General features: G+C 38.0%; 1 protein-coding gene across 1 annotated transcript; it reads left to right on the top strand.

Moving 5' to 3' along the window:
* The first annotated feature begins 34,958 nt into the window (after nt 1–34,958).
* DEUP1 (deuterosome assembly protein 1) lies at nt 34,959–69,505 on the top strand. The gene is made up of 13 exons (XM_026052958.1): nt 34,959–34,999; nt 36,850–37,021; nt 38,319–38,414; nt 42,288–42,422; nt 44,537–44,650; nt 45,741–45,953; nt 48,923–49,068; nt 49,705–49,810; nt 51,112–51,309; nt 51,587–51,673; nt 54,111–54,310; nt 63,587–63,881; nt 69,335–69,505. The coding sequence occupies exons 1-13, from the start codon at nt 34,959–34,961 to the stop codon at nt 69,503–69,505; spliced, it is 1,974 nt and encodes a 657-aa protein (XP_025908743.1).
* Nucleotides 69,506–72,089: the final 2,584 nt, after the last annotated feature.

Below are 72,089 nucleotides of genomic sequence, written 5' to 3'. Positions count from 1 at the left end.
CTTTCTTCTTTAAAGCTTTTATTTTGTTAATTAAGTCCTTTAGAAATATTTGTTTCTGTGTTTTCTTTTCTGTTAAATTTCCGCTGATACTACTTTTGAAAAGGGCTTAATATGATAATTTGGGGGRGAAAGGCCTCACTCCTCAGATTATGTATGGATTTTGTAATATGAAAGGAAATAGATAAAGAAATATCCTTCACTGCAAATTTGCCTACATAGAAGACCAAATTTTCAAAATAGCTTAGCTTATATATGCTTAGTTTAATATATGCTGGATATTTTGGGGTACACATCAAGTGTGAGCTTTTGTGAAACCCTAAGATCTTTCTTTTCATTCCGTTCCCAGAGCTTGAGGCCTTCAAAGACATGGTGCTGATGGTGGAGCTCAAGTTCTGATCTATCAGAAAAAATGTGGAAAAAAAAAAAAGAAAAGCTGACAAATTTGAGAGTTGCTTTGCCAACATTGCAGATGATACTGAAATGTAAAGGGGCAGGAGAGGGACTTCTCTGCAGGGCTACAGGGGGGCCAAAGGCACCCAGAGGACAACTCTGCCCATGTGGAGCACAAGGGTGCCGAGGTCAGGTTGCACCTCAGCTTTTGAGGCTTGGCACGGTTTAACTGCTTATGTTTTCAAACTTAGTCCTTGTTGAGATGGTAAAAAATCTCTAGAGCAAAGAGAACTGTTTAGATTCTGTTTGGAAACCAGCAATCTCCCTGAGCTTTAAGCCCAGAGTAACACTATGTAATATTAATAACACATTTATAGGAGTTCCCTTTGCTGATTTACTGCATCATTCCTCAGGTTTGGAGAGAGCRAGGTAGCAGTCACCCCTCACCTTGCTTTTGGTGATGTTTTGGAGTCAGAATCCATGCCAATGTAGAGCTCCTTTCCTCCCCTGGAAGCAAAGGGATCTTTCCTAATTCCTGCCTGCTCCCTTGTTCTATTTGCRAAAGATGCAACCATTTCCCAGACATATGTGCCAGGTTGACAGTACAGGTTTTTTATGAACTGGCCCRGCTGGTACTATTTCTTTCATTGGTGGTTTCTTATTTTTAGATTTAAGGCAGTAAGTACTATTAAGTATCCTTTAATTTTAAGCTTTTATGYCCCATTATATTACTTTTAAATTGTCAGCAAGATGATAATAATGGGTAACGTGAAGGGCACATCAGGCATCAATTATGATTAAAAAGCTAATAATCATCTAAAAATGGAGATGATTGGAATTGCCTAAGAATTTCATCTGTGCATCTTTTGACATGTGTAGGTTTTAAAATCTTTTTCTTTTAAATCATAATTGGCCTAATTCTGTGGCTGTCCTCCTCTCCATACATGCAAGTCAGAAGGGTATTCTAGTTTTGAAAGGAGTAGACACCACCAACAGGAAGCTCTGTTATCCCAGTTACTTAATTAAAAGTAGGATGAAGATTCTCTCTGAGCTCTCTTTATTCTGCTTTGATTGCAGACAACTTCTAGAACTCCTGCACAGAAAAAATGCCACAGCTTGGAGCAGAAAGAAAGTGGAGAGCAGAGATGCACAGTGAGACTTGCTGCTTTTCTACGTGGTAGACTAACAAATTTCAACAGCAAACAGAAAATCCAGACAATATTGTAAATATCTGCAAAAGATGAAAAGTTTAGCTATGAGCCAAAAATTTCCCACAGAGTAAATGACTTCAGCATCTCCTGACTTATAATGATATCAGTGAGATCTAGACAGTCTTGAAACATTTTATTTATGCTTGATAAATATTTATTTTCCAGAGATTCCTTGATTAATTTCTTGAAATTAATAGATATTTTATTTTATTTTATTTTATTTTATTTTATTTTATTTTATTTTATTTTATTTTATTTTATTTTATTTTATTCACTTATTGGAAGTTAAAGAACACCTCAGAGGGAGATGGGGAGCGGGAAGGGTTTGACAGGGAGGGGAAAGATTAAAAGATTTAGAGGGAAAAAAAAGATATCCAGGGATTTTTTCTCTTTTTTTTTTTCTTTCTACTTTCTGTAGCTTTATTTTCTCAGAACTTGGAAGAATGTAATTTCCCTCTTTCCAAACTATATTTTTTTTTGATTTTTTAAGTTACAAAGTGTAAAAAAAATGAAAGATTAAAACTTTAAAGGTAACTCATTCCGTTATATCTAACWCCAAAAGAAGGGGGGAAATGAAGAAAGAAAATTATCCAAGCCCTTGAAAACTTGTATCGGAGTCTATTTTTTCAAAGCAGAAAGGTTGATTATCTTGTCTCAAAGATCAGTAGAAGTGGGCAAGAGGAGAGCAAAAGCATCCGCCGCTGAAGGAATCCATCTGAGCAATGATTTTCCAAGAGAAATTAGGCTGACGTAGATATTCTTGGCAGTATTTTTTTTTTCTCTAGCAGAATAATACCTCAAACTTCTCTTTCCCCTAAATTAAGGTAGATGACTCTGTAGGGGACTTTGTGTGAGCAGAAGACAATCTCTATTGTGTTTAATTGGAGCCTCATTATTCCAAATTACTGCATGAAGAGACCACTCCATGTTGAAGTGCTGGGCAGCATAAAAGCCATATGATAGCTGAATGAAAGGATTTCAATTCCCCAAATTTCCTAGCTATAATTTAGGTGTTTCTCACACCTCAGTCACTCTCAAACAACTTGAAAACCTTTTCTCCCCCATATACTAGAATTGACAGTTAATGAACACCTCCTGCATGGCAAGTACAAGTTAAGAGTGTTTAGGTTATTCCTCATTTAAAAAGGTGTAATTCTGTTCAGAACAGAAACCTACAGCAGAGTTCTATGTGTGTGTGTGTATGTGGTGGTGTTGGGTTGCCAAGCATGGCAAGAAGACAGTGTGCATGCTTGGCAAAGASAGATTTAAATGTACAAGGCTTACTGATTTTGAATCAGCTTGATTGGCATATGTGATCTTGAAGTCAAGCTTTAAAACATATAATTTTATCAGACAGTGGGGCCTAGATCCTGCCCATCTATTAGAAATACGGGTCTGGAGTAAGAAGTATCTGTTGCCATCATTCAGAGCCCCCTCCACTGACCRTTTCCATTTCAGTAGTCATTCCTGGGGACAAAAAATCGGGATTTTCCAATGTTTTTTGCAATGTTGTTTTCTTGCTTTGTTTATCCTTTAGTTACATGCGATACAGAGCAACTGAAGAGGTATAAAAACTATTCTAAAAGTAAAGAATAGGCCAAGCAGGCAGTAAAGACAGAAAAATATTAATATCGCTACAGAAATTCCTGGAGAGGTCAGATGGAAAACTCTGGGTTTACAGTTCTACACACTGCTACCCAACAAAGGTGAGTTCAGCCAAAATAGATGCTTTGGAGGACTATTATTTCAACCAGAAGAACAGGGAAGTTATTCTGGAAGGAACTAAGAGATGGGCTTGCTTAGCCTAGCAGAGCAAAAGCTGCGACTTAATTGGATTAGAAGATAAGCAACAGAGCAAAAGAAACACTTAGCCTAAGAAATAACATGTGGATAGAGCTGGCTGGGGATAAGTTTTAGTCTTCGGCCTGGAAGAAGGTTCTGATCTTCTTCAGACTTTGGTATTCTGATCTTCTTGTCCTCTAGTCTTCTGGTCTTCTGGTTCTTCTGGTCTCATTCTGGTCAGAAGTCTGGTTCCTAGCTTGGCCAGACTTTGACTGAAGTTGCGGAAATTAATAGGATTAATAAGGGAGGAAAGAAAACAGTAGATTTAAGTTTTGCTAGTTATGAAAGGATGATGTAGGATAGGTTTTCAGAGTATGGAAATACAGACTCCATGACCCAGGAATTCTTTCACAGTTTCTGAATTTCTTTATTCCTCTATCAAATTTAAAACAAACAAACCAACAAGCCTCTACAAATCTCTTGGTGTATTTTCACAAATGCCAAAACTGTACAGAATTGTTCATGGTTCAAAAACCTGAACTTTTAATTGAAAAAGTCTTTTTTTCCTCTTAGATTTTCTTTATCTATTAGAAACGTTGCATTTACCCAAATGCCTTTGCAAATCGCTTTCCAATTCATGTCACAATTTCAAACTTGTCAGTAATAATAATTGAAATCTGTTCACACTACTGACTGTTATCCCATAAATAATATCAAAAAGACAGATCAAATAGATGCCTGAATGAAGATATAGAAGGGTCTAATTAATTTAATGATCAAAATAATGTATAAGGATAAATAATTACCTTTAAAGAACTATACTAAGTGACAAAGGAAAGTTTTATTATATCATTCTTTTGATTTAAAGAAGAATCAAATGACACCTACATTAAAAACTCTAAATGCCTTAATATGTCATCATACTTCCAATAATAGAATGTTATTCACCAAGAAGCAATAAATATTCATGTGAGAGAAACAGTTTAATACAGTTGGTGGCATTAAATAATTATTTCTAGATAACAAACTAAGCTAGACAATAGAGCAAAGGCACAAGAAGATATTTCTTTCAGCTGTTATCCTTTGGAATATGCTGCCAACTTTCCCTGTAATCGGATCTTGTCTCACACTGTTCCTGGTGAGTCTGTTGGGCTTTCATAAGGATGCTCGGTTACTGCACACTGACATCGGCCCCTGATGAATACACCATCATGCAACCATGTMTTAGCAAGAGATGCTGCCTAATGCTGAGTTTTATTGGAATTGTTACCAACAAAGTTCAAACTTTGAAAGCTGAATCTGGATCATTTGAGTGCAGAAGAGGACTGTAAAAAATACTACATGGGTAATAAATGTCCTAAGAAATATTTTTGTTTTCCAGAACAGGTTTTTTGTGACTAAAGTAGGTGGACAGCCTCTCCATGAGCACAGATYATAACCATTTCTGATGTGCTGGTACTTGATTTACATCTGTAATGTACTTGTAGCAGTTAATAATTTATTAATCCCTTAGTAAACCTGCATTAACCTAATCTTAAGACCTAGGCAAGTTTAAAACTCCTCCACTCTTGCCTCTTTTATTTGTGTCAAAGGCTTGTAATGTATTCCCCACATTGCCCTTAGAGCATTAGACTTAAGTAAACCATGTGTCATGCACTGCAGTCATAGAATAGTTTCAGGCCAAAAAAAAGGCATGTAAATGTGATTTTCTCACACAGACAACACTATTCATAACTCTCTCTTAAAAACAGAGAATAAATAATCCAAAGTTAACATCATACAACAACTAGTTGTACAATGTGGAATGCAGAAATACACAAGTATACAATTCCAATACCTGTGGAACGCAGAAATTAATAATCCACAAACAGTGGACAGTTTTGCTTAGCTCCCCAGGCCTCCCTCTCACCTAAAAGGCAGCATGTTCCTCTCCTGGCACGGGCTGCAGTTTCCAATGGTCCATTATGTAGTGACTGAAGGGTTTGCTCTTTGGCATTGCCTGGTTTTCATTGTCTGCCAAGTTTGGTGGGTTTGCAGTCACCTCTATTTTTTGTCTCCTTTGCACTGAAAAGGTCCTTGAACTGACATCCTTAGTAGCACAGAAACCCTCACACTCCCTGCAACCCCACAGAGCCCATTGCTTTACAGTGAGGAAGAAGTCAGTCTTTTTAAAAAGTAGTATTTATCCTTACAGGAGAGTGTAGAGCAACTCATTATATTACTTTAACAATAACAAACATTCCCAAGAAGACAAAATTACATTTATGCCTCATTTTTATACCATTGTCTGGTGAATCTTGAAAATACACCTATCATTCCAGCTAACACCATCTTGAAACAAGGACAATAAGCAACATGCAAGATCCAGAGTGGTGAGAATCCAACTGGGATTCTCCTCTTCTCCTAACATCACAGCAACTTACGTGAGTGCCAGGTGACACAGGGATGCTGGGCTGGAGATGGCRCTGAGAGAAGTTCAAGCAGCTGTTAGACTTGACCAGATTTGCACCAAATTCCAGCCCAGCACAGAAAACTGGCTCACTCTCATAAATTACCAACTTCTATCTTCTGTTTATTGTGAGTCACAGAATTTCAGAACAAGTCATTTGTGCATTATGAGAGTTGTGAAATATTTCCCTAAATCATGATTTTTTTTAAGAACATCGACCAACCTTTGAGAAATCTGGTCTTATATGCACTTTCAGGGATGAAGATTTCCCTTCTTGTAAAAGACGCTGTATTTGCACCTCTCTTTCTGTGCCACATTTGTGAGCATTGACAGGACACCCTTGTTTGTGAGCCTCTTTCACAGCTGTTACATGCACCAGCCAAAATACATTAAGTATTTTCTTAAAAGCACTATTTCCCTTCCATTCCTAAACCAATAACAAACAGAAAATGATAACATCATTTAAAATAATACACAGTGTTAAGAGAGAAAATCTGTTCGGTTATTCACTGGAACTACAGCTATGACAGTGCCTTGGTAGGACAGGAGCTGCTTCTCCAACCACTGGACTCTGCTGCCATCAAGTGGAAATCAGGATAAATATTAAATAGCAGATTTAATAATCTCACAGTGCTCATTTATCAGACATCTCTACAATTTTTCTTCTAGACTGTTGATGCTAATATTTATTATRTATCCTCAGTATCGAGGAAGGAACAAGCTTTCAAAATCTGAACAATGGCATGAAGATCTTTTCTAGATACTCCTGATGGGAAGAATGAGAAAGGGAACAGCAGGCAGTTAATTGCTTTTCCATCAGGAAGGACCCAGTTACCCTTGGACATTTCTGCAGCAGGCGCAAAGGTGATGAACTCTCTAGCAGAAATCACACCACCACCAAAAGTGAGGATTCACCTTAAAATTTCCCGCCTTCGTTCAGCTTTTATCCCTCCCAGAGGTAACTGTGGAGCTGATATCAGGCTGACCTCTCTGCTAGCAGGTTTTGCTGGGAGCAAAAGCAGCTTCCAGGCTCATCCGAGACTAATTTATGTAAATCATGTCTGCAAACCTAGGAACTATTCTAAAAGTTTAGAATAAAAGTTGCTTACTGAGGAGTATTTTTATTATCTTTCATCTAGACTGTATATGGCAAAGTTTTTAAAAACAACTATTTTTAGGAGGGAGACAACACACCAGCTGCAAAATATTCGTGCACTGCAGTCCTCATACAGTGCATGGTAGAGGACTGCAGCCCTTTGACACATTTAACTTTCAAATGCTATGGTGGATTTGTAGCAAAGGCAGCAAATTTAGCATTGGCACAATTGAACACTTGTAGCTCTTTAARTTGAATGTAAGACACAAAAACTTGTGTGTTTTGTTTTTTTCTTTTTATCCTCGGCTAGTGTATCATCATATAGATATTTTATGAACTGGTTGGGTTTCACCTTGGGTTTCTCTAGTTCTTCAAGTTTCCATAAACTTAATTCTCAGATGGTAAAAAACTTCTAACTTCCCACCTAAATTCTTTCAGGTGAGGCTATTTCACAATTTATTTATTATTTATTATTTATTATTTATTATTTATTATTAAATTAAGTTATTATTATTTATTATTATAATTTATTTAGTATTTATTATTTATAATAATTTATTTATTATTCTCTCTTTTTCTTGGCATCTCTGTCCTGATATATTTATATGCAGCAATCATAGCTCTTGTTAACATTTATTTGAGAGTTGCCAAACTCTTTATTATCCTCAAGCCTTTCAGCATTAGTAGTATCAAATAAAAACATAGAATCATAGAATGTTTAAGGTTGGAAGGGACCTCAGAGGTCATCGAGTCCAACCCCCCTGCTGCTCACGCAGGGTCACCTAGAGCACGTGGCACAGGGCTGCATCCAAGCGGGTTTGGAAGATCTCTAAAGAAGGAGACTCCACAACCTCTCTGGGCAGCCTGTTCCAGGGCTCTGGCACCCTCACTGTCAAAACGTGTTTTCTTAAGTTCCTGTGGAACTTTCGATGCTTCAGTTTGAAGCCATTTCCTCTAGTCCTGTCGCTGTCCACCACTGAAAAGARGCCGCCCCCCTCCTCCTCACTGCCTCCCTTGAGGTATTTATACACGCTGATCAGGTCCCCCCTCAGCCTCCTCTTCTCCAGGCTGAACAGACCCAGCTCTCTCAGCCTTTGCTCATAGGGCAGATGTTCCAGGCCCCTGATCATCCTGGTAGCCCTGCGCTGGACTCTCTCCAGCAGCTCCACATCCCTCTTGTACTGGGGAGCCCAGAACTGGACACAGTACTCCAGATGTGGCCTCACCAGGGCTGAGTAGAGGGGGATGATCACCTCTCTCGACCTGCTGGAGACGCTCTTCTTAATGCACCCCAGGATCCCGTTGGCCTTCTTGGCCACCAGGGCACACTGCTGCCTCATGGTCATCTTGTCATCCACCATGACACCCAGGTCCCTCTYTGCGGGGCTGCTCTCCAGCAGGTCCACCCCTAATCTGTACTGGTGTCCAGGGTTATTCCTCCCCAAGTGCAGGACCCTGCACTTGCCCTTGTTGAACCTCATGAGGTTTCTCGCCGCCCAGTCCTCCAGTCTGTCCAGGTCCCTCTGGATGGCAGCACAGCCCTCAGGGCTATCAGCTACTCCTCCCAGTTTGGTATSRTCRGCARACTTGCTGAGGGAGCACTCCAGCCCTTCATCYAGGTCGTTAATGAATAAGTTGAACAGGACCGGACCGAGAACTGACCCCTGGGGGACACCACTAAGTACAGGCCTCCAGCTGGACTCCGCACCACTGACTACCACATGCTTGCCTTCTGTGGCACAAATGTAATGAATAAAAGGATGAAAGTTGAAAATAAGGACAGAATTATTAGGAGATATGAGAAACTACTCAGAGCCCTGTAAACAGACAAGCATAGGACAGATTTTTCTGTTCAATAGCCATACTGGAATTGGCAGCAGTAATTTGGTCTGTTTCAAAATAGAGTACAACTTCCATTCAAATGTTTTATTAAGCAAAATGGAAAAAAATGGTTTAATCATAAATGTTTTATTTAGTCCTAAAAGTAGTGTTTAATTAGTTTAGGGCATTGAGAAAATAGAAATTTACAAATGTACAAATCTTACTCCCCATTTTTATGGCTTATTGTTTTGAAAATGAGGCCTTTTTTAGATGCTGTTTCTAAATTTTGTAGGTAATTTCCATCCTCAAAATGTCCTTACATTAGTCGTAAGCAGATTTATTAATGAGATGATTGTGAGAACTGAGTCAGAAAAAAAATGCAGGGTTACATGACTCAAGAACAAGAGAGAACTGCAGTCATTAATCAAAACATTAAAAGAAGAAAAGATGACTTAGAAAAAGAGACAGGGAATGCTAATTCTCTGCTGCCCGTCATTATTTCAAGGAAACTGGACTCTTTCCAAAGCTGAGCACTTTGAGTCTATCTATGCAGGAATAAAAGAACCATTTGGGGTCAGCCTAACTGTAAGATAAATGGACAGCAGAGGAGTCCCTCGTTACTCAGCTTGACTGGAGACAGAAGAATATTTGATGATCACTTTTATATTCTGTCCCTAAAGGTGACCACGATTAAGCCAAGCCAAAACGATGATGGTTAGCAGGATACCATTGAAAATGAAGCATTATGGAGAAATCCAGAGTATGTGATGTCAGAGTGAGAAACAAATCTGTATAGTCTAATTAGAACAATAACAAGAATTTAATGAGCCCTGAGTTAATGCAATGGGAGAAATCTGAATTAAAAGAATGGTCCTAACAAAAGAAGATTAGACATTTGTGAGATCTGAGAAAAACCCAGGGGATCAAAACATGAAAAGTATTTCGTTCTTGCATGAGTTATAAACAGAAGGATCTCTGAGAAACTTGGTGAAAGAAAAATAGTTTTAGCAGCATCTGAACCAGAGTGGGCAAAGGTATTTCAATGGAATTCATTTTAACCTCAAAGAAGAAATTTCTCACTTCTCCAGGTGAAACRTATTAACCTCTGATAAGCAGTGAGTCAATAAAAATGACTTAAGAGTTCTTTCTGGCTTTAAATCCAGATAATCAATGAATACCAGACAATACCTGTGCAAGCGAACTGCTTGTCATTCATACCATGATGTTCTTTATCTTCCCCATCACACTAAAAGGACAGCATCCTTCTTTGCTCTTTGCTCCCTTGCAAATCCTAAGATTGTATCCTAGAGATCATATGCTAAAGAAGATGAGAATTTCTTTCTCCCCTCTGAATGACCTCATTGGAAGTTGTGAATATGTGCACAGAATTGCAACTAGAACCTGATAAAAGTAGGAACATGACTAGCCCCGTTTTTTCATTTCTACAAAATCCTCCTTTACTTCCAGATTAAGGCTTTCTCATAAATCTTGAATACAGATATGTAGYTCTCATAGCTCTAACGGGAAATAAAAAGCAGCGGTGACTGCAAAACATGAGCCTTGGTTTCATTCACCTCACAAGATACAGAACCAAGGCAAAGGGGTCTTCTATGGATACAATCCTTTAGAAGCAATTCTATGGAAACAATTCCCTGCTATGAAGTGCTCTTACAGCAATCAAAACCAGAGGTAAAAGAAGCACTTCAGGCCTCTGCCTGACTGCAGAAATCAGATGTTTGTTGGCTCAACAAGGGGTTTATTGTCCTGTAGCCCCAATCATACAAGTGCCCCAACCAAGGGCCTTCTATTTGCAACCTCTTATGCTCACACCATGAAGCTGCTCAGCCTGTGCTTTGTACCCTCGTGTGCAAAGTGCTGTTATCCTCCTAGCTTTACACCGTCACTTCTGGACTATCACCACAGTGGTAACTGCGGATTTTTCATGGGGAGCCATTACTAGTGTTGGATGAATCACGTTTTCTGATCTTCTCTCCTTTTTTATTCTTTGCTATATGGCTTTTAGTTTATAACTTTATGTTATGGAACATGCAGTGCCTAACAGGTGATTATATAATGCTATTAAGCGTTATATAATAATGCTTCATTAGRAAAGTTCTTTTTCTACAAGCCTATTCAGTTAGGTCTTTAGGTACCTACCTAACTTAGAGGTCAATAGGAAAATCTGCATGTTAAATTTACATGTTTCACTAGATTGGACACGTGTACCATATTACCAAGTATTTTATTGCAAGATTAATAACRTTTTGCACTTTAGTGTACCATGTTACCAAGTATTTTATCACACGATTAATGGCATTTTGCACCTTAGCTCTCATAAGGTATTCTTCAAGCATTTCAAGGAGCTGGCGCAGGTGCCGAGAGACACTTTCTAAGACCAAATATTGGAGCTTGCATTTTAATACAGTACATTATTATGGGGAAATAGTCTCATCTAGCAGCCATCCACCATATGGTTATCTAGTTTCAAGCAGATTGCTAACCCCAGACCACCTTAATGCAAATAAATCATGGCATTCTCATAATAAGTTGGAACCTACATCTGTCACCCTGCAGCTACCACTATAAATATACTCCAACAATCACATGATTTAGGGTTCTAAAATTCCAGTCATTGYAAAATGGCACATGAATAGACATACGTTGCCAACAGTTTTGGAACAGATGGAAATTTAGCAGTGTCATAAACTTCAAACATTATTTCTGGATAATATCAAAGCTCTTTGAGGCTAGTTACAGAAAGGACAATGCTGAGAATCACATCTAAAAACTGGTCACTGTTTTTATTTAGCAGCTTAATTTAAAAATCTTCTTAAAATACTTGATTGTGTGTATCTGCAGCTCAGAGAAAACAGACCTACTACTTACACTGCAACCAGTAGTGAAAGGCATTCATAATGTGAAGAACGAAACAGACCTTCTTTTTAAGCATGTTTTTAACTTTCTAATCTTGCTTTTAAAATGCATTTCCTTAAAGACAGGATAAATTTCAGCTAACCTTAGCAATCTAATATGAATGTGCACTTCCTTTGTGGCTCTGTGACCAATGAAGGACAATTGCTCTCCGCTTTTAACTTAGATTACAAAGATAACTACCTCTAAAATAAGTAGAGAGGACCTTGTTATCCTATATATCAAAATTTGATCATGTAAAGGGGGATAAGATGAATCCCAAGAATTTTATAAACCTTAAGATCAGGTATTAGCATGTCTTGTTCATTTTAAGTTAATCATCTGTCTTTTTGCTCTACTGGAGTCAATTCTTCACATGACTTTCCCGGTGAACCCCTGCCTGCTGGTCTCAGCAGCCCACCAAGATACCCAAACTTCAGAGGCTCCTGCTTCCTCAGAGCTTGAACTCTGGGACTGCACAACATCAAACAAACCTCATGGCTAAACTCACTGTTTGTTCAGCAAATTGCTTGGGTATCTAACCAAAGCTCATATTCTCCATCAGTTCTATCTACACTGGTTCTTAGAAGCTTCATTCTCTCCCAAGCCATAAAGCCAAAGGGTCCTGAACACCCCAACTCTCAGGCTCTTGCACACGCTGCCAAGCCCGGCAATGTGAAATCAGGGTCCTCTCGATTCCCGGAGTGAATCTGTGACAAATTTCGAGGAATTGTGGTTCCCTGTTCTCACACCTTTTTCCACAGATGTAGAATTTGCCAAATTACCAATTTGTCAAATTGATAGTAAATTCTCACTGTTACCTAAAAATGCACGTGCTGAATTCAATGTGTGAATTCAGAACTGGTCTTTCAGAACACACAGGAATAGGCATTAATATATGGGCCTAAATTCTACCTTACTATATAATAAAATATCATCGTATTCATTGAAAACCCTTATATTTAAATCAAGAAAGATTTTGGCYAGTGCTAGATAACAGAAGTATATTGGCTTGGAGAAGCAATAACTCACAAATTTAATTTATCTATTAAAATTGATCTGGCTTAGACAAAGTGAATTTTCAGTGACCTAGTTCTCCCAAATGTGAGTCAAAAAAATTTATGCCAGTTTTATGCTTTCAACTGAAAATATTTTATGAGTGTTCTTAGTTATTTAAGGACAGATCCAAACTCTGTGGAAGTCTGCCACTTATTTTAATAGACTTGGTAACAAGTCATTCAGGACGATAAAAAGATGGTAAAAGCAGTAAAAGATAATAATAGTAAATAGAATATATCTCAAAAATCACTTTTGGGATTGCCAACAATTATACACAAATGAATTTATTTAACAAAACAACAACTGATAGATAAATATTCTTTCTGAAAAAAAATGTTATCAGTTTTCATAATTTGCTAATAAATTTTGTGATCTTTAGTGATTTTTCTTACAGTCCCAGATTCTTGGAACACAGTACTGACTGTAATCCTCATTTTTACTTGAAGTCAAATTAARTTTCTAATCTGAACAGCTAAAGAGAAAGGGGTTTGACAAAGGGCAAACCCCAAAAGGTTCAGTTATACCAACATTTTGACTAATACCAAATCGCAGTTATCGGAACTGTTAGGTTTTAGCAACACTAAATTATTGTTCAGGTCACAAAAAGGCTGTGCTTGCAACAAATGGGATGTTATTATAGACTCATTACATTATTTTATGATTATATTCTCCTTTATGCTATGTTAATCAATGTAGCTTTTGGGTCAAGAGTAGAATTTGGTTTGTGAAAGAGTTTTGCTTATGCCATAGCAAGTCCCTTATCCCATTCTAGATACACACAGGGATCAAAACACACAGGAACCCCAGGTGTGTCCCTGGGATGAGGAGAATGAGGCAAAATTTAGCAGAATCACTCGAAAAGCAAGCAGCAGAAATAGTAACAGATTTAGCAAACCTGACCTACAATAAGTGCATGGAAGAACCAGGATGGTTTAGCCCAAATGAAAGCAAACTGAGAGATCATGCATGTTTGTAGGCTCGTATCCTAAAGGCTGCCAAAAAGAGACACGAGGTAACTTTTCCTGCTTCCCTGTGGTGGATAGGATGAGAAGTGACAGGATTTAACTTCAGGAAGGAAGATTTAAGTTAGACATTAATAAACTCTCCTAGCAGAAGGGATAGGGAAGCACTGTAATAGATTGCCTTAGGAAGGCTGGAGAGAAAGCATTATTGGAGATCTTTAAGAACCAAGCAGCTGTCAGAAGCACTGGAGGAAATATTGATCAAGAATATTGCCTCTGGAGGACTAACCTGATGAGCTCCTCACATCCTTCCAGTGTAATTTGATATGGTGGGTAATTACCCTTTCACCTGACCCTCACGATCCCTGTCCTTATATGTTTATTAGAGAGAAAGGGGATCTATATATATGAGGAAAGAAAAAAAAAAAAAGAGGTGTTCAAGTGTAAATCTGCATAATTGGCTATTAATTGGCTATATTCTCTGTTTTRTGAAAATAAGAAAAGGTAAGAAATCAGAAAGGTAGAAAACAAAGTGGTAACTTACAGCCATTTTTTCCATATTCTTTGAGTCTACATTTTATCACAGTGAATACACAGGCAGAATTTCTCTTCTTCTAGAAGAAGTATACACGTGTTCCCTTTCAAATAAAAAAAAAATTCATCTGTCTCCATTTGAACCACACTGAACAGCCCAGTCCTTTTTAGACATTGTTACAGTAGATACAGCCATCCATAAATTTCACATAACCAGCTGAATGAGAAGAAAATGTGAAGGGACTGCTCATTATGCCAAATAAGTTATAAAGCACATCCACCAATTTCAACTTCTCTTTTCAATCCAAATCAGAGAAACTATGGATTTGTATTCATTTACTGATTTTTTCCCCTAGAAATATTACTTAGAAATTTTAATTTTCCTCACCATAGTCTGGTAAGGCAGTAAAATATTACTGTAACCTGTTTAAACCACAAGAACAGAGAATGACAAGGACTAAGGCACTTTCATCCAAASAAAAATGGGAATTATTACAACAAGTTAAACAACACCAAAACAAAATGATCTTTCTTTTTCACTAGACACTGCTTTGSCTTTGAACATCACAGAATCATGACTGCTTATTTACGTAAGAATTGTACTGTAGTAACATCACTGCTTTCCAGTAACTAATGGAAATAAAATGAGAATCTGGGCCATCAAATATGGCTTTTTTACTTTTGYTGTCATTTGTCCTTTGTTTCTATTATAACATAAATGTTTGATATTTCATGAGAGTGTGTGATCAGATAGAACTTTCCAAGCAATCGCTTCACTGATGCTGAAAGTCAAATGCCTCACTGGAGAGAGACAGACTCAATGGAAACACTAAAGGGTCAGCTGCAAGAGATTTCACTTTCTAAACTGCATGTGGAAATGATATTATTTGTCCAGTAACATAGTAGGCTGGATCTCCATTTGAAGGGGTAACAATACAGAAACCTCACCGTGCTAGTACTGTCTTCCACCAATGGAATTACTTAATTAAATGAGGAATCTGATTCTTTAGTTAAAATGAAGGAATGGAAAGGATTTTTAGATTATTTTATTGTTGTCTACCTGGACATATTTAGAAAAACAACTGTGCATTGCATAAGCTGAATAGAAAGCACATTGCTAAACATTCTTTGCAGGGACAATGATTTGTGGGTTTGACTTCTTTGACTGTCTCAGTAGATTGTACAGAGAAGATAAATCATCATAYTGAATGTTTATATAAATGTGCTCCGTTGCTAACTGGGATGCTGTATCATCAGTCTAGACATACAGTGTGTYCTGAATGACAGAGTAGAAAGTAGTTCTCTCTAAGCAGTTTGCAGAGTTTCTCTTGAATAAGTTTATAGAAATGAAACTATGTCAGCCATTATTTCATTTTAGTGAATTCTAGTGAATCAGTCTTTGCTAAGTTTCCATTTTATCTGACTTTGATATCTTTTTGTCTCTTAAATAATTTTAACACTCTATTAGGTTCCTGAATTATTACTGTTAGACTTTGCCTTTACCTATTAGAACAGAAATTAAATACAAGATAAAAGATCTAATAGCTCTGTTTGTCATTTGAAAGGTCTAATTATTCTTTGTCATTCAGGTGTGGTTCTTAGGGAAAGTTTTTGAATGTTTTGACAACTCCAAATCCAAATTACAGTGATACCAGCTCTTTGGAAAACACTTTGCTATAGCAGATAACAATGTTAACATTTTTGCTGATAGTTTAAGATATATCTTATAAACCGTACCGGAATTTCCTCAGACTCAGCCCATAATGTCTTGTCCTCCTCCTTGACTGACTCGGAGCCATTAMGCTCCATCCTATGCATTAAGCCCCTCAGACAGTTGCAGATTAGGACATATCTGCAAGGAACAGGAACAGATCCTGGGTCCTTTGTCACAACCAAACACCTCATGTGCACCTGGCAGAACACATACAGTGGACTTTGTCCATCTTTAATGCACACTGTTATTAGAGGCTATTATTAGATCAGTGGCTTTCAGCGCATTGTCGCCTGGGCATCTCGACTACTTCTGAGAGGTCCACATGACATAGCTGAGTAAATACATCTCAAAGGTCTTAAGTTGGCTTCAGCAAAAAGTTTCCAAATGAAAATCACTGTAACTGAATTATATCCATATATTCTTTCACAAAAGGAAACTTAACAAATCAAGAGAAGTGAATTATACATGAAATTTTTCAAAATAGTTTGGTTTCCAAAAATGATACCTTTGAGAGTAATGGTGCTTGCTATTTCATTTCTGAATATCTCATAACCGGTTGTCTTGTTTTGTTTTTTGGTTACTGAGGGGCTCAGAACAGTGTGCCCTGTTGTGACAGCCTCTAACATCTAATGGCCATTTAACTTCTATGCGCATTCTGCTTTCCTGTATCTCCTCACAGCAGGAACTATATACGCTGTTTACCCCACAGGTCTTACCAGTGTCTCGTTCTTCTTCACATATTTTCCTCATTTTTTCTAGCAAGACACTGCATGTGCTTAGAAAATGCGGCATTGGCTCCATTGTAAACCAGCCCTCCCAGTCCTTTCCTGAATTTCTTAAACAAACCAGTTTTCCTGTTAGTACCAACACTGTTGTTACTTGCAGGTTACACTGTGGTAGCAATACTGCACCTCAGCTTCCTCCCATTGGACACTCCACTAACACATAACCAAAATCTGCTAAGAGGAAGTGCAAACTAATCACAGAAAATGCATTACACCCAATTGATTGCAATAGAGAAACCTGAGACAAAAAAAGAAAAAACCTTAGGGAACGTTATAATTGTAACACTGATGACTGGTAGGTGAGCTACTCTGTAAATGCAGTTACAGATGAGATGTTATTTTTTCTAGCACATGAACAGGCTGGTCTGGGAAAGGCAGAGCCTCCTAAAGCAAAGGGAGAGTGAGAATCCTCCTCCTTTTCCWGCAAGAGGAGAGCTTGTAGCAAAGCAGACACAGAGGCTTGGTAGGTTTATTCTTCTTCCCTATATTGTGACTTTAATGACTCCATTTCCATGCTACCAAATCGCCACGCACTCCCTGTTCTGTGTATTTGGATTTCATGACGAATCCCTGAAGGGCAAAACCAGGCCCTTGAATCCCAAAATGTCCCTGTTGAAATAAAGCCTCACTGACTTGRCCATGTTCAGGATTTCACATTCCATTCCATATCCAATATCTTGTGACTTCTGGTGTCTTTTGATTATGGCCATAATGTTTGAAGGGCACTAATAATCTAAAAAGTAATATTATGAAAGCAACCTCAAGCGGCACTGCGTGTTTTCATCTTTAATTGTCTCATTAGTTCCCCTAATGAAAGTCGTTTACTTTGGTGCTCTAGGAAGAGCACTCTGTTATTTGTCCTAAAACTCACTGTAGGTGGATTAAATAATGACGTCAAATTCTTTCTGTTTCTGATGTCTTCAGTCCTGGTAATTCAACTCATTTTTCAGTGATAGTAATAAAGTGCACAGCAAGTGTGTCTTGCTGTGCAGCACTAACAGAAGTCAAAGAACTTTATCAAGTTTTTTATTATGTTAACATATCTAGAAAGTGCTATGGAACACTCAACATAGCACCTATATTTTAAACCTTTGAATTCCACAGATGTTGCTTTTGTATGTGTTCGCTTTTCTAGCCTTCACTGAACTTTAGAGCAGTCCTTGATAGAGAAACATTCAACCCACTGGGGATCCAGCCCTGGCACAGCGCTCCAGTGTTTGCATTGACAAGTATGTAAGCACAGACAGACTCATTAGCTTCAATCTCCTGTCTGTAAACTTTATAATTTATAATTATATATATATATTATTTATAATTTATAATCTTCTTTTAAAAATAAACTAGACAAAGACTTTAAATTGTACCGTTTACATATGCTACTTGCATGTATATCCAGGAATATTTAAGTGATTTTTCAAGGGAAATTGACTCAAGTGAAAATCCAAAGAGTCAGTAAGATTTTAAATAGTTGATCAAAGCAAAACACAAAAACTAAAATAACTAAGCATCTGGTTACCATTCGCATTCATTTCCAAGCTCTGCTGTTCCTTGATGAATTACTCTTTATATTGCATTGGACGCAGCCTAAAGCAGTGTGATTCATTGTGCTGTGCTGAAGGTGCTGGCATATCCCAGCACAAGAGCTCCTAATCTCAGAGTCAATATTCAGTTAATTTGGAAAAGGAAATCATTTTGCCATATAGCAACCTTAGCATGAGGTGTGGAGACTTTGAAGACAGCAGTGAAAGAACGAATAGGAAAAAAAAAACAAGAAAAGCCTGACTGAACAGAGCAGATGATCTGGGAAATCTGTGTGAATAAAAACCGATGTGTGTATTCATGGAGTTTGATATCCCAAGGACATCACCATTTTTCCAGCTCACTCCAAACAAGGTAGCTTCTCTAACACATGATAGTGCAGCTGGCGCGGTAGGAAATTCTTTTATATACTTTTATTTAGATTCTATGTCTTATATATCTGTGTAGCAGACAGTTTCTATTGTGTGACAGTGTCAAAATTTGCAGCAAATTTTTTTTTTTTTTTTGTATTTTTAACAAGATCCAAAGCCTGATTAAAAATACTTCAAAGTGAAACATGGATGCATGACAATCTTATCCTTGTTTCACGTTCCTTCCTTATCCACTCATGAAAAAATGAATAATGATCTTTTTCCAATCCCATAAAGTCCGTATGTCCAAAAACCTGGAAAGTGGTTTTTAGTAGTAATATTTTTATTTGTATAGCAATTAGTATGTATTCTCAAATACATACTAATGTGCACATACTAAACTATGTATTAGTACATTTTCTCAAATAAATATATTTTGCTTTCCCTTCCAACCCTACTTCAGTGCCGACCACAGGATCAAGTTGTTCCACTATAAAGCTCAATTAACAAATTTCATGGAATATTTGGATGTTTTTAGAACTAACTGAAAATTGAGATATATACGTAAACTAAAGTTATGGATTTGAGCTTAGCTATTTCAGAGGAAAGGGGAGGTGAACTGTCACTGTAAGCATGAGAAAGTTGCCATATCATACAGCACAGTGTCACATACGATAGGGATCCCCTGGAACATTTGACGGAATTTTCTTTCTTTACAAGTTGAGGCCATGACTGCTAATGCCAAAAAACAATCTGAGGAGAGACTGAGTGAGCTGGGCCTGTTTAGCCTGGAAAAGAGAAGGCTGAGAGGGGATCTGATTAACATGTATAAGTTCAGGAAGGGGGAATGTAGGGAGGAAGGGGCCAAGCTCTTCTCAGTGGTGGCCAGTGACAGGACCAGGGGCAATGGGTGTAAGTTGAAACACAGGCAGTTCCATCTCCAGGTGAGGAGGAACTTCTTTCCTGTGAGGGTGACAGAGCCCGGGAACAGGCTGCCCAGGGAGGCTGTGGAGTCTCCTTCTCTGGAGATCTTCCAAACCCGCCTGGCTGCCACCCTGTGCCCCGTGCTCTGGGTGTCCCTGCTGGAGCAGGGGGGTTGGACTAGGTGATCTCTAGAGGTCCCTTCCAACCTCAACCAGTCTGTGATTCTGTGTATAATGAGAAGAGTGCCAATACAATGTCCTTTCTGAGAAGAGTGATTTTGCTGCAGTGGCTGCAGGAGCAGTCACTCCAGTTATTCATATTGTCAATTATTGGCAAATAAGATTAAATAAGTTGTGATAATTTAAAAGAAAATCTAAAATCCTCAGATCTTTATTAGTATATCAATCACTCCTTCTGTATATGGAATTTCTCCATCAGAAAAAAAACAGAGAATAAACTATTGCTAAAGGTTTTTTACTGGAGTAAAATGTGGCAGCCATTGAACACAGGAGCGGGGCAAAATAGCAATGAAAAATCACCTATTTCCTCCCCCAAAATGAGTTGGTTCACGAATGAAGACAAGGTGATACATACTGAAAGCCTCATTCTCAGAAAATAAAATAGCAATTGGGTTCTATAGAAACTCTCCTATCACACTGGGTCGAAAACAAAGTGCAATGTTTCTACAGAAACATTCTGTTCCTCTGGAAACCAAAATCCTCTGGAGAAGTCTGAGCATCTTGAATCACATTAGACCACATTATGATGGGAATAGGTAACATAGGTAACATTAGGCTATTCGGAGTTTGCAAAGTAAATGCAAAATTTATTCTCCTTTTTAAAGCTTTGCTTTCTCATTTAAGAAAGCTTTAAGAAAATTCAAAGTTTAAGAAAGTATTATTGAAGTGAAAAATATCTAAAAGCAACTGTCAAATGAAGATGATCAGGTTGAATATCTGCTAAAAGTACATATTTTAAGTATATCCTTCTTCCTATGGTGTTTGTCTTAGAGAAGGGTTCAAAAAGTCTGAATTTTGAGCTAAGAAGATAATGTCCATGTGTCCAATTCTATTTGATTTGTTTCTTGGTGCAATTTCTTAGAGCAGGAGTCTTTCAAAAATGTTTAATAAATTAAGGCTTAGATCTTGTGCATATCCTTTAAGAAGCACTGCAATGTAAGTAAATAAATATAGCAGGAAGAGGGCAGGGTGAGAAGAGAAAAAATAATAGAAATAAAATTGATGTAAGTTAATCATTAATTTTCTAAAAGAAAAAAGCCTTGGGAAAAGTCTCTAATAAATATTATATATCTAATCTAAGACAATTCATAACTCACTRTGCACAAGTTACTTGACTGCCTCAAAATGGTGAATTTCGAATGTCTTCCCAGCCTCATGTTAACATCTTCTCTGTGTTCCTGCCTCCAGAACAGAGCACCATGAAGCCTAGTCATTCCTTCCAGAGGGGCAAGAAAAGGAACAGGGGTACATGGGTTACATGGGAGCCATGACATGCTCATCCCCGGGTAAACCTTGCTGCTATAGAGACCCTAAAGCAGAGAACAGAAATGATTTTCAACTTTTACAGACAATATAGTAAAAAAAAAAAAAAGAAAGAAAGAAAACAGAGTTCAGGTGCCTAAACAGTTTTCCAGGACTATAGTAGGCAAAATAGGTTAAATGAGATATCTGCTGAAATTTATGAATCATGTAGGAAAATCGTCATCAGAAGAAGAATCCAAATGACTAAATCAGTTAGTGGCTCAAACCGTGATATTAATTGTAGCAAACAAGCTTCAAAAAGTGAGAGAGCTCCTGGATTTCCATAAGCAGCATTGGCAGAGCTACGTGACAGAGGAATAAGCAGCTGAGAAAGTAGCAAATACTCATGTTGACTTTCTGCCAAGAGTAAAACCTGATCCAAAATATTGTTGAAGATAATGATTGCTCAGAAAGTAGAAAAATAATCACCCGTCATACATGAATTATTGCAAAAGAACCTGTTAGGGCAGAGTTATCTAAGTCATTGATTCCTTGCTAACATAACTGCAGCCTTGTCGTAAGATCTGTCAGTAACATAACAGAATGACYTGGTCTCTAACAACAAAGTGATTGCTGAGAGTAATAAGACACAGCAAAGTCATACACAGACTAATGAACTGCAGAGCTCTCTGATGGGTTTTTCAGTTTCTGACTCAACTAAAAGTATTCCAAAATTACAGAATAAGAAAACTTTCAGCTTCTGTGCTCAAGGATAATGGATTAAAAAAAAAACTGAAGTTCATTTTTACTTAGCAGTAATATGAAATTTCAGCAGATAGAACTGTCGCACTCACAAAGTACTGTTTCCTGAGCAAAATGGTATTCCAGGAACAGGGATGGCAGAACTCGAGGATTTCACAGTAAGGAATGTCACTATGTCTTACCCAGCTACGTTCACACCTCCTTACACAAGCTGTGCATGTACCAAATTGGACAACAAATGACTTTTCACACAGTGAACAGGATACAGAAACTTAAACTCAAGTGATAGAAGTCTCCAAATCCATGATTTGCATAAAACACATGACAAGTTTCACAGGTATGACCTACAATACACCCCATAAAAGAGACAGGGAACAGAAACAGAAATGCTCATAGATTTGGCTCCATGTGGCAGTAACAGATGACGAGCCAGGTGGCCTGGGAATCCTCTTCAAGAGTAACATTCAATTGCTAAAGCTCAAGGAAATGAGGCAAACGTGGGTCTTTTTGGAGAGCGACCATTGTAAATCAGCAAATAAAGTCACTGTCTGAGGAGTGAGAAAGAAGCCAACATCACAAAAGAACAGACTGTTTTCCTGAGGCTGGAAAAATGCAAGGAAAACACAAAAATCTTTATCAGCACTTCAGTCAAAGAGTTGGTGTGTGGAGGTTTTCCAGCAGAAATCTCTGTGGGAAAAGTCCTTTACTTTCTAAAAGGAGAAATAATGAATCTTAATCTTAAATAGTCAAAACTGGCTGCTTTCTAACACAAAGACGCAAAAAGGCAAGGAAGACCTAAATACAGATAAACTATTATTTGAATTCAAAAATTTAATTAACATAAAATTTAATGTGTTATAGTTAACACATTAAAAACCTCTTTCCAGGAGATATGGTAATGCTGCATGCTGCATAAAAAAGTTACCCAGGTTGTGATTATCTAAATTCAATCTTACAGATGCCCATAACCCTACCATAGCTATAACAGTCATTTTGTAAAATGATGAATTAAATGTGTGGAACCACACTGTAAATGGGATGGGAATGCAAAACATCTTTTTATTACAGCATTATAACAGAAATATTAATTAGGCCTACAAAATTTTCTCTGTCAATCARGCAAGCTGAAATTTAATTAAACTATTTTTGCTGATGAATAACAAGAACAATCTGCGAGGGAAGAATGTATTTGAATAGTTAATGCCATGGCCACTGGTTATTGAAACCCAGCCAAGAGGTTTCCTGTATTTTAATGGAAGAACTTCCTAGGTGAGGTAGGACCACTTCTCCAAACAGTATATGTCTAAAAAATAGGAAATTGCCACTGCTGTAATAGGTAAAACCAAAAGAAAATAACAGAAATTAATGAACATTGTACCTGTCTTCCTCATCCTGAAATTAATCCAAATGATTTGCTTAAAGGCAAAGTTCAGAAGTGAATCCAGAACTGTAGAGTTTATCCGTCAYAGTTTCATTCTGCTTGTTACTGTAACCATATGCAAGAAGTTCTTGAGTTCAAACAAGTATTTCCAAATAAATATAAATAAATTTTGTTTTCCAAACAAAACAAGTAGCAGCAGCAGCTTACACTTCTTTGTCTCACACAGCTTTCAAGCATCCTCTGGTACACTGCTAAATATGTTATGTAGGAAGAAGAATTTGTTGAGTGAAGGAAGGGAACTGCCTAAGGAATAAAAGAATGAAACTGAGTTWAAAAAAAATGTGGACAATGAATATAAAAATAGAGCAGTGAGAACTATTTGTCTGTGGGAGAAAAATCTGCAGAAGAGTGTCAATGTTTCGGTCAATAAAATCTAGTCTGGACCTAGGTAATGGCCTGCAGAGATCATTATGGCCTTGAGAGAAGTACGCAAGTCAGTAGGTTCCTTATAATACTATGAATAGAGGAGGAAAAGCTATTTAAACTCAGGGATTTTGTATTTGTTTATCAATCGAAACCAGTGGGAATGTAGAGAGCTTAAAATATTACTTTAATATCTCTCCTGCTATGGATTTTTCTGTTAAGATGGAAAATACTAATTTCACCTTATATGTATGCAGCTGCCCTTGTCCCTGAAGATCGTAGAATATCTCCAAGCTATTTATAAAGAAAAGTACATTCACTCAATCACAGATGCGACTGCAGCAGTCATATTGGGATTTGATTGGGTTTTAGTCACTAGTAGGAAGCCAGTTAGCAAAAGAGAATAAACAAGGATATTTTGGACACTAATATCTATGCAAAAACCCTGTACTTAAAGAGTATGATTAGATAACCTTTAATTTCAATAGTTTACTTATTCTATAGCTGGTTTTGAAAAACTAGTGGCAAAAAGGAAACAAAAGCGGAGTCTTTACTGGGATTGTAGATGAGGCAGATTACAGTGTATCTAGTTGAAAGTAATTTTTGATTTGAATATTCCTAAAAAAAGAGTATGCAAAATCTCTCCGAGGGACTAAGAGATTCCCTGTCTGAGGGAATATGTAAGACTGTAAAGAGTTGGAACTGGAACTGGGAGTTAATGCCTCTTAAAGCACAGGAGGAATCCCCACGACATCTCCYAATAAATGTGTGAAAGGCTCACTCCAGAGCAATTGCACGAAGGCTGCTTACTAAATAACTGGATAGGAGTATAAAAAAACAATTAAGTTCTTACYGAACCAAGATCTTTCCTGCAGACCTATGTCCACTGTGCTTAAAAAGTGATCTGGTTTTAACGGAATGCAGGTAGGAAATTGAGGCCTGGAAATCAGTAGACATTCAACACTCTAGTTTCTCCTCCATATTTGTTGCAAAAAGTTTGAAAGGATTGACTCTCCATTTAGGACGTTGCTCCTAAATGTTCTCTGTTTTAGTTGATCCCTAGTCCTCCTTCCTCTCTAACAGCAGTGGAATAGTACGTGCTGAAGACCCCACAATTACRTAACACAGGGGCCTTTTACCCTGTATGTGGGAGGAAAACCTCCTAGATGGGATTTCATCTCAGTACAAATTAACTAGTAGAAGTGTGGGGAAAAGCCTAGATCATTAACTGGGAGTAATCTAATTAATGGACTCCAGCTAATCCCMACCTGGCTGGTCTAAACAAGCAACCTGCCATGGAATGCAGGATGTGAACAGAGCTGGAGCAGAGTGATCTTGTAAATGCACCAGAAACACAGCAACAAAAGCATAATAAACAGTGAACAAAATAATCTCTTGCTCTAAATATATCAAAATAAGATGACAAAAGTGTCATAAAAGTGGGCCAAAAGGTATAGGCATTGATTGTATAATGGATATAATTTGCCTTTTGACTTTGCCCAGCTGCAGCACGTGCCGAGTTGGCCCTGCGTGTCCCCGGCARTTCCAAACACACAAAGGAGATTTTAGACCATGGTGAAGGGATCTCTTTCCTGTACCAGTCTCCCCATCACAGCACACTATTACACTCCCAGATTCCCTCAAATCTGTCCTTTGTATCTACTCTTGTTTATATCAGTTCTGCTTCTATTTCCCCTATTGTCTTTCCTCAGCCTTATCTCAGCTCTTCCTTTAACGGGAGGGTTTTCACACACTGCTCTGATGTGAGGGCTGCCACAGGAGTATTTTCTTCCTCAGACTCTGTGTTTCAGAYAGGAAGAAGGAAGGAGAAAAGAAAATGCAGTCTAGTTGAATGGGTCTTAACTTTGGCAGACAAGTCACATGGTTAGGACCTCATCATGGACTTCCACAGAAGGCTGCATAGCAGTCCATTTAATTACACAGGAGTCATTTTAATTGCTCTAAGAGGGTACCCCACTGCTAATTCTGAAAACGGAGACACTCAGAACATGAGAAAACTCAACATGGAACCCRAAGAGAAAAGAAATAACAGTGATCAGAGGAGAGTAAGGGATCATCCAAGCATAACTTAGAAATACCAACTGAATGTAGCCAGTACAGCTGCATTCTGCCTGAGTGGATTCTTAAGCAAGCGAGTTACATGAAGAGCCATGTCATCTGCTCAGCCCTTAACTGGGACGCCCTGGAGTGACACCATAAATATCAGTATTGTTAAYTTTTGTTCTACAAGTTATTCCAGGAGACTTAAATTGTTTAAGTCCAAATACGAGACTTGCTCCAAAACCGAGGCAAGGTTACAAAAAACCTTGTTCCAATTATCCACCCGTCAGCTGTCAAACAGAAATGCTGCCAAAAGCAACTTCTACAATTGCTCTCAAAATCTGTGCCATTAAAAACTAAAGGTATAAAGATATCATAAAATGATTGGAATCTAAGATGAAAGAAAATGAACAGTTTGTTTTTCATGATGCGTTTAGACAGTATGRATTCAAGTGCAGGCTTTATGGGTGATATTTTTCTAGAACTTTCCTATTTTAACAAGAATAATTTCTAATAAATCCTCACATCAGAGGATTCAGCTTGGTACAATCTTAACAACTGAAGCAACCATGGCAATAATAGCAACACATGACGTGCAACATATGTGATTTGACAGTCTCATATTTCTTTGTTTCTTTTTTAATTGCCAGTGAYCGCCGTCAGAAGACTATTTCATTTTCCTTTCATAAGTAACAAAAAAAGTAACTAAGAAATATTCCTGTGTATAGAGCACTAGAAACTATCCCCAAATTGCATGACCACAGAGTATTATTTTAATGAAGCAGTAGCAACAATTATAAAGGGAAGACAAACTGCTAATGACCTTAGAGCAGCATTACACATTACCACGAGCTTCTAGAAAAACGCATGAGTAGGAAGCTTTAGAAAAGGGATTATTTCTTTTGCACATGTATTATCTAGCATTATGTTTTGTGTTCATTAAAGAATGACACACAGGAGGATTAAATGCCAGTTGTCACAGTAACAGGGCTAATGGCATCTTTGTCCCCTTCCTGCATTCTCTCAGAGCGCTACCCTTAGCTTTCAGATTCATACTCCCACCTATTACAGGATAAAATTATATTTTTTTTCACTTTTAGACCAGCTCCCAGGCTCTGCTCTCACTTACTGAAGAGTTTATCTGGCAGAACAAATTAATTCAAGCATTTTCTGCTCTTCCTTTCAGTGATCTGACAACTTCTTAGGAATAGTTTTCAGTGTAAAGAAGGGGAAAAAAAAGTGTTTAAAAASAGCATTCTGGCTCATTGCCTATCCTATGCCAGGATTTATCATCTCCTGTTGGTAAATTAGGCAGATACCTTCAAAATCCTCAGGCAGGTCTTTATGCCTCCATCTAATTTTCACAATTAAAAATGCCTCTTAGATTCTTTTTTAAAAWGCCACTTTTCTCTTATTGCTGATACTTTAGGGATTTTCATAGGCTATATTTTCTCTCAGAGACTTCCATGTAATTGCTTAGTGATGGCTCACATTGAGTTATGCTTTTTCTTTCTAACAGAGCACTTGTAAAATAAATTTGTATATTCATATTATAAACACCCAAACAGATTAATATGTAGAATATAATTACTACATTATTTAGAGCTGCTATAAATCCATCACTTCTCTAAAGCAGCTGATTTCCATGCTAAAGAAAGAATATTGGTGGCTACGTTTGTTACAAGAACCATGCTGAGCCTAGTGCAAGAAAATGGCCTTTGTCCCACAGTCAAACTTATCACCTGAGATTGGAAGATAAGGTGCGAATGTACCCTGTAAATAAAAACTGATTTTAAAGTTAATGCATTTACACAAATGCATTTAGTTCTTCCGAGTCATTACATACCAGACACACACAAAAAAAAAATCTTAAAGAATTAAAGTGACAAATATCTAGGAAGATTGCCCAGTAGACATATATTTGTCACTTACATTGCATCTCAACTATATCACTTCCCTTAGCATCACCTCTTTTATTTTTGTTCTGGACATATGCTAATTATATACCATTGATACAGTGTGTTTAGAAATTCACCAAATTCTCAGAAACTGGTATGCTAAAAGAATATTCCTTACTTAGGATTTCTTTAAAAATCTCATATTGCAGTGTCTTAGTGGAAGAGAATATTAACAAAATTTAAGTATCCTCTGGCTGTCAGAATAACTATGTGCTTCTCAAATATTACTGATAAGAACCTGACAGCCACTTCTTCCAAACTCCGTCATTCCCTACATGCTCTTGCTACTGGCTGGGCACCTTCCAAGGAAATTCTCCSTGTTTTAATAAAACTCTCGGGTTTGTATCTTGTCTTGTTTGACATTCGGTCCCTGCCCTGCTCTACTTCCCTCTTTCCTGTAGAAATGTGGTTTTAGCATTCCACTCATTTAAATGTATAACCTGGTTTGAAAGCACTTTCCTCTTTTGCTGGCTGTTCTAATTCAAAGGATTTTTCTCAGAATCCTTTACAAAATTTTCAGTGATCCTATATTTACCCCTTACTCTTCAGTTGCTTTGAATTCTACTAATTACTACTTATTTAAAGCCAACAAATAGATGTTTGRGCCTTAGAAGCTGAATTCTGGTGAGGAGGTGATGAGGATCAACAAAAGCAAACAGAAAATGCAAAATAAAATTATGCAACATGGGACTTATTATTATTTAGGGAATTATATATTTAAGGGTGCCTCAAGAGACTGAAAACACAGCTCTGGCTAATTGCTATGGGAATTGTTCCTCTTAAAACACTTTGAAAAAAAATGATATGAAATTTTTGGATCATTCATCTGCATTTTTTGTTGCTCCACATAGAAAATGGAAGTCGCACGAAGTTCGCCCCGGGGTTTCTGCACAAACCAACGGGGCCTCGCGGCGCCTCGGGCCGGGCCGTGGCGGCGCCTCGGCCCGGGCTGCGGCGGTTCCTTGACCCGGGTTGTGGCGCCCCAGGCCGGGCTGTGGCGGCTCCCCAGGCCGGGCTGTGGCGGTTCCTCGGTCCGGGCTGTGGCGGCTCCCCGGGCCGGGCTATGGCGCTGCCTCCGGCCGCTCCCGCCCCGCCGCTTCCCGCCCTGCCGCCCGCGCGGCCGTTGGTGTCACCGGGCAACGGGGGCAGCGGCCGCGGCCGCTGCGGGAGGCGGCGGGGGCCGCGGCGCGATGGGAGCGAGGCCGTGGCGGCGGCGCTGAGGGCGGCGGTGAGAGCGGTGCCGAGCGCGGCCCGGGCCGCCCCGCGGGGCGGGCGCGCAGGTAACGGCCGCGGCGGGAGGGGAAGGTGCCGGTGTCACCGCGGGTGCCTGTCCTCTGTAGCGCCAGCGCTGCCCCTGTGCCGGGGTCACCGCGGGTGCCTGTTCCTATATTCCTGTAACACCAGTGCTGTCCTGTGCCAGTGTCACCGCGGGTGCCTGTTTCTATATTCCTGTTACACCAGCTCTGGCCTCAATGCCAGTGTCACCTCGGGTGCCTGTACCTGTAGCGTTCGCGCTACCCCCTGCCAGTGTCACCTCAGGTGCCTGTCCCCTCTAGTGCCAGTGCTGACATGTGCCAGTGTCACCTCAGGTGCCTGTCCCCTCTAGTGCCAGCACCGTGCCCCGTGCCAGTGTCACCGCGGGTGCTTGTCTCCTCTAGTGCCAGCACTGCCCTGTGCCAGTGTCCCCTGTCACCTGTCCCAATACACCCACATCTGCCCTTGCACCGGTGTCCGCTCGGGTGCCTGTCCCAGGTACCACCCTGTGCCGGTGCCACCCCACGTGCTGTCCCCGTGGGCTCAGCTCAGCCTCGGGGCCTGTGTCCCGCTCTAGTCTCTGGGACTCAGTTTATCCTCAAGTCTGTGACAAATTTAGAAGGTTTAGTGACTTAGGGAGTCTCGGCAAATCCCTGGCATGGCTGGATATGATCCAAACCAAACCAAAAGATTCCAGCGCCCCTGGGATCGTGCCATTGCACTGAGCACCAGAGCCCCCATCGAGCTGAGAGTCCCATCCCGCCTGTCCCAGCTCGGGCCCTGGAGCTGCCTTTCCCTGCTCCCGTTGTTTGCAGTTGTCCAGTTGCACAAGTGGGAAGGAAAGCTCAGAGCCACCCAGCCTGCACTGATCTCTGTTATTTATTTCTGTTGTTTTGACAGGTCAAAAGGCGATGGAGCAGAATAAGGGAGTGTTTCAGGGCCTAACTATGGCTAAGTGAGTACTGACTTATTAACTGGGAGTTGACCACACAATGGAATTGAATATGTTGGTTTATTAAAGATGTGAAATACAAGTATTATTTCAGAGACAAACACGATTCTTTGTTCATTTCTTCTGCTGCTTTTTATGCCAGCTATGGAGAGGTTACTGATAACTAGGATAACACAGCTCATTCCCTTAGTTAATAATCTAGTGAGTGCCTTTCTTTATTTTTATTTTTAAAAGTGTGTATACCTGAACAAAGAAAAATGAAAGCCAWGTGGGATTTTATTGAAGTGCTAACTATTTGAAATGTTTTTCAAAAATTGTCAAAGTTGCTAGGCTACAGCAGTGTGAGCTTACATATCACGGCATTTAAAAGCTCAAAAATCTCAAAAACAAGCCTATTAATTGCTAGAGCCATAGCCCTAGTTTACACATTGCTCTTACCAGGTGTTAAGTAATGCACTTTTCATCTGCAACACAATCATCTTTTTCAACACAATCCAAGTTCGGTTCTTCCCCATTATTATTAATCTAAAAAAAAAMCATTAGCACAGCACAAAAATGTTTTTAAGAAATATACATACAGGCCGAATCTCTGTGAATACAGCTTCATGAAGGCTGTATYGTTGAAATCAGGGATTGATTGCCTCATTAAAACGATTAACCAGACCAGAGAGGTTTAGGAATGGCAGGATCTTGCTCTGTATGTGTTGGCACTGCTGAAAGTTTCCCAGGATCGAGGGGCTTTACAGAACTCRGCTGTTCCCCATCCTCACTTGCCTATTGCAGGAGCTGATGTTCCAGGACCACAGCAACACACAGAGTACTTCCCTATATGATAAGTTGGATAGAATAATTTATCATAATTTTATAAATAAGCATACTGTATATTTTCATGTTAAAAAACTCTTATATCAATATTAATGTAAGGCAGTCCTAGCTCTTATGACATATACTAAGTGTAAAAGTCTCTCTTCATAGAAACACACATATTCAAACATGTGTGTTGGGTCACACCATATTCTGACCCAACGWGATTTTTATATGATTTGAATATACATATTCTGTTGTACTGGATTATACCTGTTCTGCATGCACTTWTCCTCATAGAAAAAAATGTACAGTGCAAAAACGCTATATCAGAACAATGTGACACTTATTTTTCAACTTTAAGAAGCCTTCTTTTTATTAGCGCCATGACTGGTAAATATAGTCATACAAAAACTTGAATTTTTTAAAAAAGAAAATAGCTTTTGTCTGGATACTTTAAATAAATCCAAAAGCTATTTCAAGAGAGATCTTTTTGGCCTCAGTTGTAACTAATATTTGTGAAATKCCAGGCCATGACAGAGGAATCTAGGGAGTGATTCCTCTCATCATAAAAAAAAAGTATTCTAGGTAGCTATTTATTTCCATTAATAGTGCAAAAAAAAAGAAACCTAAAAGGGCAATTTAGAATCCRTATCTCATGGCAGAAGACACTGGTTTCCATCTGTGCTGCCAGGATCCTGGGGATAATGCAGATTCTTTAAAATTTGGGAAGCTGGCTGAATAATGGTCATAGATATAATAATAATTATTTCTGTGCAGTGAAGACTCATAAATTACAAATTACCATCCATGGATGCGTGTGGCTGACAAAGTGAGTAAAATTGTTAAATGAATTAGTTGTATTTCATATAATGGAACTCCGGGGCAGAAGATTCTAATGCAGTGTTGTATAACAACCCGTTTTTATAATTCCTGTTTTAAAGCTATCTTTTAGAAGGGAAAATCAGATAGTACTGGGTCTAGAATGTGGGTTAAAGATCAAAATTAAATGAATGTACTGTGTAAGATGGAAATCTTTACTTAGATTGTTCTGCATAGGTTTAACATGTGTTTGCATAGGTATATTCATATGTGCTTTCCTATTTGTCTGCAAACCTAAGAGTAAAACAGAAAAGGCATGAAACAGATGCTGACAGTCTGAACTAAGCTTTTCTAAAAAATTCAGGTTATAAATTGCAGTTTATTCTAATGGCTACAAAAGATATTTCTGTGCCTCAAAAAACATTTAGAAAAATACAGATGTGTGTAGAACGCTAATGCAAGAGGGTGAACTGAGCTGTAAAGATCTAACTAGAGCAAGAAATCAGTTTKCAGAAAGATAAAAGCCTGGAGTCAGCAGCGCTTGTTATCTGGGCTTTGGTTGGTTTGAACCTGAAAACACAGAGTATTTTGCATGCACTATTGCTCTCTCTTCCTACAGATAAATAGTTCTAAATGACAGGAGAATATGAATCATCTCTGTTTTACTAATATGAAAATGGAGTGAAAAAGATAAGAGCTTGCCTACATCACTTTAAAAATGCTTTTAGGTGTTTTGAAGTGTTTCAGAGTAAATGCAACCAAAAATACCTGCCACTTGCTCAAACACAAGTCTTTATTGCCATGCAGGAGGAACCCATCTGCAGTGTGTGTTCGGTATCTTGTTCTTTGTGTTTCTTTGCCAAATGACTGATGGGATATAAAAGAAAAAACAAAACAACAGAGTTTGCCATATTCCACATCCAGGAATCAAATGAAATTTTTCAGATACTGAGACCATATGACTGGCCATGTTCTGGAGGGAGAATTAGCACTATTTTCAGACCGCTTTAGCAGGACTAAAATAGTAGTTACAGCAGCAATACCTCTATGGAAGTAGTTGGTGGGTTTAACTAGCAGGTCCATCTTCATTTGGAGARTCATAGCCAAGCTGTAAGGTGGCTCTGGTAGCAGAACAACTGTAATAATCTACAGCTTTAGGCACAGCTGGAAGATCAAGGTAAGAAAGCAGCCAAAGATGAGAAAGAGAAAATAGTGAGACTGTTTCATAACACTGTTATGAAAGAAATTTTCCAGGTCTTGTTGATCGAAAAGAAGCTTTTAAAGGATTTTATTTTAAAAAATTATGTTGAGRTCTTAATTATGATGTTGTGTATCTAAGAAATATTCTCCAGTTTCTTGTAGCGATTATCACAATATGGGGTATGCAACAATTTAACATCACAAAAAAGCACTTGCAAGGATGAGCTGGTCCCAGGCACCCGGTGCTTTTTATCATCATCCCTTTCATAAACTGTCATTACCTTATGTAGATGCTGCACAGCCTTTAGTTCCTGGGCAACCATCTCTCAGGCAATTATTTCATAAATCAATTGATTTCTTGGCCAAGGCACAAGGAGAGTAAAGGGAGCTATGAAATATAGAGGATTACTAAAGGAATTACCTATGCACATTTTTACAAGCAGCCACTTCATGGAAACATTTGAATGACTGCGCTCTGCTTAGCAATGGTAAAGGCCTTTGCCCTGCAGGGTTATGTACCATCAACAGTCGAGGATTACAGGACATTCGTGCTTTTATAAATCAAAATACTATAATCAGTGGCCATTACATTTACTTTTTAAGAAAATGTCAGTGGGCTAAATAATTCCCTGAAGAGGAAAATAGCATATGGTCTAACACTACAAAATGACAGAGTATTGTTAAATATTTTCTAGGAAGAGACTTATTTTATTAAAACACTAAATTTATCRTCATGAAAAGTAATGGATTACAATACATTTTTTGCATCAGTTTAAATTTAAGGAATATAGTTAGCAAATTTATGAAACAATAAAAATGCTGATTTTATCAACAGGAATTTCAATACAGGCTTCTATTCAACTAAAAACAATCAAGAATGGAAAAAGGCATGAAAATAATGCATGCAAATAATGCATTAAATTAAATTTAGATTAAACTGTCACTGCAACAGATTAAAAAAGTGAAGAGAAAGCAGGTGTACAACTAATTGATTACTACAGTATAGTTTGTTGCGATAAGAAAAGTGTTGACACTGAAGAAACATCATGTAATTCATTTGTACCTTCATTTAGAGACAGCAGTAATTAGATACACTAATCTCAACATCATTGCAGAGGAAGCAGTCAGAAATTTTCACATTGGCATGATCAGATCATACTACTGAAAGYAGTAATCTGAGGATTGCAAAGCAGAATGTTTTCTTTCTCTTGGCCAAGATAAGGTTGCAATGACCAAAGATGGCACATTCCAAAACTTTTTGACATGGGGATAAAGATGAGGTAAAGAGAGATCTTCTAACACAAGTAATAAAGCCATGCATTGAGGTCAGCTAAGAATAGAATCTCTTATTAAAACAAAATCATAAAACCAGTTAAAGCGAGAACAGTTGTTAAAAATAAAGTGCAAAAAATAAAAATAGTCATAGAAAGAGGGGAAAAAGAATATCAACAACCAGATAGCTTGAAAAAGAGATAATCAGATGACATGCTGCTGGAAAGAAGGCCCCCATCCACGGACCTGATCTTTCGTCTACAGCAGTTTGATGCTTGCCAGTGGCTCAGATTGAGGACTCTGTGACAAGACAAGCTGAAGCACCAAAAGTTCCACAGGAACTTAAGGAAAAAATTCTTGACAGTGAGGGTGACAGAGCCCTGGAACAGGCTGCCCAGAGCGGTGGTGGAGTCTCCTTCTCTGGAGATCTTCCAAAGCCGCTTGGACGCAGCCTGTGCAACATGCTGTAGGTGCCCCTGCATGTGCAGGAGGGTTGGACTAGAAGATCTCTATGACTGCTGAGCCTGCTGAGCCTTGTCTGCCCCTCGTGTTATTACTCCCAGCTACAATTCCACAGAGGCACCAATGATGCCAGAAGTGATCTGGGAAGTATCAAGTGTGACTATGTGGCTTTGTCATCAGTCACTAAGGGCATGAGGRACTTGATCACTTTCTCCTCTATGCTTCTAGGGAGGATGAAGGGCATGAGGATGAATAGAGGATCCTGTGGGTCAGGAGCTGATCATACAGCTGGTTTAGCTGGTTAACCCTTAGCAACAGAACTTTGGTTTTTATGGCCATGGGTCCCTCTCYAAGGACTGAAGTTTGCTTGGAAGAAATGGGATCCACCTGACTAAGTGGRGCTAAAGCATCTTTGCCAACATGTTGGCCAACTTTATGAGGAGAACTTTAAATTAGGAATGACAAGGGAGGGAGAAAATAACCAGCTCACCCCATGTGTGTCCTCATAAACAAAATCAGACAAAATCAGCATGGCTGGAAGTCTCTCTGAAGTGCTGCACAGTACTGCAAACAGCATGGGGAATAAATAAGAATGCTGCAATGAGCGGGTATGAGAGCTGTAGGAAGGAACAGCTGGAGAGGTGAGAGGAGGAGGTATATTTTGTGTGAGAAAGCAGCAGGACTACATGACGTTCTGCGTAGGGACACAAGTAAGCAGTTTAGGAGTTAGGATTAGAGGACAGACGAACACGGGCAACATCGTGATGAGCCTCATGTTTACAGGCCCTGGTCTTCATTAGGGACTTTGACTACACCCATTTGTGCTGAAGGACACAAACTATACAGATTTATGGAGCTTCCTGACAACTTCCTGACACAGGTGATAGAGTTGAAGAGGGGAGGTGAACTGTGGATCCCATATTTACAAACAAGGAGAAACAGGTCAAGGAGGGTAAACCTGGTCAAGCCTGGGGTAAGCTTGAGGTCAAGCCTGGGGTAAACCTTAGCAACAGTTGTCATGAGATGATGGAATTCATGATCCTGAGAGGGAAAGAAAAAAAAAAAAAAGAAAAAAAAAAGCGCAGCATCACAATCCTAGACTTGGGGAAAGCAGACTTTGACCTCTTCAGGGCTCTGCCTGGAAGAATCCCAAGGGAGACTGTTGGAGATGAGAACGGTCCAAGTTGATTTTCGAGGACTACCTCTTCCAAAGTCAAAAATCCATCTTAAGTTGCAGGAAGATAAGCAAAGGTGGCAGGAGGCCATGGATGAGCAAGAAGCTCGAAACATGAGGAGGAAGCATACAGGAGGTGGAAGCAGGAAAGAGATGGTCCAAGAGGGAGGGCTTGTCAGTACATATAAATATCTGATGAGACTTGTAAAGAAGATGGAACCAGGCTSTTCTTGGGGTTTCCTAGTGACACAACAAGAAGCAGTGGGCATAAACTGAAATATCAGAAACTCCATTTAATCCCAAGTGTAGAGTTTTTAAGTGAGGATTGTAAAGCACTGAAAAGAAGGTTGCCCAGAGAGGTTGTGGAGTCTTCACTTTAGGAGATCTGTTTGGAAACAGGTTCAAGACCTGTTTGGACAATGTCCTAAGCAACCTGTAGTTGACTATGCTTTAGGCAGGGGGTTGGATGGTCTCCAGAGGTCCTGTCTAACCTCAGTTATTCTGTAATTCTGTGATATCKGCATTATTTTGATACTTATGAGCTACAATGATCTGAAAGCAACAATATAAAACATGTTCTGTCACTGATAACTAAATCATACTGCAAGAGATGTATTCCAAACTTGACTCAGAAGTTTGGAAAAAATGTCCTGTTTATGTGCACATAATGCCCAGCCTGTACTTAAGTGCAGCGTAGTGTCCCTCAAAGCTGAGTTCTGTTTCAAGATGCACTCATTTCTGAGCTTATTAGTAGATTAATGTTGTAGAAATTGTCTTGTGACTTAAATCCATTTACCAAAGATAATGTGAAATCAAAGTGCCAAAATTGAACTAGCAATTAAGAATATTGCTGGTTTTCAAGTTGGCTTTTTAATAACTTGCTTCCATGATTCCTATAGTCATAGTAGGAAGTCCTGTGTCCAAGTGTAACTTAGTATTCAGCTCCTCTTCCCCACATCTAGAGGTCTGGAAGACCTGGAAGTCTTTGTTCCCTCTATGGCATTCTTTCAACTTCATTTATGTTCATTTTGCAACTTAGCAACAGCATTTTAATGAGGTAAAAACATCCCAAATATCCTAAAAATTCTGATTTTAACTTCAGGCAAACTTAAGAGTGAAGAAATGGGATTCCATTAACCCTTGAAGGCATCATTTAGCTTCTCCATTTTTTTCTGATGTTGAAGACTGTGTATTTCCATCATAATTCAAAAATAAATTTTAGTGATCTAAAGTAACACCTACGTTCTTCTTCATAAGATAATAAAAATATTTTAAAATATAAGATATATATAAACTTTTTTTAATATACATTATTAGAGATTCTCCATGTGAAGCTGAACTTCAGGAGTTAATGCATCAAATTGATATCATGGTAAACAGCAAGAAAATGGAATGGGAAAGGAAGATGCGAGCTTTGGAGGCAAAGATGGATATCCGCGATCAAGAATTAGCAAATGCCCAAAGTAAATTGGATCAAAAAGGTCAAGAGGTACTTAAAAATGTTCCATTCTGTGAAGAAAGTGTTTATTCTGGGAGTTAGTTAATAATATGCTCTCTAAGTAGTACTGTTCATTCTGTCATGTCAAAATACCAAACACATTTTTAAAGGTCAGTAATCATCTTTAGTGTTTTGTTTTAAACTGTGCTTCTGTTGTGAAAAAAAAAATAGTAAAAATGTCATTCAAAGTCCCATATCTATTTTATTTCCCTGTGGTCTRCGTCAAATATTCTCAGTTTAGTTATAAAAAGATGAATTGATATTTTTAAATGCCAACACTTCTAACATCACCAGAATTTGAAAATAAAAACACACTGTTCAAAAAGTTAGACCAAATTTTGCCCTTGTAATTCATGTTCATCCCCATTTTTTGCCATTTTAAATGCTATGTATGCAGCTTTAAATGTTAATTTTATTATTACAATGCAGTTTGTATTGTKTTACCACTTAGAGCTGCTCAGAGACATCAGTGAATCTTAGCAGGGCTTTCAACAGTAACTTAATATATCTAAAGTGAGGTGCTTACATGTGGATGCATGTGTGTGAACTAGGTACCTAAGCTACCATTATAGGCAGTGGGATTTTGGAAAATGATGTAATTCGCCCTAACAAACAATTTAGATTTCAATGCAAATACCCTTAGTCATTGCAGCCAGAGGAGCCAAGCGAATAATTCAGCTAGCCAGCCCGTAAAGCCTTAAGTTATTTGCCTATACACAGGTATTGTATTGTCTGAAATATTTTAGTGTATTCCACCTCGTGTCCTGTTGTCTCTCCAGAAAAGTACAGATTTTCTGCATGTTCTTTGTGTTAATTCTCAGATCTATGTGCAAATATCAGATAATTCAAGATGTCTCAAAGGGGTATCAAGATACCTCAAAGAACTGAAATGAGCCTACAGTATCTCCCAGGAATGGGCTTATAAATTACTGAAAGTTATATATGTGATTACATGAGGCATTCAAGTGAAATTTTCATACTGGTGGCCAGAGATTTATTCATAAAGTTTGGCCAGAACTGCTTTCACCTAAGGGTCTTCCATGGTAGTGTTAGCATTAAATCATAACATAAGCAAAGGTAAGGTTTTTTACTTTCAAATCTGGAATTTGATTTCAATACAATATGGGTCTGTGGTGTGCAGGTTTTAATATTAATCAAATAAGTTTATTTTTTAACATTCATCTTTTATGCCACAATCTACTTTCAAAGTTTCAAATAACTACTTTGAAAAATGTGCATATTTGAACACTTTGGCAAGGGTAAAATTAAATGCTTATTCTAACTGTAGGTGGGACTACTTCAACAGAAGCTGGAAAACTTACAGAAAACTAAATCAGAAATGGTTCAGAATTATGAGGTCCAGCTTCAAGCATTGAAATCTCAAGTAAGAAAAAAAGTTGATTTCATTATTTTCTCTTGGCGGTATAAAGATCTTCCATGTAGAGTAGATTCACCTTTTTGAAACTGTGGAGCTTCTAGAGAGGGTCCAGTGTRGAGCAACTAAGATAATTAAGGGACTGAAGCATCTGTCGTAGGAGGAGAGACTGAGTGAGCTGAGCCTGTTTAGCCTGGGGGAGAGAAGGCTGAGAGGGGACCTGATTAACATGTGTAAGTACCTCAGGGGAGAGTGTAAAGAGGATGGGGCCAAAGTCTTCTCGGTGGTGGCCAGTGACAGGTAATGGGTACAAGTTGAAATACAGGAAGTTCCATCTCCATATGAGGAAGAACTTTCCTGTGAGGGTGCCAGAGCCCTAGAACAGGCTGCCCAGGGAGGTTGTGGAGTCTCCTTCTCTGGAGATCTTCCAAACCYGCCTGGCTGCCACCCTGTGCCCTGTGCTCTGGGTGTCCCTGCTGGAGCAGGGGGTTGGACTAGGTGATGTCTAGAGGTCCCTTCCAACCTCAACCCTTCCATTCTGTGATTCTGTGATTTGGGAAAGGTAAATTGTGTCACGCAAATGCCAATGACGGCATCTTCCAACCTGGCTAACATTTCTGTACCAACATGTATGGACCCTGGGATGGATGGTGACAGTCCAGGAAGGCAACGGTCCTGGAGTCAGACTTTTTTTTTTTTTGACTATGGACTAATAACTTGAAATCTTAGTGAAATGAATAAATCAGATCATTAGCATCATGCTCGTAAGACTCTACTGCACATTAGAAATTTTGAGACAAACTGTTCTTTTCATGTCTTTGATTGCCTTACACTTCTCTGATTTTAGTTTGCCTGCTTTATAGGGATCATTAAAATGGCTTGTTAGCTTTATGCAAGAGAAGAGAGTTTTCCTGACAGAGTAACCTCAAACATTCATGTTGTAAATTTGTTTTGGCTGTATATAAAGGATGTTTACTCTATGCCTGTATTTATTTCTTCTTTATTTTCCACTCCAATCACAAACCTGAATTAGTGAACTTTTGGCTGTATTGTTCCCCAGATTTTAACACATTAATGTAGACAAGTGTACATTTCTCTTTTATTATTTTTTTTTATCCTTCTGCTGTTTTCTTTACTGGCTTCTGCTCCTAGAGATTTTGTCTTATAAAATTTTCCAAGTCAAGTGTCCAATCACACTTGTGGTAGAATTGGCTTTGATTGCCCAGGTTGGAAATCATGATTTTCTTTCAGAGCTGGTGACATTAGTTACTCACAGTCTGTCTATCACGGAACAAGTGGTGGCAGGGGTGAGTGACAAAAATGCAGTTCACTCGTATGAAAGAAATAATAATAGGATTTATTAATATGGACAATGGTTTCACAAGATTCTATGGCAAGGTCGCTTATTATTTACTGCATGGGGGCTCAAGATAATACACAATTATCTTGGGATACCCTCCCATTGAGTCACGAGGTTCAGATTGGACCTTCTTGCTTTSCAGGCTCCTTCTGAGAGGAGTCTGGGTGCAGCTGTATCCAATCCTAGYCCCAGACCTGGTCCACGGTTTATGACTAAGGGTTCTTGTGCACAGTTACAAAGTAAAGTTAAAGAGAGAGAGYGCGCTGTGTTCACTTACCACAAATCTGTCGTGGAAAGCGGGATCTCTCAACCTCGAGGAGTAACCTTGAGAGGCGTCCCTGCTCCAGGGGAGATCCTGCTGTGCAGCCCGCTGCCATGCCAGGAGAGCTCAAGGGGCTCTCGGGCTGTCCGCATATTTATAGGATAAGATGATTGACTTATAGTCATTCTTTCATTTCAGAGGCCCATTGGCTAGTTCACTAGCCTTACCGCCCCTTTGGGATGCAGCCTTTAGGAATGTTATGTTGAGTCTAAGTGGGAGAAGAAATCAGAATGGTGGCGCCTACCAGGATTAGATAAATCGCTGGTGGTTAGCAACTGAACAGGGCTGCGTGTAAGGTACAGGCCAGGCTGAGCTGGGAAAGGAGCATATCCGTCACACTATCAAACCACAAATGTATAATTTATCCTTTAAGTTTGTTTGATTTTTATCTTTTTTAATTTATGTTTGCATTTAATTATGGAATGCTGCTTGGCAAACAACTTGTGTGTAACTGAGAATGTTTTATTTGGCCTGTAATTAACACCTTTAATCATTTGGGAAAGGAGCTAGAAACAAAAGCTGGTTTATAGTTTACACAATAAATTACAAAGAAAAAAAAAAAGGAAAGAAAGATACCTACATCTTAGCATGATTACCGAGAAGCTAAATATCAGACAATTGAAAAAGATAGGTATTACATTTTAGGTTTAAATTGCAAAGTGCCTTTCACAATGCAAAACCATCGCCCACACGACAGCAGATCTCTTTTTTGTTATCTTTTATCACATTCCCTGAGATATTTCTTTRCACCTTAGATCCTCTTCTCTCTTTAACAATCACTATTTTCACATTTAGGGTTGATGCCAAGAATTCCACTGTTGTTTCTGAAACTGAAACTCCAGGTCATTTTTCACAAAGCGTTTGATTTTGAGTTGTTACTTTCCCATGTCCATTTCCAAGTCTTTGCCATGAGGAAATACTATTTCTTCACTCTTCAKGGGTTTATTTTTAAAGGAGTATGACACTCCCTAACCGTCCACATACTGGCATAATTTCTTCCATATACCTGGCAATCCCTCCATCCAGGATTTTCACTTTTAGTGACTGCTCAGACCACCAGAACCTTCTGGGAGAGTCCTTTACCTTTTGCCTTTATCCCAAACATTTGGATTTCTGATTCTTAAGAATGTCCATACATACTTGGCATACATAGCCACTCAGCCACTCACTTCTGCTTTTTTCTGCCCTCCTGTTTAATGTCCTGAATTCTCAGTTGCATAAAATGTTTCTAAAATAAGGAAAAMCACAATTATTTTTTTCAACAGAATTCTGTGGGTTTTTTTGATATGGAAGTACTTTCTTTAMCAGAGAGTAGCTAGCTTGAGCAGTTAACAAAAATAGAGCTTTTATGGGTTTGTTTTTCTTTTGGTTAGACAAACAATTTCCTGATAGAGTCATAGTWTTTTTTTWTTTTTTTCTTAAATTGCAGCCCTAGTTATTGCAGAGGATATGATATAACATCCCTAGCTTTAAAGAAACCAAACAAGAAGAGATGTGGTCTTTATTCATGGTTCTAAGCTTCTTTAGAAGTCAACATCTTTCCCAAAGCCTCTCAGTTAACTTTCCTCAGGCCTGGGTTTCCAGGGTTTTCTTTGACAACACCCTTGCCCTTGACTTTCCAGGGTCATCTCTGCTATCAGGAGCTTCTCCACTATTTTGTTCAAAGCAAGATTTCAGCAACCAGCCCATGTGTGTTTCTGCTCTATCCAACCTGTGAGTGTCCACCTTCCCCTTTTGTGTCCCCTAGCTAATTCCCTCAGCCTCACCAGTTTTCTCCAGCTCTGCTTCCTTCTGGTGGTACCTTCCTTTAAAGTCTTGTAACAATAACCTTTCTTTCTGGCTCCTGAAGAACTTTTTTAAAATGTCAACACAAGATGGCAGTAAACAAGTGTAAAACAGTTCTTGTAAACATGGAAGAGGAAGCAACTGTTTGGGTAAAAACCAGAAGTGCCATTAAAAAAGAGCAAAATGAAATAATTCTCAAATGAACTTGTGTTTAAACGAGCAATTACATAGCATTTGTGTTAAGAGCTTAGTCTGACATATCTCTAGGAAATTTACTTTTGGCATTGGTGCTTTGTTCTGTTGGTTGAGCAATCAGAGCTTTAAGTTACAATTACCAAGTTTAGCTTAAAGTTATGCTTGGCCATGTGGTCGTCCGTGGTGGCTTCTGCATGTTAATGTCTGCTTTCATTTTTAGTTCTTGAAGTTGATACRTAGTTATGAAAAGCTACAGTTACACCAGTTAAAACAAAAAAAGGTTCAAAGTGGAGAGAAASGTGTGGAAGGCCTTGAGATGCCATTCGAACTGAGCAATGTAACCAAAAAACTGGAGGTGAGACTATATTGTTGTCATATGTTAATTTGAATGTCTTTAAAATTAAATTGTGTTTTACATTCATAGACTTTATGTTTCTCATTATTCTGCAAAAATATTTCACATTACCAGAGTAGACACATCATTTCATATTCAGGTTCCTGGTCCAAAAAGCAAGAGTTTTTATTATTTTTATTATTTAATACAGGTAAGTCAGTTCATAGATATAAACAGTGTATATATATATATAAGTGTTTAATATATACTTAGTTACACTTTTAGATACATTTATTTATATATGTGTATATTAAATGCAGTGTATATTAAATGCAATATAAATAAGTGTTACTTCCTCCCTCTCTGATGAATAGATGTATATCGGATAGTATCAGCTATTATGGCATGAGAATTTTTACATATGCAGGATATGGTAGGTKTCACAGGGTATATACTACATTATTATAAGTTTTATAGATTTCAGGACAACTTTTATCATGCAGGGATAGATAAGATAGAAAAAGGAGGAAGGCCTGGAAAGCTGATAGTTAGAGCACATCTCTGTCAGCACCTGTGTGCCTGGGGCAATCCCCAGCCTTGGCCTCCGTACTTTGGTTCCCTAGGCAGTATGTGAGGACAGATAAGGCACTTAAAATCCACAGGGTGCAGCCTCCTGAGTGGAGAATTAGAAGATACAAGATGCTAAGGACAGCATTGAGTCATAATCCCTGTCTGCAGACACAGGAGTCCCACAGAAGGTACTAAATTGGGGGCCTCAGCATAACTGTCAACATCTGCTCCTACAAGAATAATAAATGGGTTGTGCATCCGTCATTGACTAAATATATCACAACTGCGAAGCTGTCGGATCCGGCGGATGTGAGAGTGACCTTATTCAAGATTAAAATGTGAAAATAATGTAACACAATGCTATCATTTGATTAATTATGCAGCATGAAAAATGAGTGCTTGGAATATATTCAGCAAATTTTAGTATTCAGAAAATAATTACTGTGTTGAAAATCTGAGCTCAGCAGTGCAGCAGTAAGGCCTTGAGCCTGCAGTACTCATTTAGTAGTCTGAATCTCCTTTTCTTTTTAATCACATTTTGTAAAATGGGAAGATTTTTATTGGTTTAAAATGCCAAAGCAAATATTTAGAAAGCTTTATGGGAAGATATGTGTTAATCCATTTTAGAAAGCAGTTAAGTTAGTTTCAACAACTAAAACTTTGTTTTTTTCTAATTCAAGGAGCACAAAGTTTTGAAGAGCTATACAGAATCATCTACCTTTGGGAGACCAGTCTGTTGTGAAAATGAGTTCTTAGAGCATATTATTTTTTTTTTACTGTGTAAAACCATATACTGTTATTTTGTTAATTTTCACTCCAAAAGAGTAACAACTCTAGTAATTATGGAGTTTTCCTACTTTTTTTGGTAGGATACCTTCTGTGAACATGTATGATCTAATATGATTTAAAAGCAAAATCAAAAACAATATTAATAGAAATATAAGTACAGAAACTATACTAGAGAAATATGATTATAATGGAACTTGTTCATTCAGCTTTGTGTAATCCTGATGAATTCAGGTGAAAAAACATCAGAATCAGGAATTGAAAAGAGAGAAATAAGTAAATATTTTCCCACTGTAGCTATTGTCCCAGTTGTTCAAAAAAAAACAAGGGAAGAAAAACAGTCAAATTGCCTGATGATTAAGAGATTACCTACTAATTACAGTGGTATAACGCCTTTAAAATCATGGGAACCACCTTCCAGTTAAACTGAGATACTGTCATAATGAATTAGGTCCCTAAGATCTTCACCAATGAAGGTCTCATTAAATAGTTTTATCTTGATTCATTGATTATATTTAATTTCCAATTGCTTTAGATTAACAGTTCCTTATATTGTATTTGCTTGTGTGTGTGTGTGCGTGCGTGCGTGTGTGTGTGTAAGGAAAAGATGGCGATTTTACATATTTGTTCTTTTTGTCTTCTTTCCAAGATTATGGAAAGCTGATATATTAATTACAGAACAATATTTTTCTTAAAACTATACAAATTACAAAGTTATATAGATTAAGGAACAAAGTAATTTTTCATATATTTTATAACCTTGCTTTGCTGTCTTTCAGGAATTTGAAGCAAAATCGAGAGAATGGGATAAAAAGGGGACAATCTATCAAAATCATCTAATTTATTTAGATGCTCAACAAAAATTACTGTCAGAGAAATGTAATTTATTTCAGGTACAACTAGTATCTTCCTGCTTTTGAGAGAAAACTGTAATTTAAAACCTGCTAACTCAGTGAAAGTTTCTGCAAGTTTCTCTAGGTTCTCTGTTTAATATGCAGCCAGTGATCAGTTCTGCTTAGATGTTCAGCCTACAGAATTGCTGAGAACATAGTGACATTAGAAGCAGTCTAAAGCACACCTTTTTGCAGTCCCCATTAATAAAATATGGTACCCTGTTGGTCTTTAATATAAATTTTCTTGCTCAACTTGAACTCTATACATGATTATGGTTTGCAGAATTTATTTTGTTGCTGCTTTTCAGCTAATTCTTATTCTTCTGGAAGATGATGGCTGTTTGTTAATCTTCCAGTAGATGAATCCATATGGATTATTTTTTAAAGAGCAGATGCAGTTACCATAGTAATTGTGTTTCTTCACAATGCCTGTAATTTGATAAATCCCACCAATACCAATTTCCTGTAGTTTTGATTCTCAGATTTTTTTAATCAGTACAAGGAACTGAAGGGAGTGTATGACTTTGCTTCCAAAGATGATGAATGTGGATATAATCCTTTCCCAAGATTATAGATAATGATATCAAAGTACGATTACTGTAATAAATAACTGGGTTGTTTATACATGAACTATGTAATACTAGATTTCTAGTCAAAGGTTAATACCTATCCTGAGGCATACATGCACAACTCTTACTGGGGTCAACATATCAAAGAGAAACATTTATCTGATATTTTTATTATATATAGTTAACTGCTATGAGTAGGTCATCATAATCACCTTTTTCACATTCAAGGTTGTATTAGGACTGGGGAAGTATACAGCAGAGAAGAAAAAAAACATGAAAAATTCTGCACACTTACAAGTTTCTAAAGTGTATTTCTCAATAAGGGTAAGGAACTTCAGGACTGAAAAGGAAATACCCAGTCAAGAAATAGCGTGCACACTATTCCAATTCTGCCATTTTTTTCCTGAGCAAATGGTGGTAAAGAGGATGGAAATACTTTTATGAGTTTAGTAGAAATGGATTAGTCCTAAAATGTACAAAGAATTACTTAATTTCACTGAGAAAATTTTCTGCTTTTTTAGAAACAGACCCAGAATTATCAATTCCAAATAAGCAGTAAAAAACAAAACCAGGAAGATGTAATTACCTCCATCCAGCCCAGAAGTGAAAAGGATGAATTAATTATTGAAAAGCTAAAGGCAACTGTGAATGAAATAGCAATAAACAGGAATAAGCTTGAAGAGGAAAACCTAAGACTCCAGGAGGATCTAAAAATATACCAAAAACAGTGCCAGGTAATGCCATTTTTCCTCTTCTGTGTTTACAGTAGAATTAATGTTGAAGGATTGATTTCCTAGGAGTTCACCTTAAAAAGTTGCATACTTTTATATATTTCTGATATACTTTATAACAAGATATATGGGRTAGAGTTTGATTTAATCCAGTCAAAACAGCAAAGTTTTGTGCATGTGAYATTTTATTTGCACATTAGGTTAGTGTGTAGTTTACCTATAGGCAAGTCAGCGATATACATTCCTTTCTATTGGATGTGCAACTAGAAAATTCTGTTCTGGGATCTGTTAAAGGCTGCCATAAAAGTAGTTAGAATCACTTTGATTAGAAAAAGGGATTAGAATGTGGAGCAGAATAAAACATGGCATTTGTAGGAGATGCAGGGGGTAGATGCTGGAGGACACAGAGAAGGTAGGTGGCATTGAGAGAGAGCCATCTTCAAAGAAACATTGAAGCAAGAAGATTTTTTTGGAGATGCCTGAATGGAAAACAGGAGTTCTTGGAAGCACTGAAGAAGCTGTAAGTAGAATAGAAGGTAAAGTCAATAAGTAAATGGTGAAAATACATGGGGCTTGTTGTGGAGGAGGAAGCAGGTTGGAGTGAAGGAGTGCAGGCTGGAGGGGGTAGTTAGGCCTGGTGTGGRAGAGGGAGGGAGCAGTAGATGGGAGGCCACTATTATGCCCCAGGTGGCTTTGTGCCTATGACAACTTCCAACTGTTCTTGCACCATTAATTGGCAAGAAAGTAAYAATAAAATGTAATATAGAGAGAGACCGTTGGTTGGCTGACAGGAATTACTAATTTTAGAAGGTGCAGAGACTGCCAGCTGTTCCCCTAACCTGCCTGACAGACATAACTGCAGGCACACATGCAGGTACAGGAGAGGCACCCGGAGAATATCACACTTAGTGCTTGAAGGTCTGCACACATTAGCTACTGGAGGCTAATTTATATAGAAATTCAATCATAAGCTCCAGAAAGTTAAACAACTTTGAGTCGTGTTAAGTCAGGAGCTAATCAGGAAATTTTTTGAGACTTCCTTTTGGTATTCAGCCTGATGGGCTAGTTGAAGCAAAATTTCATAGGAGAAAAGACAAGAATCAGTGCATTTTTTTTCAAGTTGAAATAAAACAGTTTCTGGGGAAAAACGTTTCATTTTGAGTTTTCTAAACAAAGCCTAAACTTTTCTGGTTCAATTAATTTTCATCTTAGTATTTAAACTAAGTGTAATGGAAATTTCCTAAAATAATATGTAGCATGTTTATAAACGATTTTTCTAAAGCGATAGTTTGTGAAACTATTGACCTGAAGTTGTGTTTTAATTATTATTGCTGTTACAGCTGTGGCTGCTCTTGTTCCTATTATTATTATAAATTACAGAAGAAAATTCATTTTATGCCAATAAGTTCGGTGCCTGTAGTCTGCCACAGGTGATCCGGCTTCCACCACACCATTGTACAATGTTTCCTTTATCCAGGATCAAATCAGAGGAATATCTCCCCTAAATTCTAATATATGAGTATTATCATGGGTATTTCTTAAATGTAGATGGCATGATGATAATCATAGGCTAGTTCCTGCAGACACTTAAAGTATTTATTAAGCCATATTGCCCTTGAATATGTCCAGGGATGTATTTCAGAGTTTAAAGCACTCTCTCAGCCTAATTTAGCCAAGGAGATGATAAATGAATCCGTATGTGCAGTCCCCACCAAAAACTCTGCAGCAGCCCTTGCAGCCAAAGGGAAACCACAGGCCCCTTGGAAGGAAGGTCATTCTAATATGAGGCTCTAAAACCTCTAAGGGACAGAAATCTTTGAAGTCCCTTGCTCACAGTGTCCTTTCTGGATTCATTTTCCTTATTTATTTATTTATTTATTTATTTATTTATTTATTTATTTTTATTTTTGAGAGATGTCTTTTGAAAGTTTAAAAGCTTTATTTTTGCTTTTAAACTTGGGAATGAAATAAGATGAAGACGTTTTAAAAATACTAGCATTTTTAGTGTAGTCTTTTAAAGGCAAAGAATCGATATCCTTGGAAAATCTTTTACCTTGAACAGTGTTTTRCATTATGTTTGGGGTGTTGGATAGTAGGAAGTCAACTTTCTCTGGTTATTATTATTGCAATGATTGTTGCTACTTTTGTTATTTGTGGGTTATATTTTTAAGTTGTATCTTTAGTAGATATGTAGCATATTTTTCATCATTACTATAGGAATTCAGATTTTATGGTTTCAGATATAACATGTCTCTTTAAGTTGTCTATCACATTCTCATTCAGAAATAAGAGGTGAAATAGAGTGGATAGAAAAATCTTTTTTGTTTGTTTGAACATTTGATGATGTCCATTTAAATAAGCAGTTATGTCCATACACATAGGACTAGTTTTGGAGGACACTGAGCACGTACCTTTTATCTAAATGCATCAATCTGTACACATCAACCCCAAGGTGCCAGGCAACATTTACCAAAGACCTACATCTAATCCTGCCCTTCCCAGTTTTCAAGTTTATAGAGGTGAAAATGCTACTAAGAAAATACAAAAATGCACATTATTTATGGCATTAAATGTTGCATATGAAGCATACTAATGGGGTCTAGAGCCTATAGAAACAAGCAAATGATGTATTTTGCAGGCATTTGTTATGATGAAGAACTTCTAGAGGAGGTTTCCTTATGGAAGTTTAACGACCTGATACATTGGAACACCGTAAAAGCTAAAAAATGTTCTATATCACATTTTTTAATGACATTTCTGGAGGAAGGACCTAACATAAGAAAACCTGTTCAAAGTCATTCTTTCTTCAAAAATATGACTCAAAATAGAAGCATTTTTTAACTTCTTTCATACATGTTTTGTACAAATATGAAAAATTAGGTGTTGGTTGGAAAATAAGTATCAAAATATAGCATTTTGAGCTACTGCTGTCTCATATTATTTACCTATGTATTTGTATATTTATTATTTAGAACATGGAGGCAGGCTTTTCAGAGATGAAAAATGAGCTGCAATCACGGGATGCTCTCTGGAGAGGGATACAGCTGGAATGCCAACAGCTGCACACAGAATTATTGAAGATCAGACAGCAAAAAGATATGCACGAAATTCAAATAAAGTATGTGTCTTAAAGGTAGTATTTGAATTACTAAGTATCTTAAATTGCTAAGTTTTGAGGTAATAACTTTTTTTTTCTGTTTGATTTAAACTGCATCTGTTTAAAAAGATACCCTAGATTCAAATATCAGATTCTGGTTTTGAATTAATGTTTTCATTTGCAATTATATATGACAAGATTTCAGGTAGTAGGTGCTACATCTGTTAAAAGGTTTTTAAGGTACTTAAATATTTACAAATAAATTTATTTCATTTATTTCTATTGATGAGTTTAAGAGTTCTTTCCATTTCTTGGTATTAAAATGTTTTGGAAATAGAGTGATAAAGATTCTCCCTAACCTCTTTTGAGTAAAATCTTGATCTTTTTTATTGTTTATCTAATAGGTGTATATTCTACCACAGCTATTTGAGATTATATGAAATATTAAGTTACAAAACATTTCAAAATTCATTCTGAACACACTTAGATTAACGTTACTCTCTCAAAATATCCCCAAATCCAACTTGGCTTAGCCAAATCTTTTGCTTTTTTTTTTAATCAGAGAGCAGGTCCTCCCTAGTTTTGCAGTGAGAACAAGATACTGCAAGCTTCAGCTTCCTGCATGTTTCACGGTTTTGTTTGTTTWTTTGCTTAAAGGCATCAATCATCTTGTGCACAACTTACTAAGCAACTAGAAAATCAAAATGGGGAGATTTTAGCATTGGCAGAAAGTCAAGAAAGCCAACAAGAAGAGCAAAACAAGGTATTTCATATTCTTCAGGTTTTTCGGATCTTAACTCCAATACAGAATTTTAGAAGTAGAGAACAAAATATGGACCTTGGGTATGTGCTTATGCATAAGAGAGGGAAAGGAGGATATATTGTAGTTACAGAAGGAGAGCAAGAGTTTATGTAGATGTTGTATTCCTGGAAGTAACTGAGTGGCTGCACAATCAATACTCTTGATTCTCTGTGGTTCAGGTAATACCTTAATCAGCCCTCTGCAGCCGTGGATGATAAATAGGCTGCAGAAGGTAAGTGGTAGGCTCTAGGTGGTCTCATATGTAAGATATGCCAGCAGGTCATCTCATACAACCCCCTGTGACAAATCCAGGTCAAAATGCTACTGGTTTAGAGGATGCCAAGAGCTCTGCTTAGAGGCACGTTGTGCTTTGCTGGGTAGTGGTGTAAGTAGGAACATCTGTATTTGGACGCAGCTGGCTTGGAGGCTGCTGCAGATCTGGCCTGGCAGTCACGATGCAGCTCTCCGATTTTCACATCTACATCTATTTGTTTACAATTCGCGGATTTTTGTGTAGTTTGCATAAATAAAAATGAAATACCATCTGTTACTGTTGCACGCAGTACTGTGAGAAATTAAAATAGTGCAAAAGCAGCTAGGCTAGGTTTTGTAGTTATACTTTTTATGTAAGATGAAATYCTGTCATATTAAATTGTTTGTTATTAGTAGAAAGATTATGAAAACAATAATCACTGTTGATTCTTTGGATAATTATTTGGTTAGAATACAGTGCAGATAATTTGACCTTAATTTTTACATGTAATGGCAGCCAAAATTCTCCCAGAATGATCTACCATATTAAACTCTTTMTTTCTTATATAGTTTCTCATGAAAGATTCTCTAAATTATTTTAGTTTAATATATTTTTAATATAGCCTGAATTAATTTAAGAGTATGTAAATGATACTTAGGTACATTTAGTGAACATTTGTGTGGGTATTGCTTGTCATAAATCCCAATTATTGAAGTTAACATTATTTTTATTACATTATTTTTTAAAGTTAATTAAAATACTTGTTATTTTGTTCACTTTTAATATTAAATAGGGAATGGAAAAAGCTACTGATGGTTGCAAGAACACATAAAAATAAATAAAGCTATGTGCTCTGACTTTATTATAAAATCTCGAAAATATCTGATTTAGTTATAAGGTTGGTGTCCTGGAAGCAGACAGCAAAAAAAAAAAAGTCTCTAGTTGATGACAAGTAATGCAATCRTATTTACAGCACAACATTTTCTCTTTTGAAACATATTTGCTGCAGATAAGAGACCATCTTTATCAAGAGGAGCAGTCCCATTGCTCTGAGCAGGAAAGAATGAGGACAGAAATCTCTGACCTGACAGAAGAGCTTCATCAGAAGGAGATCACTATAGCAACTATCATGGAGAAAGCTAGTCTTCTGGAAAGACAGTTAAAAATGGAGTTAGAGATAAAAGACAAATTGTTAGCAAAACAACAGGTACGAAAGCAGGCAAAACTAGCCTAGGTCATGCTGCCCCATGGTACTGATAATGACTTGTATTAACTGCTAAAAAAAATACTCCTCTTGCTGTAGTTTTAATCAGCAGAGCTGTAAAATTTGYGGTTACACAATTCATTTTGCAAGTTTGGAGTAAAGTACAATATTAAMATTGCACATATCTATACTCATTTTTCAAGTTAACTGTAGTATGTTTGAATTCAACTAAGAATTTAATCTGCTCCTAGTTGTAACTAAGTATTTGATCTTTCCCCAGTTGTTGGATTTCAGATACAAAGCTGTCAAATRTGAAAACACACATCTAAAAGAGATGATGGAAAACCAGGAGTGTAAAAGATACACGGTAAGTTCTTATATTTCTGGAAAATATAGACTGAGGTSCTTGCAGATTTAGACATTTCTAGATTGTAAAAATAAAAGGTAAAAATAAGAGGGCCACGGGTATCTCCAAACCCATGGACTGCTGCAATCCCACTGTATGAACCATCCCAAAACTGTGCAGCATAATCAGAAACAAGTGGTATTCACGCATAGCCCACAGACTAGGAATGGTTTTGACCTTAACAGTAATAAGGTAAAATTTTCCATAACTTTGTCTAGACACTAAAGATATTGTGCGGACATTTACCTTGTAGTGGTTTCACTGATTTCACAAAATATTTGTTTTTTACTGTCATAATTCTCGCAGATGTCCTTTTTTYATTTCTTTGCTCTCTGTTGTTATGACATTTAAATATTAGTGTAAGAAATGCCAATAACATTTGCCAGCTTATTTTCAGAGCTTAGGATTTATTTCTCTTCAAAGAAGGGCTAGTTTAAATTAATTTATTGAAACATATGCCACATAATCATGCAGAATAAGAGCAGGTATAAATATTACAACACTGCCTATCACTAAACAGCTTTAAAACCTCCCCTACACATAGACCATCTATAGCTATTGTATTTGATGCTAGAAAGAGACAGAAATGTTGCTTGTAAGAAYGTCTTGGGGGAATTCATAGCCTGTTTATTGTAAACTGACAAATGCCTGAAGAAAAAGTCACATTATTCCATTTCCTCAAACTGGCAGATAGGTTCCCCCAGTGATCTTTTACCTATACATCCATCCATATGTTTACCTGTGATTTATTATTGTGTGGGTGTCTCATTCTTTTCCACAACAACATCCTTCCCAGAGACAGAGAATTGTTGTATGACAAGAAATCTTGCAGCCCTTGTGGTTTTTAACCGCAACAGTAACATCCACTTATAGATACCACTGTGATACATTGGGGGACCTAATAGTGTTTTCCTACTCCACTGGAGTGTTCTGAGGATCTAAACATTCAGGATCACGGACGTTAAAGTTGCAGCCCCTTTGGGTTTCAATAGCAGGGACACGGGGATAGTGGCAGGGATACACAGATATACCCAGGGATACACATATCCCTCTGGCAGGGCCACAGGGTAACCCAGCTGAGGGGCTCATGCCAGGATAACTCTGCTCCTTCTGGTCTGGCTGTTAGAGGCTGAGGGGACTCAGCTCCCTCCTTGCACTGTTGCCCCTCTGCTGTCGCTTTGGCAGACATAGCTGAGCCATATCTTGCTATTCTTTGGCAAAATGTTTCATTTTCTTATACTTTTTGTCACTTCCGTAACACCCTTCCTTATCCTATTGTCCAAAAACCAGCTTAGCAAGGCAAGATTTATAGGGAGAGATAGCATCAGAGCAGCTGGCACAAGAAAGGGACCAGCCTTTGCACAGGTTGTGCCTGTTGGGTGAAGGTATAACCACCCACACCACGCTTTGCTAGTGATACACCAAAACCAGCTGCTGAATCTTCATAAATTACTGGTCTCTGAAAGAATAATGCAGACCCTCAAATACATACAAGCACACTAATAAAATGCAAAGGATTTTTTTAGCCTATTGCACAGAATTTGACAAGTCTTTTGAGATATTTCCTTATGACTGGCAGTATGCTTTAGGTAAGAATGTATTTACACTGTGAAATGAAGTATTTGTCAGCGAGGCAGAATTCTGACTTAGCTAAAGCAGATGGACTCCATGGAAGGGGGATAGTGCAAGAACAGAATGAGATATCCTGGCTGACCAACTTCCAGAGCTAATTTGCCTCTGGACATCACAGTGGTTGGGCCTCTCCCAGCCCTGGGATGCCTGGGCAGGTGCTGCTGTGTTCCAGCATCCCGAGCTGGGTACCAGGTGGGCTGCCCCCGACCTGGAAGCCGCATGTTGTGACACAGTGAGTGCTGAGCTGATGTGGTTACTGCCTCTAAACCTGCAGGTAGCTCATTCACACCTAGCCTGAATATCTCCACATACTTAGTAAATTGAGCCTTTARATATACCTTAATTCTAGTATAGTAATGAATTTCTGATTATTTTTGTTATTTCTGGTGGCAGCATCACTGGGAGGAGSAATACAGCTGAAAAATCTACAGCTTGAGATGTTTTGGTTGCTTTTATGTCATAGGTTTTGCAAAGCAAGTGATGAATTTAAAAAAAAAATAATATTTTGAATGCACTGTTTGCTGAGAAATTTTAATTTGTTTTAATATGCTACACAGGCTGTTATCCCTTCTCTCTCTTTTTAAAAAAAAATTTTTTTTTTTCTTCTAGAGGCAATTCCATTGCTTTGCTCTAAGTGCTGCATGATTATATATGGCAGCTACGTCTTTAGCACAGAACATTGCTTTAGGTTTGCTTGCTGAAAATATTAATATACATTTGTTGTGAAATAATGCCTATTTAATGAGAATTTTATCTCCTTTCACAGAGTATAGATTTATCTAATCAAAAGCATGGAAGCTACACAGCTCCCCTTTACAAACTGGGACATGAGAATGTAAGATTGCGAAATAGTCTCATTAAACTACGAAATAACACAGAAGCATCAAGACTGGATGCCGTGGATACTTGTAAGGAAACAGAGCACAGCTACCAGGCTCATTCAAAGATGCAAGAAAAGGAAGACAGGTAATACTGCAGACTCTCCAAGTGTATGAAACTTTCTGTAAGTCTCTTTAGAAGCACGTAAGAAAGTCAAAGTCTTTAAGATATTTTTTTTCTGTTTCTCTTCATTCAGAAGAGTTAACCTATTTGTCAGACTGTATCTAGCTTTCTGAACTACTTATATGAACTTTTTTGAAGAATGCATACAACTACAGCGATTTATTTGCACTTGGATCTGCATTACAACACTAGATAAGACAAACAGTACTCCACAATAAATAATAATAATTAAAAAAAAAAGTAGTTTATCAATCTTAAATTATCCTGCAGTCAAAGTGAGAGGCTGGCCAGGAATATGTTTCATAGTCTGGTACTAGCTTGTCACATTATCATGTTGAGTTATGAGGGGAAATGTTAAAGTATTATTTAGAAAGGTAGATGAATAGAAGTAAACAACTATCTGGTTTTTGCTCCATGATCTCATGTACAGAAAGCATAATAACATTAATAAAAACCATAACTGAAGTGTATCCTTAGTCAAGAAACCAAAGTGTCCACATTTCCTTCCAGTAGTTCTGCACTCTTCAGCTCCTTCCTTAAAATTAAATGAGAATACTGTTCTGTGAATATTTTCAGATACAGGCAATTTCAGGCCCTTCATCACAAAATAATTTACTAACAGCAGTGTATATGTCTGACTTCTTAAAAAATGTAAACATGTATAACTGTAAACATTTTGGGGCAAGTGAAAAGTGCATTTATTTTGCATAGTTCTGGAACAGGCAGATTTGCAGCTGGTGCTCCAAGAGCTCAGTGATACTATTTTTCATGTGAAATGCTTTAGCATCCCCATCTTGAGTTGGAATTCCATTTGACTCAGGCAAATGCAAGAATTTGGCTCATGAGCACAGTGGAGTCCACATCTAAAGATGAATTATACTGTGTAGATTATCCAAGTCCTATTATTAAAGGTTACCAAAAGGATTCCTACAAATAGCATTCTCTTCATGCTTGTCTTCATGCGTGGAGAATTGGGTTGATCCAACTAGCCCAAATTCAGCCTAGATGCCCTGGATTCATTGTGTCTGTATCTGAGGCATATAGTATAATTTTGCTTCAAAATAGGCTCAGTGATACTCTGTTTAGAGAGGGGAACATAATGACTCTGGTACCTACTTGTAAACACAGTCCTTCCAGCAGCAATGGGCAGTCCTAGACCTACATGATACCGTTATCTGGGTGTGCAATTCTTCCTATACAGTTTCTAGAGAAATTATTGTATTTATGAGCTTGGATTCATCTGTGTTATATGAGATTTCAGAACAATATGATCCCTGAAGGGAATCTTGGCTAATTGCTGGGTATTGGAAAAGAGAAAAGAACTCATTGACTGTTAATTATTCTGCAGTTCCTTCCTATCGTTATCCTCTTACCACAGAAAGGAAGCACCTTTCTGTGCTTCCTCCCTGAAATTTAAATATCAGAGTGTCATCTGGATACAATACAAGTTATTTTTAATAAGCTAAGGTGAGCAGAGATTGCTTCTGGCATTGTATATGAATGTCATTACCATGGAAAGGCTGGATAAACTCAGTGCTTTCAGACTTCAATAGTTACAAAATAAATAAAGCTGTGCTTTGCATTTACATGAGTTTCGCAGCTTCCTGCTCTGAAAGGATGTTTTCATTACTTTCAGAAGTGAGGGGAGCTGCTAGCAAGCTGATTCTTCTTCTCAAATTGGAGAGCTCACAGAGCTGAGATGAGGGTTGGAGTCCTGGACAAGTTCCTTAGCCACGTTGGTCCACATGTCTCCCCTAAGTTAGTGGCCAAAAAGCACTTTTTCCGCTACTCAAATTAGCTRCTCTCCTTTAGGTGTAATGGAGCTCCCTGAGATGAGAAGGCCAGTTACACTTTAGAAAGGCAGTCAACCTGTGTCACATCAAATCGATCTTTGTTCTGAGGAAGACCTTTCCTTGCCTTCTACACCTCTCTCTAYCTCCCCTCTGTGTCTAGCCATTGCTTCTAGACATGATGGGTGCCTAGAGGCCTAGAGGCCTGCTATCCCAGCTCCTTTTCTCACAAATCTTTGGGCTCTGTAGCTGCTCTTTCACTGGCAGCTACTACACTACAAAACTTACAGAACAAGAGAAAACAGAAAACATACTGAACAGATAAGCAAGGAGTAACACCTATCAGATCATGGTGAGAAGTCAACCAGGGTTCACAGTCTGTGAGAATGCTAGACCGTCATTTCTCCCCTGCCACACTAGATCACCATCCAGAGCCCATACAGCAGGGAATGTCAATGTGTTTTCTATTTGTCCTAGTCTACCAACAAGCAGCAGAAACATTATTCTAACAGAATAGTACAAATGAGGCAAGTCTGAGGCAGAGAGGGATGTAGGGCATGAGCTGGAAAATTAGAGAAGTGGACGAGTGGATGCTACGAAAGCCTTGAGAGGTTCACTGAGCAAATAAAAATTCCTGAGCACGGCCAGGCATTAGACTTCAAGWCAACTAACCAGAGCAACAACTGCAGCACAGGGAAATCCCCACATGTTTCAGGTTCCCAAAAATAATGGATAGGACATAAGACAGGATGCAGTGCAAGTACTATGGGATATGACGGCAAAAATGCAGCATAGGTGAAAAGAAGAGTTGACTTCAAATTTGAGATTTTTAAGGACAGCTTTAGGTAGACAGGTTCTAAGAATTCAGTAGTTTGGATTCCACTGTAACTTAAAAATCTCCTTGCAGTCAAATTCACTAATTCTCCCATCTCTCTATTGCCTTCTAACAAAGGGAGTTTTGGTGTGGGGAGAAGTTATTACTGAGTCTCTCTATACAAAATCCTTGGTTCGTGTCTATATGTTTTATTTAGAATCGACGTTTTCCAGATGGGTAGATTTAGATGTGGAATGATGGATCTGCATTAGAAAAATGAGCTTGAATAAATTCCAAATGAATAAATATGTATGAAGGACTTGCTGAGCATTTGCAAAACAAAACAAAACAGAAAAAAAGTAATTTAGATGCCCATGAACCTTTGTACATCTCATTTTGGATGGCTACAAACTGGTCCCTTTGTGTGGAAACCATGTTGATGAGTTGATTCAGAAGTATCTAGATTAAGGAGAGATTAATCCCAACATATGCATGTCAGCTGRTTCCATGTGAAAAGACTTATCTAATATCAAAATCTTATAATTATTTCTCAGTAAATTAGTACCTGTAAAATAATGCAGGTTTCCTCTTCCCTTTTGTATCTGAATTCTATAATAAAGATCAAAAGACCACCTACTTAGTATATTTGTAAGATTTTTTACTTATTGTTGGCTAACTGAATTTGACAATAAGTAAAGCCCAAGAAATGTTTGATTATTATTTTAATACTTTTAATATTAAGCCTATTCCTTGCCCTAGGTTTTGCAAAACAGAATATATTTCTACTGCCAAATAAGAACAAGACAATGAAGGATATACAAACCAACATGAGAGGTAAACTGCTCTGCAGGAGGGTATCTTAATAAGCAGTTTGAACTACGACTCCTGCTGAAAAGCTTTGTGGCCTCCTAACTTTGTTTGTTGGCAGTTTCATTAGATGCACTTTAAAGCCTTCGCTAAGTTTGGCRTTCTTGGCTGGCCTGATTTTTAAAAGAAACATGATTTCTGATGTCCCAAATAAATCATTACCACATCAAACTCCTTTTTTAGGGAAAAATAATGAGGCTTAAGAATAATGAGCATCATGGAAAGCATATTGTGACTGTGCCTTTACTTCTTAATTCCTTGTATTCAGTCAATCACTGAATTACCTACAAACACATTATGATCATGGTGCTACAGTRATAAAAAGAAAATTAAAATCTCCACTAAATATGTTTTACACAGACCAGGAGAGTAAAATTAATAGAAAACAAAATATTTTGGCATTACATAATATATAGCGCTGAAGTAAAAGAGGTCTGTCAAGCAAAGTTTAAATGATTGAGARCCGAAAAATGAAGAGGAAAACATTTTGAACATTTAGATTAGATTTACATTTAGATTTTGCAAAATGTAAAGTGATTCTCTTTCTGAATAATAAAAAGTCATCCACTGTTGGCTCAATCTTGCCTAAAATTACTTTTTGAATTCAATGTATTGTATTTGAGGTACTATTCATGTGTGCATGTGTGTAATATGTATATGCGTATATGGAAGTGGCAGGTTTGTGCTTATGTTTTTACTATTTTTAAGTCAGAAAAAGTAAGATTTTCCAAATTTTCTAAGGAATTACTTTACAAAAGGACCTGTGGAATTATTCATGAGAAATTAAGTGTAACAGACACTGCAAGTATGTGGGTAACACGCTGAATTTTGATCATGGAAGACCAACATTAAACCAAAACTGGGAGAGACAATGTTCCTCAGATCAGAAATCTCAACTGAACTACTGAACACACTTTAAAATATGATTCTAATTAATAGTTTTAACTACCTCAAAGAAAAGTGATCTTGGGCATTTTTGAAATATTGTTTCAACTACTTGTGCTGTATTTCAACGGATTTTGAAAATGCRTACCCAGAGGTCAATAGACATAACAAAGAGCTTTATAAATCAGGAAAATTTAAGTTGGCAAGGAAGATGCCAACAGAGAAAGAAAATTCTGCATTAACACCTCTTTATTTGCCTGCTTAKGTTTGAGGGAAAAAAGTATTTGTGGTTGTTGAAAATAGGCATGATTGGGCTGTTGACGATGCRGAGGATTTTCTTCCAAGTGCTGAAACATTTATCATAATCAACCATARATCTAAGAGATGTGATGGGCCATACACTGATGAAACAGATGTGCTGAGCTTGTTTTTTCAGGATCTAAACATGCATTTGTGTTCGTAAATTAAAGGCTATTTAGTTACCATAAGCATATATACAGCTTTTAAAARATGTGCAAATTCTGCATGCCTTTTGTACACATATCAGCCTATCAGTCTTCTTAAGCCTGAGCCCTCTATGCACTGTTATCCAACCACTTACAAACAGGATTTCCTCAAACAACAGAATTTTCTAGTATCAAATGTATACAGGTAATGCAGGCAATTGTTTGGGTTGAATTTAACTTTGGGGTATGTTCTGTYTTATAGTGAGTATAAACCCTGTTTTTGTGTTTTAATTTGCAGTTTGTTTTCCATGGTAATTATGGTACTGGAGAAAGGGCAAAAAGACCTTTGTTAAATAGTTAAAAAGAAAAAAAAAACTGGTGTTCATGCAGAGGGATGTAGGGTTGTGTTGTAAATGGCAATTTGCAAGTGCTTTTTCACAGAATCACAGAATGGYTGAGGTTGGAAGGGACCTTCTAGACTCATCTAGTCCAACCCCGCTGCTCCAGCAGGGACACCCAGAGCACGGGGCACAGGGTGGCAGCCAGGCGGGTTTGGAAGATCTCCAGAGAAGGAGACTCCACAACCTCCCTGGGCAGCCTGTTCCAGGGCTCTGTCACCCTCACAGTGAAGAAGTTCCTCCTCACATGGAGACGGAACTGCCTGTGTTTTAACTTATACCCATTGCCYCTTGTCYCATCACTGGCCACCCCGAGGCTTCTTTTAGCCATTTATATTCAGAAACCTAGAAGTGCCTGTACCATGGAATAATGCCATGGACTAGTTAGTCCTCAACTAATTGTGTGCTGTCCTATTCCTAGGCTCATCATCCCAAGCAGCCCTGGAATCTGAGGCATGGGCACAGTCATAAATTAGGTGGGAGATCTCTAGGGAAAATTTAGGAGATTACAGGCAATGGTTATACTGGTGGTTAAGGAGCATTTCTTCTTTCTTTCAATATACAGTCAGTTTGTAAATACTACAGAGTAGCAGGTGGAGGAGTAGCATCTTTTGCCAGAAAAGCTTGGGCCCACATCCTAACAGTTCCCTGAGGGAACAGATGTGTTGAGTCCTTTTATTTTTGGAAATGAAAACATGCGTGTGAGTTTCCAAATTAAAAATTTTATGTTTATAAATAGATGTTTAAACATATAATATTAACATATTTATATTTATTAATATATTTATATATATAATATATTTATATTGACATATACAAATATGTTTATTACCATAAACATATACACAAATTAGGTAAGTGGCCAAGGCAAAGTGCACTTTGATCACCTGGCAGAAGTGAGGGGGAAGGGGAATGAACCGATAAGGTCGGCAGGGATCTCCTAAGGGTCCTGTGGGATGTCTGTGTTTCAAGGAGGTTTTCCCCATTCTGGAGGCTGCACAGCCTCAGGCAAACCGAGCGTGGTCTCCCTTATGGCAACAGATAAATTGAGCAGCAGAGCAATAAGGCTCTTCAGGAAAATGCTTTTTAGCCCTTTTCTGTTTTTAAATCAAGTCAGCAGTTACACTTAACAGGCAAAAGCAAAACACTAATTCTGAGCACATTGTGCTCATTAAAGTTCTATTTTTTCTTTCTCAAGAATAGGCATGTAAAGCAACACAAGCCATGTTGGGATTTTGTTGGTGCCACTCAGGTCATTGATTTCAGAAGAATGAGGCTGATTCCACATTCAAGAGTTGGGATTAATGTGTCCTACCTGTGTGAATTCCTTTTGCAAGGCTGTAGCTCTTTCACTTCATGTTGTCTTCATGTCAACACGTTGTCTTCATGTCAACAGTGATATTCTCTTTGTGAAGTATGTGCATATGTGAAATACTCTATGAAGGCAAACACAGGAAATCATATGTTGCAGAGAATTAGCATTGCCAGTGCAAAAAAAAATAAAAAGCAGGCATTCATATTTGCATTCAGACCAGAACTCACTTTCTAGATATTAGTTTGCACTGAACTGGCAGAAATTTCAACCCAAATTGTGAAATCTCTTTAAAGAAAACCCTGTGTCAAAGCACCTTAACGTAGGTGCATGTTCTTCCAAGACGGCAAGCAGCAGCAGCCATCCAATGGACCCTAGCAGGAAAAGGAGGACCCTTAAAAAATCAGGTCCCTTTCTTGCAGTGCTGCTTGTATGTGTGTGTGCAGGCCATTGTGTGTTCCACTTTTGCCATCTCAAAGCCCTGATAACTATAGGCACATGTGTTTGAAAACGCTGGTCTTACTGAAGTAAGCTATAACATAACAGCAATAACTGTTATTAAATGTATAGAGAACCAGTTCTCGGATAATAATAATAACACACACACACACAGATCACGTAGCATTTTTGCTGTGGGTTTACAGAGGAAATTACTTTCAGAAAGGTCAGAAGACAGGATGAAAAAAAGTCTGAGATTTTATTATTCATGCCATTTATCTTCAGTTGTGGCATTTTTTTAATGCTGCCCTTCATCCAAACAATAGACAGAATGGACTTTAAGATAGAAAGGATTTTCTTCCGTGCACAAAAGAGCAGAGTATATTTATTTAATGAAGAGCAAGACGGAAAGGAGAAAATTCTACCCAAGGAAAGGTAAACATATTAGATGACTTTAAAGTCTGAAAGGTTTTGTAAATATTCTCAGAGACTTTTATCTTGCAATGAATAATAGTACTAATAGTAGGATAGCATCATGCTTTTAATTTCCTTTCCTATCACCTATTTTAATAGGTGTTTTTTTAATAATCAAAGACAAATACACTCTACATTACTTCTCTGAGGTATTCTGTACTGTTCATTTATGGAGTATTCTCTCAGTCTCAAGTCTTAGGACCAAGGAGCTCTTGTATAAGCAGTATCCATTAAGACTGCACAGCTAACCTTTCCTAGCAGTAAATATTTAAACCAAGGTTAGAAGATGATGGTGTGATCTTTCTGAAGAAAGCACTGCCCTTTTCTCTGTGCTTGGCTTTTTTTTATTATTATTATTGGTTTCCCTAGAACAGAGATTCATAATAACTGCATTTTAGTGGCAGGGAATTTGAGCTTCAAAAGCTCTTATATCTGCATTTCATGTCAGTAAAATGCTTTAGGATCCTCTCAATGGATAGGATAGAGAGTAGGTTTAAACAGCTGCTGTATGTTAAGTACCTTCCAAGATAAAAAAATCTCTTTTATCTTCTATTAGATTTCARTAAAATGGGAAATTTTACTATAGCCAGAAGTATTCTAACAGGAATGTAATAAAATCCGAAATAACTGAACCTTCTTGTTTTGCATGTCTTTGATATATAATGCAAGTAAAAATGCAATTGGAAAATAGTCTAATTCAACAAACATCTGGGCAAGCTGGTCTCAAAATTCTGCTCTTTACCAATATGGTTTCAGAATCGTTGAGTTAACAGTCAGGAGAAAAAGGGATCTTGAATGGGAAGCAAGTAGTTTGCCCTCCTTAAGTTGAAGGTAAACACAATAGGTTTTGTTTGACAAAACTACAAATGAATTCACATACATGCTTAGACCTCCATTGTGATCACTGTAAGCAGGATGCAAGGTTGTGGAACAATGTTATAAAATTCTTTAAAATACTTTTGTAGCCAGTAAAGTTTTAATTATTATAAAGAACATGTTCTTGTGCACTTAAAAATGTATTTTCGATATGTCTTCATTTTTTTTTTAGATTGATCTCCRTTGTGTTCTCATTAAATCCATGGCTCAATTACTGTAGGAAGCAAAGGTGCAGGATCAAAGTCTCCTCTACTGTTTTTTATTTAATTGATTTAAACATCTATTTTAAATTCTAGCCTTTTGAATATATTTTTAAAAATATAATTAGATCAAAATTTACTCCTTACACAGACCACTACTAATAGTTTGTTTTTTTTATCTCAGTTATACTTTATTTTCTTCCCTTGTATTTGTGTGGTTAACTTCACTCTAGTCCCTATTATACCATAAGCTAAGTTTTCAAGACCTGTCTGAAGGGTGTTTACATCTCTTCTTCCACCAAGGAGCTAAAGGGATGATAACCTTTGGCAAAAGACTGGCAACAAATAGGTGAGGAATATTGATTGCTTCACATCCCTGAAGTGTGTCTGGCTTTCAGCTCTTATACAGCAAGTATAGTCATACACAGTTATTCAGCAAGGTTAGTCAACTCAAGCTCCACTGGAAGGGTTTAAAGGAGCATAATTTCAGTCACAACTGARGCAGACAGAAAATGCACACCCAGGCATTTACATTAACTGGCTGGCAGGTGGCAACTTGCTAAATTGCTGCAATTTTCTGAAGTACAATCTTATGCCCATAGCTTGATGCTTGAAGCAGTTTGAACAACTGACTAATCAAAATTATAAAAATGAACAGAAAAAGAAGTGGCTTTGCTATGATAGCTTGTAGTTTTAACTGTTTTTCATACTTTGACTTTGTATTTTTGTTGCTATTTTAGAACTTTCCAAAATGAAGATGAATGGCAAATGAGACCTCAACAAACTGCTATGTTCACAGCCGATAGATACCACAGGGACTGTAGTCCCACTTTGTATGGCCAAGGTGATATCATTGGTTCCAAATGTGGCAGCACTTCTCATAAACTTGATAGAGGGCATGAGCAGGATCTGGATGGAAAATCTCCATCCCCACCAAAGGGATATCCTTTGTGCTCCGATGGGCTGCCTTCTGAAGAAGGTAGAACAGGCATTTTGCTGGGCTGTACTTACAGCACAGAAGAGATCAACTTACCAGTAAGTAACTCTTTCCATTTAACACAGATATTCTCGAAGATCCATTCGTGGAGAGAAATACAAACATGAAGGAGTTAAAAATTACAGTAGCCTTGTCATCATTATTACTACAATGTCAGCCCAGCACAAGCAGAAATACCTTATCCTAATATAAATGCAGTTTTTCTGAAGATTAAACACCCCCTATTGGGCCGTACCTCCATAATAATAATGACAGTGATAATCACCTGCCATTATGTAACTGTGGGGGAAATTTGTAAGTTTTAGCTGGTTGCTTTCAGTCTGGGCACTCTGCTTTAAATGCCTTTCCAAAATACCTGCAAACTTACTGTCTTAAGTAAGATAATGCACTGCCAGACAAATCGAGTTTCTACAGCATTAATGAGTGAAGTTTGAGRAATTCCAGCATTTTCCATGTGTTAGCCATGGTATCCAAAAACAAACAGAAGTGATAACTGCTGTAATCCTTCTTTTTCACTTGAAATGAAAGAAAAATAGTGCATCTTTTTTTCCGTCACTCTTCATAGGATGGAGATTAACAATCTCCATGACTAGTAGAATAGATCCTGCTTCATCTATGGCCACTTAGAAAAATCTCTGCAGAACGCTCTGACTCCAGATGTCTTTAGCCTCTTCCTTAGTATCCTTTATTCCTCCCTAGGCATCCCTATTAGTCAGTAATCTTTTTTTCCACTTGAAAATTTAGCACTTATTTCCCAGACCTCAAACCATGCAATTGCACCAACTTTATATAATGAGACTAACAGGATAGTGAGGAATGGACTGTAGGCATCTCTCTGTCCAGCTGTGATGCATAAATCTTTGTATCCAGACATCCTGAACTGCAGGTGTGTGGCCAACATCTGTAAAGAGAGGTAAGGGAAGACTGTACTTCAGCATTTACTAAGGAGAAGCAGTTGGCAATTTTCTTCCCATTTGCCACATTAAGTAGGAGAGAAGAGACATCATTATGGCAACAATCATCAGCTTCTTCAAGTAACTTGTGATTGTCATTCCTCAGGTCTACAGCCCATTTCAGAAAKGTGCTATCCTTTCCTATGGGAAACGTGGCTCAGGAATGTTGTCTTCAGCAGCAGCACCAGAGTGAGGGTCTGTCCTGTGAAGCAGGGATTGTAGTGGAGCTGTTTCCTGGTTGTGGACAAGGAGCAGGGTGTCAGTAGTCAGAGAACAGGAAGAGAACCATGTAGYCCTAGGTCTTTGACCTCACGCAATTTTTATACTTTTTTCACAAAAATATTAAATAACTATTTCATGGTTTCTTATGGCTTAGGAATATTCCTCTTTAAATTGTTGACCACAAAAGTAATTTGTGATTGGGCTTTTCCAGGGCAGCTTGATAAACTCCACTTTTCATCCCCTCCTCTCTCAGAAGTGTCAGACAGAGAGTACAGGCCACAAAGCTTCCATTTCCAGCCAGCCCAGGGAAACTGCCCATGCTGAGATAGTCTGGCAAGCTACAGAGGGAATATATGTGGTGCTCAAGACACGGTCCATGCCAAATCATTTGACTAAACTATGAGGAAAACACCTTCSAGTTGGTTTATGAGCAAAGCCCATAATGATGAGAAAAACTGCTATTTTTCTTACTGAGATTAGGTCCGAATAAGTGGCCCCGAACCAGGTGCAGGTCCAGAAATAATTCATAATTCAACAATTACTCAGACTGACTTTGGATACCACAGCTTTAAAACAGAGCCCATCCACCAAGTTCTGAGTTGATAGGAAGCCATTGCATGAATGRAAATCATGAAATTATGAAATGAGATCCCCTACATGCTCGGAACGCCTTGATGATGTTACAGAGGATGAGTTTTCTGAAGAATATTTGTAGCACCACTTGAACACGTTGAAATTGAAGGTGACCTTCTGAAATCCACCAAAATACTTTATTGATAAGGTATTTGGGGAAGAAAGAAAATAGACTCTTGGGCTTTAGACAAAGGCTGTAGTCTATTTTGCCAATAGAGATCTTCAAACTACCTTAGTAAATGTTTCACTGGAACCTCTGTTTCTTTACATTCTTACTTAGAGGTTACATGTATAAAGAAGACTGAAGCCACCATTAGAGTGAACTGGAAACCTCAGAAGAGATTCACTGGAGAATCCCCAGGCCCCAAACTTCTGTATCAAAGTTTCCAAAATACAGATGCTTTTTTTTTTCTTTTCTGAACAGTAGTTCAGAGAGTGTTTTCTTCCAGAAATGAACAATTTCAGAGAACAGTTGCTTGAAGTCCTCTGGGAAAACTATTCATTAGGACAGTCCACTGCCCTGGTATCAAGTTTAATCTTTCCTGCAGAAAATATATAAAACTGAAATAAAAATATAGTAAGATGCTGCAGTTCCAGTATAGTCCATTTTTACACAATTCTTCCAGAGAAAAAAAGCTAGAGCTGAAACATTGTGCTTCCCAGTGTAGATTTTTAACTTCTAGTCACAGGATACCTTGTCATCCCTCTCTTCAAATGACTTGGTAAGACAAAATATACTTAAGCACTAACAAGGAAGATTTAGATAACGTGTTAGGAAACTTTCTAACATTAAGGATGGGGAATCACATAAGAAATAGATTGTAATGGAAAGTTGTGGCAATTCTACTCTTAGACATTATCAGGAATGATTCTGACCATCTTGATCCTAGTCTAAGGCACCCTGTGGTCCATGCCTCTTCCTCTTAAGTATCACAGAATCACAGAGTACTTATGTATCCAGGTGCTTATGTACTTAAATACCCAGCTGCTTAGGCCTTCTAGATGCCTTCTCATGTGGCCTGAAAGTTTCTTAGGCACCTGACTTCGGGTGTTCATATTTGAAGCACATTCTTCTGAGAGGATTGACATCTATACCTGCCGCCTAAGCTGTAGGGTGCACCTGCAGGAGAAGAAAGCACCCAGAGTGCCCCCAACTTAGTGACCCTAGCCTTGATGATACAAGAATTTTCCTGGAAAAGAAGAGGGACTCAATATGAGCAACCTTTAGCTTGTAACTCTGCTGCTCTGCAAGAATGATTGAGCCATTTAATGTTAGAATGGCCTGGGCGCTCATGCTATCGAGCTGCCTGGCTGAAGGTGCAACCACAAATTCATGGGGCCACAAGGAGATCAATTCTGGACAGTTCTTGTTCCTCAGGTATTGAAAGTAATATAGAATTGAATATAGAGCATGGGGAAAGAATAGGCCAGAAGTTTAGAAAGCAGAGCTTAGACCCTAATCAGTTTTGCCTTTTAGACCTATTTAGATTCAGTTTTCTTTCAAAGTACATGAAAAAAGTGAACAGCTACCTTTATAAAGAGGTAGTCAGTGATGTCTGACACAGGCAAAAAAMCAAAGAGAACCATCGTCTACTTACTCTAAGTGATATATGCTCTTCTCTCATCTCTGAGGAAATTCAGAAGTGTCTCACTTGGGGCTGACACTGTATTTCAAGAAAAATACATCAGAGCCAGCACAACTGAAGCAAAGGATCCCRGTGATTTTGCAGGATGGCCTCATGGCAACACTAGGATGTTCCTAAGACAAGCTAGCAGTTGTGAACAGTGTAGTAAGGAATCTCTGAGAATCTCTCATACAGTTGTATATAACATTTATATAGTTGTATATAACATTTCTGAGGACTTAGCACCCATGCCAGTCTGCTGGCAGAAAGGAAATGCTTGACATGTTTATTTTCTATAGGAGATGGCACCTTTGAAATCCACACTTTAGATGCATATTTGCCCTTATGCTCCTTATGCTCTCACTGCATTTTATTTGCTCAACATTGACACTGCATCACTCAGTGATTTCAGAGCTTATATTCAATAAATGAAACATATAGTGATTCTTAAAGGGAGTCCAGCCTCCATATCCAACGTCCTCTTCGTAGTACAAAAGCCTTCTTCCTAGTTTAAATAGTACTGCTGACTCTACTGTTGAATCCAAATGCCACTGGAAAGTAGTTACCTGACTGTAACCCAGGAAAGAGCAAATGTGCCAGTGGCAGGCAAAAGCTCAGGAACTCTTCTGAAAACAAGTGATTTATGAGTGGGAAATCATGCACCTGCTCATCAGGTAGAACATGAGGCAGGTGATCTCTCCCAGAGCCTTGCCAAACACGGACAGATTAACAATTCCTGGCTAATGCAGGGGTTGATAGCATAGATCAGTGTAGCGCAGCAAGGTCATCCGATACCTTGTGTTCTTGTGCCTCTTTGACCCCTATTAAAACACTAATGAGGAGGGACTGAGAAAAGAAAAATTCTATTTTATCTCTTTATTTCATTTTAATCTGATATGTCAGAAAGCTTGTAATATATCCAGTATATTATAATCAGGACATTATTATAGAGAGAATTTATTTTTGGCTATTGATCATTTTTATTTTTAAAAAGGGTAAGGGATTTTCCTAAGGGAAATCCTTAAATTCAATCTCAAGGTCTGTTGCAAACAGTTTGAATTGAATAGTGCTTTAAAGCATTACTATAGTTAATGTATTTTGGTCTGAAAATCTACTAAAGGGCAGTTTAAAGGCAGGCTGAAAGTAAAGATTGAATCTGCCTCTAGTCGCTGTTAAAACACCCCATTCTGAAGCCTGATATAACGAATCCTAGAATAAAAACTCACAGGTGGTGTAGAATTGGCCTTTCCACAATCCATCTGAATATTTAAATCATTTTAGGTCCTTTCTATTTCATGTGCTTCACCTTTTACTTTGTAGGAAAAACAAAAGCAGAGATTCAGGAGTGTGAATCTCTTCATCAATTATGTTAATGAAATTCTTTTTAAAACATTTTCATTAAGAAAATAAATTTAATAATCTTTGCAATATCTTGAGAAGATATTGCGCTATCTTTAAAACTTCTCAAACAAGGACAGAAAATTATCTTTCTCTCTGTATTGCAGTTCTTATATGAATATATAGGTGACTTCAGAGCCTCAAGGTGACAGGACTGCAGTGAGCACAGATTTTCTTCCTTTCTACCAAAAGCACCTCSTGAGCTGGAGAAGAGGCAGGGAGACAGAGTCACAGGAAGCAATTAGCAGTACCCAACACTAGTTACATTTATTCTGTAATTCCCCTAACCAGACTTTTGAACTCTCTTCTGGCCTCAGTTATAACAYGGCCTTTCACTTATCTAAGGGTTTTGGTGGTTCTGAAGCAGTTTAAGTCTGTCTAACAAGGTGCTGAAGTGCTTAAGGGCAAATCTCCATGCTAAGGCCCTTAATATCACAGCTAATAWGAATAGTAAGTCACTCAGGCAGTTGAACACCTTTAAAAATGCAGGCTGAAACTCATGTTTGCTCACGGAAACTCATGCATCCTGAGCTATAAAGCATATATATATAAAGCATAGGAGTATTAGCTGGTGTATGTCTTAAAATGTAAATATTTATAATAAAAGTTCTGCTGCACTTGCTGTTCTTTACTAACCATGTCTCTCTCTCCACTGCTCAGTCTCCTCCTGACATGTCCCTCCTGGCAACAACAGAAAAGTTCCTCCAAGAGGAAGAGAAGCACACCAAAGAATTTGAAGAGCGTTTAAACTCACACATTGAAGAACTGCAAAGACATTCTGAAAATACTCTAAGAAAATATGCCAGGTTAAAGCAAAACAGACACATTTGAGCCAGTTAGCTTTTTTTTTTTTTTTTTAAACTCAATTAAGAAAATAAAACCAAGTAATCACCTAGGAGCTTCTTAGATGAAAAACTGCAACTAGGTTCTCAATTTATTTTGATACATAGCAAATAGTGTGTACTTTTTAACATCAAAGTTTTAATAATATAATCTCCTATGGGTCTTGGTAAATTACAAAATGTTTTTCTATAGACATATAATGCACAGGTGGTTTTTGCCTAGCTAAATTGTTTGCAACAGAGGCCATGAATTAAGATACTTTCAAWTCTGTGATGTACAGAGGGCTAATAAGTGGAAATGTTTCCTGGAAAATATCATCAGCCAAGAGAAATTCTCTAGACTGCACAGAGCAGGAATAACAGGGGCCTCTAGCCATATCAGAGCTCCCAGTGTAAATAGCTYTGGTATTAGCTCTGGTTAATCTTGGCTACAGAAATAGCCCTTGGGACTCTTGAAATGAGTAAGTGTGAGCTTTTTCTTTCTTATGCTTTAGGCCATGCAAGTCTAGGGGAGGAACTTAAATAGGCAAAGCATAAACATGTTTTGAAGCTACTCAGACCTTTAGACCTCACCTGGGACAGTCCAATCTTAGCTCTACAAGTTTTATGCTAAGGCTAAAGTATTTAAATCCTGTCTTCAAAACCACCCGTTTTGGTATTGATGGTTTTGATATTATGTTGGCTCTTTATTTACCTACATGGATTGGGAAAAAAAATACTTTACACAACTTGTGATCAATCTTAGGTAAAGGCCCAGAATTTTTTACATTTTTCTGCAATGTTTTAAAACAGAGCAAAGTTAGTTCAACTCTATATGCTGAATAACTGTATGCTGTTGAGATTCCTTTTATTTGCAATTCATATTGAATTCTGTTGCTGTATAAGGGAAACAGTCAGAAATCACAGACAGTGCTGATTAACCACCAATTTCAGTGAAAGAGACTCTGAAGAGCTGCTTTCCAGCAGACCCTGTTGCCAACTTCCTGAAAAAATGTGGATAAAAATAATACCAGACTGTCAAAGAGCCCAGTCTGTCAGTGAAAGAGCTATCATTACTATTCACGACCACAGCAAAAATGTAAATTGGTTTTTGAAGCTATGTTTCCATGATGACAAAATATACTGCATCATACTTAAACAAAATACCAAGATTTCAAATACCAGTTTGGCTCAGCTGGTGATAAAATGAGTAAGAAAAAGGAGAACATCAAAGAATCTTTTACAGGAAAATTCCCAGAAATTGCTAGACTCACCTGGAGAAATGAAGACTGAATAAAAAGATGCTGAAAGGACATCTGAACAAACTGAATACACATGTAGCCCCCAATTTAAAAGGGGATGTTTAGGAGATGTAATGAAGAAATTTGGGAACCTCTGGAAAAAATGCTAACCTTTACATTGGGAGAGATCTGTAGAAGCAAAAAGACAGCAAAATGTTGCCTTTCAGAAGGGCAAAAGAAGAAATAGAATATTAGCCAGCTAAAAGAAATGGAATATTAGCCAGCTAGTTGGGTTCTTTTGCTGCTAAAAGATTTAAAAATGTTACAAGTGAGTCCAGCCCAGATCTGCATGGGAGACACGTACGGGTGTGCTCCAGGTCACGGGCCGGGAGCTCCCTCCTGAGACACCCTGCGCCATCAAGTAGCGCGATCGTGGATGAATAAAATCGTCAAAAAGGAGTAAGAGCTTTTAAAAAAACTTCTTCACACCTGGCCAAGCCATTCGCTTTGTCTAAAGAAATAACAGAGTTAGTTCCAGCCTGTTTGGGTAATACCATACAAAAAACTCCAGGTGGACACCCCCAAGGCTGGCTAGTGCCTGAGGAACCGGCCTGGGTTCTGGCAAACCAAAGCGCTGGTCTTGAACGCTGGTGTCCTCTGAAAGGCCACCCGGAAGGCCGCCCTTCCCCTCGCCAGCTGGGCTGGCAACACCTTCTCCTGGCCTCCTCAGACAAGTGCAGACATGGGTAAAACACGGATTCTGAGTGGTGCCACCTGCAAATGATGGAATACAGATGCCCATAGGTTGTATTTTTGTGTCACGTTTCATGTTACCAGGAAAACTCTTTAAAAAAATAAAGGGCAGAAGAAATAATGAGGTTGAGAAATGCTACAGCTTGCTCATGCCAGCGTTGGGGATGACTTGACAGCACAAGGCGCCCATGTTCTAGAGCTAAGGATTAGTGAAAACATAAAAAAGAAAAATTCTGTTCTGCTGTGTGAGTCGCCGGGCAATGGAAAAATGTTGTAAAATGCTGGATTTCTTTTATGATTTTTCAAAGCTTTCCCCAAAAGTATATTTTGGCTCCCGACATGAAGGCTTATTTTAAACAAAAGGAACATCGGCTCACAGGCTGCCACCAGCTCTTTCTGAAGCCAAGGCAGCGGTCACGTACACACACTTGGCAGCATGTTTCATCAAGACATAATTCTGATCTAGCTGGTGCTAAAAGAGCTATCCCATTCGYTCCCCGAGGTTATCCTGAGGGAGCTGCCACTGGAATGACAGCAAGGGAATAGAAACGTTCTCAATGGGCTCGTGTACCCAGGGGAACCGTGACCTTTCTCCCTGGC

The sequence above is a fragment of the Nothoprocta perdicaria genome, unplaced genomic scaffold (genome assembly GCF_003342845.1).
Source record: "Nothoprocta perdicaria isolate Ctin4 unplaced genomic scaffold, notPer1 scaffold_94, whole genome shotgun sequence".
NCBI classification, from domain to species: Eukaryota; Metazoa; Chordata; class Aves; order Tinamiformes; family Tinamidae; genus Nothoprocta; species Nothoprocta perdicaria.
The sequence above is the reverse complement of the archived record's forward strand: the minus strand, read 5'-3'. Positions and strand labels throughout refer to the sequence as shown.